The 72,089-nt window shown below is 39.2% G+C and overlaps 1 protein-coding gene across 1 annotated transcript; it reads right to left on the reverse strand.

Moving 5' to 3' along the window:
• Positions 1-6,111: 6,111 nt before the first annotated feature.
• LOC308242503 (putative selection and upkeep of intraepithelial T-cells protein 1 homolog) lies at positions 6,112-35,562 on the reverse strand (the record flags this gene model as incomplete). Its single annotated transcript, XM_080656964.1, has 7 exons — positions 6,112-6,942; positions 9,407-9,529; positions 15,023-15,127; positions 26,841-26,948; positions 30,384-30,665; positions 33,514-33,858; positions 35,490-35,562. 7 exons carry the CDS (start codon positions 35,560-35,562, stop codon positions 6,932-6,934), a joined length of 1,047 nt encoding a protein of 348 aa, XP_080513090.1. The 3' UTR covers positions 6,112-6,931.
• Between the last annotated feature and the right edge of the window lie 36,527 nt (positions 35,563-72,089).

Genomic DNA, 72,089 nt, shown 5'->3' on the forward strand with positions numbered 1-72,089 from the left:
TGGTCAGTGTGCTCTTGGAGACCGCAGCGGAGTGGCAGTGAGCCTACCTAGTGGTGGTGATGGTGGCAGGCGCAGCGGGGCAGGGGTGAGCAGGAGCAGCAGGCAGGAGCAGCAGGAGGCGTTGGACTGCCAGTTTCATCTAGATCCCCGCAGGCTATGCCGAGGGACCCTACTAGTGCACAAATTCATGCCCCAGGCCTCTAGTCATTAATAATACGGTAGGAAAAGATCAAAGGGAGGACAGACTTTTTAGGCATGTCATCTGGGCAGCGTCACCAGGAAGCTGTAATTTCACACTCCCAGGGTACCACCGGCCATTCCCCTGCAGGTCACTGATGGGAGGGGTCCAACAAAGGGGAGGTAGACACATGCACAGTGAAGTTGGTATTTTCTGTCAATCAAACCTGGGAACAAAGATCTTTGACCAGAGTGGGTGGAGCTAATGCAAGCCCATGAAAATTTGGGGATACATAATCTCCCAAATAAAAAAAAAAGCACTATTGGCTCTTGGATCTCTCTTGGCTTATGGGGCTCTTGGCTTTTGACTTGTGGGGCTCTCTTATTCCTATTTTGTTGCATTTGCCTCATAGCCATGTGGCCCTGTGGACCCCACATGCAGTGGACTGACTCATAGATTGCAACTGGAAACACAAACTAAGCTAGCTTGATGCTGGATTGGATTGCTCCAACATGGAACAGAAGCTCTGGACACTGGCTCTGATTTTAGACCTGCTAAAGACAAAATGGGACTTCTTCCTTGAGGGGCCTGAGGAAATGGGACCTTGGAAACTCAGGGGTTTGATTCCACAGCAGTAAAGCTTTCTGCAGTATCTCATCCTCCCACGCGAGTCTCAGGAAATTCGTTTTCTTGGGTACTGCAAGTAGCCCACTCCCATGAGCAACAGGTGAGAATGAGGAGGACCTCTCCCCACCAATAACAAAAACACTTATTTTTCAAGGTGGAAATAAAATTTAGTAAATAAGTAAATTTCCTTTGAATGCTATGAATATATATTAAGCAGATGCCATAGTCCAGTGGTCAGCAAACTCATTTGTCAACAGAGCCAAATATCAACAGTACAACGATTGAAATTTCTTTTGAGAGCCAAATTTTTTAACTTAAACTTCTTCTAACGCCACTTCTTCAAAATAGACTCACCCAGGCCGTGGTATTTTGTGGAAGAGCCACACTCAAGGGGCCAAAGAGCCGCATGTGGCTCATGAGCCGCAGTTTGCTGACCACGGCCATAGTCCAATCAGACTGCTCTAACAAAATGCTGTAGACTAGGTGGCTTATAAACAACAGAAATTCATTTCTCCCAGATTTGGAGGTTGGGAAGTTCAAGATCAAGGATCCAATAAATTGAATGTCTGCTGAGGGCCCACTTTCCAGTTTATGGACAGCTGTCTTTTTGCTGTGTCCTCACATGATGGAATGGCTGAGGGAGCTCTCTGGAGCTTCTTTTATAAGGGCATGATACTATTCATGAAGGTTTCACTGTCATGACCTATTCACACCCTAAAATCACACCTCCAAATACCATTACATTGGAATCTGGTTTCAACAGTTGAATTTGGGGGGAAGGAGGACACAAACATTCAGTTTGCAGCAAAAGATAATTTTAAAACATGAGTACATCTTAGAAAGAATAACTCAAGTTTAGTCATATAAATTTGAAGTAAAATAAAATAATGATATATGAAATACACTGAGTGGCCAGATTATTATGATCTCTGAACGCATAATAATCTGCCACTCAGTATACTTCTCTTGAGTACCTCATTTATTTGACATTAAAGATACTATAAATCATGCACCTGATCAGTTTTCCCCTTTGCACTGGCTGATAGAAAGCTCAGAGCAAATAGGTGGTTGATCTCCAGCAAAAGTTTAGAATACTTATGGTACCCATTTTAGATACAAATACACTTAGTGGCCAGATTATTATGTATTCAGAGATCATAATAATCTGGCCACTCAGTGTATATACTTATAAATACATGCACACACATAATATCTACAAAAACACAAACTGCACACCAAATTCCAGATAGTTGCGTCTGGTAAATAAATAAGAACAAATATTTATTGAATATTTGGCTGAATTGGCAAATAATTTAATACTTTAAACAAAGAGATATACAGCAAACTGTAACCTGTACATAATTTAGTTTATTGTTAGTTTTACATTACAAATTGAAGAGAATTTGTTCAAGAAAATTTACTGAATCTTATTAAATACTAGAGGCCCAGTGCACAAAATTTGTGCAGGGGGGGGGGCTGTCCCTCAGCCCAGCCTGTACCCTCTCCAATCTCGGACATCCCTCTCACAATCCAGGACTGCTGGCTCCCAACCACTTGCCTGCCTGCCTGCCTGATTGCTCCTAACCGCTTCTGCCTGCGAGCCTGATCATCCCCTAACCATCCCCCTGCCAGCCTGATCAACTCCTAACTTCTCCCCTGTCAGCCCGATTTCCCCTAACTGCCTTCCCCTACAGGCCTCGTCGCCCCCAACTGCCCTCCCCTGCTGGTCCAGTCACCCCTAACTGCCTTCCCCTGCCAGCCTGGTCATCCCTACTGCCCTCCCCTGCTGGCCTGGTCCCTCCAACTGCCCTCCCCTGCAGGCCTGGTTGACCCTACCTGCCCTCCCCTGCCAGCCCAGTCCCCCCAATTGCCCTCCCTTGCAGGCCTGGTTTCTCCCAACTGCCCTACCCTGCTGGCCTGATCGTCCACAACTGCCCTCCCCTCCTGGCCATCTTGTGGTGGCCATCTTGTGTCCACATGGGGGCAGCCATCTTGTGTGTTGGAGTGATGGTCCATTTGTATATTACCTCTTTATTATATAGGATAGTGGGAATCTGTGGCATTTTAGCCAAGGGATGCTCTCAGCTCCCATATTAAATTATCAGGGAGATAAGGCTTTCTGAAAAACTAGAAAACTTGAAGCAGAAATACTGGCTTACAAAAATTCAGGCACTGACTGTACTTTTCACATGAGGGTAAAGGTATAACCTTGTTTTTAATTTTATTCAAGAGCCAGGAGATCACGGTATTTGTAAATACCTTCTTAAATTAAAGTAAAATCTCTTCTCTCAGATTGTGATATAATTGTCTTTATTTAACCTACATTTTTAAGGCTATTGTCACCTAAACAAAATCCTAATTGGAACTTATTTCCTTTCAAAGTGTCAAATAGGTTATTTCATTGTTTCAGACCCTTTGTATTATATGTTGAAAAAATCAGTGATGTCTTATTATTGCTTCTGTGAAGACAATGTATCTTTATTAGATTGCTTTAAACATTTTTGCTTCAATTTGTTTTTCATAGTCTGTTTATGATGTGCTTGATATGGTTAAATTTATATTTACCCTGCTGGAGTTTCACATTCCTCATTTAATACATGAATTTAAAAATAAAATTCCAACCATTATTTCTTCAAATATTTCTTCTGCGTTATGGTCTTTTGATTTTGGGTGTCTAGTTATATGTATGTTAGATATTTTCATTGTTTCTCTTATCTCCCAATGCTTTTTTCTATATATTCTATTTTTTCTTCTTTTTGTTCTTCAGTTTGGATATATTCAACTATAGAGTCTCTCAGTTCACAAATCCCTGCCTACTATGCTGCTAAACTCTTCTGATGAGCTTTTTTTTTAAGTTCCGAATATAACGTTTTATTCTTCTAGAAATCCCAAGTATTTTTCTTAGATTCCACTTCTATGGTAATGTTATGTAACTCTTCCTCACATGCTAGAACAAAATCAATTATAGTTAGTTAAAACTTATCAGCTAATTTTACTATTTTAATTGACTATGTGACTGTTAAGTCTGTTTCTATTGTCTGTTTTTTCTCTTATTTTATGTTCAGATGATTTTGTCCTTACTCAGATATTAATTTTTTTTTTTTTTTTTTTTTTTTTTTTTACAGAGAGGAAGGGAGAGGGATAGAGAGTTAGAAACATCGATCAGCTGCCTCCCGCACACCCTGCACTGGGGATGTGCCCACAACCAAGGCACACACCCCCGACCGGAATCGAACCCGGGACCCTTCAGTCCACAGGCCGACGCTCTATCCACTGAGCCAAACCGGCTTCGGCCAGATATGAAAATTTTGGTTTAAGGACATTGCAATAGCTTTATAATGATTCAACTTGTCTAGGCTGAAATATACTTTCCAGAATTCTCTTTCTTTTATGTTTCCAGGTTAAGTGGGTTACAAGGGAAATGTGCAGTTAGAGCTGTAATTGCTCTACTTTCCCATGAATTCTCCCAAACCTCTGACTCCTATGCCAAATGTATGTGTTAACACTGTGATGAAGAGCCCTAGATTCTACAATATAGTCTCTTCAGCGAGGTCAGAAGCAATAATCCTGAAGTAGCCAGAAGCAATAAGAATAGATATTGGCTTCACTCCATCTTCGTGAGCATCTAGCTCATCCATGTGGGTTCCTCCCTGTATATATCTTTGCTAATGAGGTCCATTCTTCCAGTATGAGTAAGGGAATGCAGGCTGTTATTTGCAAGGTAATCACTGAGCTGAGATGCAGAATATAAAAGGGTAATTTAAAGTACTGCAAAGCTCACTGTTCTTATCTAAATTCAGATTTTTTTTCTGATTGTTTCTATGGTTATTGCAAGCTTTTGGTTAGTTTCCAGAGTTCTGATAAAAGTTGATTTATGACATATTTTTCCCAGTTTACTTCTTGTTTTATAGAGGAAATGCATCAGTCAGCTTGGGGTACCATAACAAAACACTATAGACTAGGTGACTTAAATAAGCAACATTTATTTCCTCAAAGTTCTGGAAGCCAAAAGTTCAAGATCAATTTGTAGTAAGGTACCTCTTCCTGGCTTGTAGGTAACCATAATCTCACTGTGTACTCTCATGACCTCTTCTTTGTGGAGGGAGGGGGAGAGAGAGGAGCAAGTTTCCTTGTCTCTTCTTATTTTAAGGTTAATCCTATCAAAATATACTGAACCAGCACCTCAAACTCCACAATTTATTTAACTCTGTCATTCAGTGAACTATCTATTAGGGTGTTCCTACTTCTGATCCAGCCATACAGATCTCACAGTGGACCTTTTCAAATTACCAAGAACTTAGGAGAGAAGCAAGACTGCTTAAAAACAAGCCAATCTTACAAAAACTCTATTTCTTACTTAGCTTCACTCAGTGTCCCCCTATTGTATTTTCTCTTCTTTTCTAAGCCCCAAAAGTTAACTATCTTAAATGGCCAATTTAAACTCCACATTCTCAAAAAATCTTTCTTTGAGGTGTTAGGTCCACATCAACCTTTTCCTTCTCTGATATTTTGTATTAAGGTACAACAGTTCACTCTCAAAGTCTTATGTAGACACTTACAATTGCTTTGAATTATTTTGCACTGAGATAGACAATTGCATCATGGTCAAATATATTGCTTTTCCCTACGCTTTATACTGGGTTATACTGTATATGTAGTCATCACAGAAATACAAATTAAGACTCCAATAAGATAGCACTACATGCCAACCAGAATGACTAAAATTTAAAACACTGACACCTATTATTATTATGTACCAGCAATTACATTTTCTGTATAATTACTAGTATTAATTTAGTTATATAGCTATTATGTTCTCGGTATTTATTTCTCCATCCTTTTACATTGAAACTGCTTTTACCATTAAGTTTTAAGCGTACATATTAATCAGAGTTCTCCAGAAAAATATACCTGATAGAAAATTTATTACAGAAATTGGTGCATGTGGTCTTGAAGAACAAGAAATCCCTTGATCTACCATTTTTATAGCTAGAAAACCAGGAAAGCTGGTGGTATAATTCAGCACAAGTCTGAAGGCCTGAGGACCAGGGGAGCCAGTGGTATAAGCCCCAGTTTAAGATTAATGGCCTGAGAACCAGGAGCTCTGATATCCAAGGGAAGGAGAATATGGACAACCCAACCCAAAAAGGAAAACAAATTTGCTCTTTCTCCACTTTTTTGTTCTATTTGGGCCCTCACTGGATTAGATGTTGCCTGCCCATATTGGTGAGAGCCATCTGTTTTACTCAGTCTACTGATTCAAATGCTAATCTCTTCCAATAACATGCTCATAGACACAAGTTGATGCATAAAATTTTGTTTATTTACAGTTCTTTTTAAAAAATTTAATGTATTGGAGTTATATTGGTTAATAAAATTATATAGATTTCAGGTGTACATTTCTATAATACATCATCTATATATTGTACTGTGTGTTCACCACCATAAGTCAAGTCTCCTTCCATGACCATTTACTCCCCCTATATCCTTTTCTTTCTTCCCCCACACCCCTTTTCCTCTGGTAATCACTGTATGAATTGGTTTCTTTTTATTGTTGTTTAATCCCTTCACCTTTTTCACTCAGCTCTACAATATCCCTCCCATTTGATAGCTGTCAATATGTTCTCTGTAAGTTAACACATAAAATTAACACATAACCATCACAGCCTATGTCATGAATCAAAAATATTTTATTTTGTAATTTTATCCAATTTTAGTCTCAGTTTAAAAATCAGAGATTTAGGTTTATTTATATAGCTTATTATGGTACATTGGAATTATTACAGGAAAATATTAGATCTTATGGTACCTTTATTTGTTTCTTGGCTTATCACTTTTCTACATATAGATATTCTGTTGCTTGAGATCTTAATTGTGGTGTGACCACATTTGATGTAGGTAATTTCTCATGTAAATTTGCAAAGAAAATACATATGTAATAAATATACTGAAAGACTACAAAATATCTATGAAATTTTTTATTTTGCTCTCACACATTGGTAATTATTTAGCTCTGTACAAAAGTATAGGTCCTTGGTCCAAAAAGCCATTTCCTCAAAGTTTTCATCACTGGTTCTATTGTCCTCACGTGTCCTGTGTTTCAGATGAGTAGTCAGATGTCCATTCTTATGAATTATCTATTAGGGAAGCAGTGACTGTTGTTATTGAAGGTACATGGATTCAAGTATAGTTAAACTTAAGATATGGGGAGGAGTGCACATCAGAGGCCATGATGGTACTCACTGACATTCACAGGATAATGAAAATCAAGATCAAAATCTACATTTTACAGACAGAATGAAATTGGAGAAAGAAAAGAATGTATTTGATTGTAATTCTTTGTAGGGTTAAATTCTATAGCAGAAACCGGTATCAACAATCATTTTAATGTGTCATTCAAGAACTTTGAGTGGATGAAGAGATACATACAGAGAAGCAAAAATATTGGCTTAAATATCACATAAGTTACAAAATTTGAGCACTGCCTACTACAAACCTGGAGTATATAATTTATATATAAGGAAGTGAAGTCTCTCCTAAGACAGATGTAGTTCAAATCCACATTGGGACAGTTAGAATATATTTGTTAAGGGAGTTAAATGATATGGTTTGGAAGTGAAATGTTAACTCAAATATCGCAGCTATGACTCATTCCTTTGGCAGTGCAATTCAAGAAAAGGAAGCCTGACACCTTTGCAATTGCTTGACTTAGAAACAAACCAGGACAAGACACATACTTTAGCCCCTTTCATAAAATAAACCCCCAAATTCAAGGGCCTAGAGCAGTAGCGGGTATTTGGACACCACCAAATTATGACCAATTGGAATTTATCTGATTCTTTCTCAGACAGAAGGGAAAGCCCTGAGCAGTGGAAAGAAGGAAATAAAATGAGCCTGGGTTAGGATGAGTACAGTCCTTCTCTGGCTTTTATGTTGTTACTTCTGCTCTTTTCTGTTGGCATGGGACTCTTACACAGAAATTGCTCATTGTCTGGATGGTATGCTACCTCCCCCTGTACTTGTGCCTTCATTATTATCTCTGGCAGGAAGCAGAGCCTAAATATAAACCTCTCTTGGGGCAAACACACATTTTTCTGACCTTTCATGCCCTTGTCCTAATTTCCTTTCTGATAGCTTGCCCTATTTGTATGAGCCGTCCTTCACAGTAGAGTGGTCAAGTCAAAGGGAAAGTCTTTGTTGAGCTTACAGATCTAAGTTATTTGGTGCCATTTTAGTTTGTGGTCTGAGGCTTACCTTAAATTTAAATAACAGTAGGGCCAATCTACAATTATTGAAGTTTAACTCTTTTTTAGAGAAAGTTTTTAATACTAAGGAGTGGCAATTTCCCCAGCCATGTCTATGTTTATCATTTCCCTTGGGATATTGTTGGTGTAATACACGGATAGTAAATAATAAGATGCAGGCATGCAGATTTTGTAACTTCCCAAATGTCTTCACCTTTTTCTATTTCCAATACTAGAATGGGGAGAAAGGCTTACAAAAAAGACTAAAATTTAGGGATCTAAGACCCACGTCGCAGAAAAAACCTCTAGAACTAAATACCAAACTTAAGCAAAATGAGAAAAGTTGCGGTCAGTGGGATTTTTCTCGAAGTTTTATTCACCAGCCTGGAAGGGCAGAGTATGCAGCTTACTAGTAGATATGGTCTCTATTCTTTCTCACTATATAACCCCCAGGTCTCTGAATGGACTACATTGATTTATTAGTCTGAGACAAGAAAAATGATTAAATAATTAATTGGGATTTGGAACCACAGCATTCAAAAAAGTATAAAATAGGTCTGCATCGCCAAAACCAGTTTGGCTCAGTGGATAGAGCGTCAGCCTGCGGACTGAAAGGTCCCGGGTTCGATTCCGGTCAAGGGCATGTAACTTGGTTGCGGGCACATCCCCAGTAGGAGGTGTGCAAGAGGCAGCTGATCGATGTTTCTCTCTCATCGATGTTTCTGACTATCTATCCTTCTTCCTTTCTCTCTGTAAAAAATCAATAAAATATATTTTTAAAAAAATAAGTCTGCATTGGTTGCTCTGGCTCTTAGCCTATTACATCTGCTCTTTCTGTTTGCTTTTATTGATTTTTACGTGGGAATCGCTTATGATATGGATGGTATGGCACCCCTCCCTATACATGTGCCTTCATTACCGTATCACAAGTTTTAGTTGAAGAAAGAATTCCATTGAAATGTCAAAGGGAACCTCCCTTGTGAATCTGCAGCAAATTTTCAACAATTAATTGGTCACCAGCTAGGCATGGTTGGGCTGAGGTCTTTCTCTGGTGCTGCCCAGTCTTTAATGTAAATGGTAAAGCCCCCATTCCCACACGTATGTGTTCTATCAGTGAAGGAGGATTTGGTAATGTAATGGGATGAGCATTTAGCAAGGCAGGAGGTTATTGCTAAAATGTCCCCATTCTGCTTGCTGATGGAGAAGAAAAATGTGGATATCCCAAGATGCCATTTTTTTCAGAGCTTATTTGACCCTATAACAGAAGTTTCAGAGTGCAGGTTAACCACACAAGAAATTCAGGTGGAGGTATAGGTGATAATATCATCAGAGCTCCCACCCTCGCCATCTCACTTACCTTTCAGGGTATAAAGGAGACCAAAAATGAGTAGGGCGAAAAATGTCATCAGTGTACCCAGGATCCAAGACATATCACACATCCAAGTATGATAAAATGGGGCTTGGCCAGCCAAAACAGAGGCTAGAAAAGAGAAAATTAAAAAAACAACAACAATATATATATATATATATTTTTTAAACAAAACCAAATAGAGACTGGAAAATATGCACAAATAAAGAAAACATATCCCATTTAACAAGGGAAGGAGGAGCACTGAAAAAGGAAAATCTGCCTTCTAACCCTCATTTACTTGTGTGTGTGTTTTCCTAGGCCTAATTTGGGATAGCAACTCCAGGCATTATGACAGGATAAGAGTTGGTAGTTTAATGATCCAGAGGGTGCATGGAATTTGGGCTGAGCCATGAGTGCACATCAGGAGGGGTCTACTTATCCACAGGTAACTGAGAACACACTCTCATTTGTTTTCATACACTTGGTTAGGATCTGCAGAGGCAAAATATTTTAGAAGCATCATAGAGATAATAAATTGAACCTCTGAGCATTTGGATAAAACAAAATTGTAATTGCAGCTCGGTGATGGAAAACTAAATGTGAATATGCAGTGTGTACTGGATATGACCATGATATTTGAAGAAGCTCAAATTCAATCCACTTAAGTAACAAATGGACAAACAAAAATAAAGGAGCCATGATACGAAATTCAAGACTGTAAAATGCTTTAATTGTGATGAGGACTAGCCAGAAGTTAGAGATGATAGTTTTCATTTCATTAATGTAAAATGTGGTCCCTAAAATGTAAGCTCTGGAAGGTCAAGGCCTTTTAGTTTTTTGTTCATTGTTGAATCCCCAGTATTTAGAAATGTGCCTGGCACATAGTAGGCCCTTATTAAATATCTGTTAAATGAATTAGAACTATAAAGACAACATTCATCAGAAATCAGAAACAAGTTTAGATATTTCAATTAAGAGATAAAATCTTATAAAATACCCATATATGTTTCAAAAATTGAAAGAGACAATCCAGAAAATATCTGCAGGCCAGAAAAAAAATATATTTTTTTAAGTAACATGAGAAATAGCACATCTGAAAAAGTCTGGCATGCAAGAAAGAATAAAAATAAAAAAAAAAGTAAATATATGGATAAATAAAAATAAACTAAAGGCCTGGTGCACAAATTTGTGCACAGGTGGGGTCCACCTGGACAGGCCTGCCCCAATGGGGGCTGATCAGGCGGGGGGGGGGGCACAGGTGGTTGGCCAGTGGGTCTCACCCCCAACCAGGGTGGGGGGCCAATCAGGGGCAGGGCCAGCTGAGAGGAGGGGCCATGGGCAGTTGGCCAGCCAGTCTTGCCCCCAATCAGGATGAAGGTGCTGATCAGTGCTGGGTCAGCTGGGGGGAGGGGCCGTGAGAGGTTGGGGGTGCCAATCAGGGCCCTGATCAGGCTGGTTGGCCACCGCAGTGCACATCATAGTGACCGGTTGTTTCGGTCATTCTGTTCGTTCTGTCATTCCGGTCACTTGGCTTTTATATATATAGATAATCCTATCTAATAAAAGAGTAATATGCAAATTGACTGTCACTCCAACACACAAAATGGCTGCCCCCATGTGGTCAAAGATGGCCACTTCCATGTGGACACAAGATGGCCACCACAAGATGGCCGGCAGGGGAGGGCAGTTGTGGGTGATCAGGCCAGCAGGGAAGGGCAGTTGGGAGGGACCAGGCCTGCAAGGGAAGGCAGTTGGGGGTGACCAGGCCTGCAGGGGAGGACTGTTGGGGGGAACCAGGCCTACAGGGGAGGGCAGTTGGGGGCAACCAGGCCTGCAGGGGAGGGAAGTTTAGAGGGACAAGGCCTGCAGGGGAGGGCAGTTGTGGGTGACCAGGTCAGCAGGGGAAGGCAGTTGTGGGTGACCAGGCCGGCAGAGGAGGGCAGTTGGGGGCAACCAGGCTGGCAGGGGAGCAGTTAGGCATCGATCAGGCTGGCAGGGGAGTGGTTAGGGGTGAACAGGCTTGCAGGCAGAAGTGGTTAGGGGCAATCAGGCAGTCAGGCAGGCGAGTAGTTAGGAGCCAGCAGTCCCAGATTGTGAGAGGGATTTCCAACTGCCGGTTGAGATCGGTCCTAAACGGGCAGTCGGACATCCCTTTAGGGGTCCCAGATTGGAGAGGGTGCAGGCTGGGCTGAGGGACACCCCCCCACCGTGCACAAATTTTGTGCACCGGGCCTCTAGTGCTATATAAAACAATAATTATAATAATCTTGTATGAGGCTTAAATAACATAGAATTAAAATCTCCAACAACCATAGTTTATAACTCCATAGAGCTAAACATTAATAAGGTGTTCCAGGTACTTTTTTTTTCTTACTCTAAATATTATTTATTGTGCATGTATCTTGTGAACTGATTTGAGTATTTCTGTTTCATAAAAATAAACTTTGCACATATACCAATGTAACAATCCCTGAATATTTTATATTCTAGAGATTAGCAATTACACAAAAGCAACTGTGAGAAGGTTATGATTTAGCTTGATTATATCATGATCTTAATATTTTACAAAGGTTTTTTTTTTTTTTTTTTTTTCACCAAGGAATAGAAATCCAGATTACAATGTTTGCTAACCAAACAGTTTTTGTTTGGCTATTTTTTTTTTAATCTCTTCACACCTTGCTGTATTATATCAACAGAGTGCTTTAAGATTTTGACCTTCATTTTGGTTATGCAACATTTTACCATCTCCCTTTGTTCTCTAAAAACAGTGTCATAAAATGCATTCCCTTGGAGGTGATACCTATATAGTATAAGATAACTTTTGCTCTTTTTATTGCTACTCTGAGGGAACAGGGAAGGAAATGTGTCATCACACATTTGTTACTTTCAATTGCAACTTCAAATGTGGTATTTTACAAGAATTATTTACCCTTTTCCCCATCAGTTTCAAATCTCCCTAGTAGTGAGCTTGAAATATACCTGAATCTCACTCCACTTTCCACTTCTCACTGTTACATAGGTAGCTGGGATATTCTAATAAAATCTCCCAACATCTATAGCATATCAAAGAATGATAAACTAACAAAATGTCATAATTACATCATTTGGGCGATAGTATATACGAAAGTTATTTTAAAATACACTATATCACACAAAATGGTTTGCTTGAAATATTTTCGATGAAATTGCTTATAATGCTAAAAATAAATAAGTTTTAATGTCAACACTTTATTTATAATTGACATTTACAATAATAAAATTTTATTTTATCAGTTTAATCATTACAATTAAAAAATCAAATGTTTTGGCCTGGCCAGCATGACTCAGTGGCTGAGCATCTACCTATGAACCAGGAGGTCACAGTTGGAATCCCAGTCAGGGCACACACCTGGACCATAGGCAGAGATCAATGATTCTCTCTCATCATTGATGTCTCCTCCTCTCTCTCCCTCTCCCTTCCTCCCCAAAATCAACAAAAATATATTTTTAAAAAAATCAAATGTTTTGAAAACAAATAAAAAATTGGAGAATTCTGTGTTTTGGGTAAAGCACAAGATGTAGTTTCTTCATCTGTAAAATGGGATTACTATGCACTTCACATTTTGTGAAGGCTAAATAGTCAGTGCATGTAAAGCACACAGCAGCTGTGCATATGCAGTCCTCTCTTCTCTTACTTGCTCAGCACACAAGGATTGTTTCATTTGGGAAGAAGTCATGAAGCTCTGTGACCTATGGAGTCATCAAATGCCCTTTTGGAGTTCATAATCTTTGGGAGAATAGACTTGTGGGATGACAAAACAATCCAACTTATATTATTTTAAAAAGTATGTTGAAATAAGTGGAAGCAGAATGTAGCTTCTCAGAAGAGATGGCATGAAATCTGTATCTTTAAAGATAGAGATTTTCAGGTTGAGAATATTATTTGTTAAGTATTCCAAATAGTATGTGTCACTTAAATGACTGAATGAAGATGTGGTACATATATGTGATGGAATACTACTCAGCCATAAGAAAAGATGAAATCCAAGGTACTTTTCTTTAACTTCCAAGAATATTTAAGGTATTAATTCACTTCAGACTTAGTAAATTATGTTTATGCTTTAATGTTCCCCTTTCAGAAAGCACATAATTGGATTTAAATTCTTTAATCTATCCTGTCTAAAAATTATTGTACTTAAATAGTTCATTATCCCTTTTGCTTATTAATATTTCAAATCTCTAACATTATTTTGTGCTTACTTGACCTTTCTATTCTATCTACACATTTCCACTCTTCTTTTGTTTTCTTATTGTGTATATTTAATAACTTCATTTTCCTTTTTATAATTTTAGTCATCCCATCTAACAATTCCATCTGTGTTCATTTTTGAGTTAATTCTGTTTATAAGCTACTCAATCTGTTATAGCACCCTACATGGATTAAAAAATCCCCTTTGCTGTATTCTTCCTTTGTCCTTCCCTGTGTTCAGGGCCAAGTGATGGGACAACATGAGGAGAAGAATATCTAATAGATTTACCTAGATGATTACCATTTTTCTTACTCTTCCTTAATTCCTAACATCCACATTTCCTTCTGGTATTATTTTCCTCTATATGAAGAATTTTCCTTAGCAATACTTCTAAATAGCTCAAAAGTAACTTGAAAATAATGGTTGGTAGATAAATATAGATTTTTAATAGATAGATGATAGATAGATAGATGATAGATAGATAGATAGATAGATAGATAGATAGATAGATAGATAGATGTTGCAGCACATATATTGTTATCAGAGAGTTGTTTAGGGTAGTCAGATTTCCCCATATTGTTGGAAAAAGAATGCCATCTTATACATTCTTACATATTACTACTTTATAGTTAACCCTGATTGGGTTGTCTTCTTGGTTCATTTGTTTGTTAAGATTTGAGGGTTGGGTTTATAACTGGAGGTGCAAATATATGTAATGGGCTTTGTTTGGGGCCAGTTCAGTAATAGATTTGAAAAAGCCCTCCAAAATAATGAAGTGATCCTTTTGTTTACCTTGCCATTGTCTTATGTAAATAATTCCCAGTAACTCCAAGTGAATGAAAGGTATTGCTAATTCTCAGGTACTATCATAATAAGGTACATGATATACTATAATTATAGTTCTAAATAGCATCTAAGTATATAGGCAAAACGATAGCTTTCAATAGTTTTGATACTGAATAGGAAATAAAACAAGTAAAATTATGATTTTATTTATTTTTCAAAGATTCATAACTCAAAAATGTTTTGAATCATGGGTTTAAAGCCAACCTATAAGTGACATCAGTAACTGTGTTTTGTAAATGAGTGTCTAGACTTCATAATTTTGAATGAAATGTCCATAAGATCTGAAGGAATGTATCTTTTCCCTTGGTGCACAAGCAGCTATCACCATGAATAGTGACAGACATACACCACCAATACAGCCTAAAACTCTGGGCCTCTAACAGTTCAGGGAACAGAATCTGAAGACTTAGATGTCACCTGAACTCTGACTCCTCTTCCTGTTACTTTAAAGGTCACTCAGCTTTATGAAAATACCTCCTAGTGAAGAGGGTACCAGCCAAAGAAGAGATGACCTAAAAAAAAATCTTACTTTTCTAGTTTCACTTACCTTTATCCCGCAGATACCAGTAGGCAGGAAAGATGCTAGCATGCATCAGGAATGGTAAACTCTCAAACACAATTTCCAAAAAAATTGGCCAATTGTTTTGTATAACTGAAAAAGAGTCAAAGATAAAGAGAATTAGGAAGGAGGAATTTAGGGATACAGTGGAATAACAACAATGTATCCCTGGATACAAGAAAATTTTTTAAAAATCTCATTGCTATGTATTCAACCTCTGTCAGAGCTCAGGCATGAAAGGCAGGAATGTGGGTAAAGATAAAGCCAGGAATCAGAGCTCACAGTCATTTAGGCTAGGGACAGAGCAGGGTTAGGAAGAATGACCTCTTCTTACTTCTCCCCATTTTGTGCAGCATGTAATCAGCCTGGAAATAAGATCTAGAAAGAGTAGGCCCCTGGTCACTATAATATGTAAATACTTAAAGGTCTAAAGTTTATGGGACCAACAAAATACTAGTGTTGGGAAACTCTGTGTTAGTTCAGACAACAAAAGTGCTCTGGAAGCCAAGAATTTTATAGATGTAAAGGCCTTAAGTTATAATGCAAGGCTCTTCTCCACAGCATCCCTGCTATTCAGACAATCTTTACTTGAATATTTATTTTCTAGGGAGCTTACTGAAGTGTGAAAAAGATCATTTTAAGGCTGGACAACACTTGTTATTAAACTACTAGAGGTCTGGTGCACAAATTCATGCACCAGTGGGGTCCCTCAGCCTGGCTTGCAGGATCAGGCCAAAACCAGTTATCTGACATACCCCGAGGGGTCCCAGATTGCGAGAGGGCACAGGCCAGGCTGAAGGACCATACCAGTGCACAATCGGTGCTGGGGAGGGATGTGGGAGGTTGGTCAGCCAGGAAGGGATGGCGGGAGGGCTCCAGGATGTGTCTGGCCCATCTTGCTCAGTCCTGATAGGCCCAGACCTCAGCAGCAAGCTAACCTACCAGTCAGAGCATCTGCCCCCATGGTGGTCAGTGCATGTCATAGCCTATATCAAGCTAGATTGAAGAAAAGATTCATTTACTGATTCATAACATTCCTAGAGGAAAATGACAAGATTGTTGGGTAATTTTGAGACATATATTGCAAAGAAAATAACTATAAATACTTGGCTTAGAGTAGAGAAAATCCAGAAAGGAATGTGGTTTTGTTTCTATTTTGCACAGAATCCCAAACAAGATGAACCTAAAGAGGCCCACACCAAGACACATTTCAATTAAAATGCAAAAGGTTAAAGACAAAGAATCTTAAAAGCAGCAAAAGAAAAGTAGTAACTTACCGACAAGGGAGCTTCCATAAGACGTTCAGCTGATTTCTCAAAAGAAACTTTGCAGGCCAGGAGGGATTGGCAAGAAATATTCAAAGCGAGACTTGAAAAAGATGGTGCTGGCAGGATGGAGGTGAGGGAGAGGAAGTGAGTGAGTGAGGGGATGAAAGGAGAGTGTGTGGATGTGTGTGGTTTGTGTGTGACTGAGTGAGGGACAGTTAAATCCAGCAGGAGCAGTAGGGGCTGGCAAACCAGGCTCTCTTGGACAGGGAGAGATTACCACCACTGCAGGCACTTTCCAGACTGTGGCACTTAGCCCACACCATCTTGAAGGGGAGACGGCCGCTTCTAGGAACTCATCAGCACCACCACCCAGACAGGCCTTGGACAATTCCCATGACTCAGCATCCACTCCAGCCAAAATCCTGCTGCCCCACCCACAGACCCGCGGACCCTGGGACCTCCACATCCAAGGGTTCATCACTCCCGCAGCAATAAGTGAAACTTGTCCCCTCCCCAGCTGCAGACCTCTGGACACCACAGATGCACATCTCCAGTGAGCAGGCATCCTGGGCACACCACTCCAAAGGCAGCTCTTGGGAGCCACTGTGAGTCCCCGCTGGGTGTGATTTTGTACAGATAAGGGTGCGCTGCCCCGCAGTAGAAATTCTGAATTCCATCTTCCTGAATAACTGCCCACAGACACCCCAGCTGTGCAACTTCAGCCCCAGGGCCCCTCAGAGTGTGTCAGAGCTCTGTGCTGGGAAACACACTGCCACAGTCATGCATTTCCAGTGAGCAGGCCTCCTGATCCTATCGATCCACAGGGCGCTCTTGGGAGCCACTGTGAGCCCCCTCTGGGTGTGATCTTGGATAAACAGGGACGCACTCCCCTGGAAGTAGAAATTCTGAATTCACTCATCCAGGATACCTGCCCACGGACACCTCAATTGCGTGGCTTCAGTGCCAGGGCCCTTCAGAGTGCTTCAGTGCACTGTGCTGGCAAATACACCATGGGTGCCCCTGTGAGCTGCCACCATAGGTGTAGCAGCAAAAACTGAGTCTTCCCACCCCACAGCTGCAGAACTCTGGACACCACAGTCACACGCTTTTCCAGCGCGCAGGCCTCCCAAGCCCACCACTGCATAGGCAGCCCTTGGGTGCCACTGTGAACCCCTGCTGGGAGCACACTTATACAAACAGGGATGCACTGCTGGGCTGTAGAAACTCTGAGTTCCCTCTTCTGGGATACCTGCCCACAGACACCGCAATCATGTGGCTTCAGCACCAGGCCCTTCAGAGTGCATCAGTACACCCTGCTGGCAAATGCACCACGGGTGCCCCTGTGAGACGTCACTGGGGGCATGTGTATCCAACCACGGAGACAGCAGCAAAAGCTGAGTCTGCCCACCCCACAACTACAGAATTCTGGACAGCACAGTCATGCCTTTCCAGAGCTCAGGCCTCCTAAGCCCCACCACCCCAAAAGAATGGCTCCTGGGTGCCACTGTGAGTTCCTGCTGGGCACGTGCAATTTCAACCAAGAGCACAAGGCAGCAAAAATTGGGACACCCCCCTCCATGGCTGCTGACTTCTAGACACCACAGTTGCACCTTTCCAGCCCACAGGCCTACATAAAGAGAATCCAAATAGCTCAAGTAGGGAGCTACACTAGATTACCAAGCCCAGGAGACCTCATAGATCACACCAGTAGCACCATCTTCAAAAGAACCTGGGTAGCAAAGCAATCAGATCTACAATTAAAATGTTACAGCAAAACATGGGAAGACTAAAAAGCAATCCCCAAAGGAAATAAAGAGAGGAATCACCCGAGAGGGAGTTAAATGAAATTGAGGCTGATAACATGTCAGAGAAAGAATTCAGAGTAATGGTTATAAGGATGCTAAAATGACTGGATGAAAAATACACACAACTCAATGATAAATACACACAACTCAATGAGAATTATAAGGAGCTGACTGAGAATGTCACCAACATGGAAAGGAACCAAGAGGAAATGAAGAATGACATAGCTGCAATAAAGAACACAATGGAAGGCTTAAACAGTAGACTAGAAGAGGCTGAAGACCGCATCAGTGAATTAGAAGACAAGGTAGGAAAAAACACACAAACACAGCAGCAACTGGAAAGAAAATTTAAAAAGCAAGAGGAAAGCCTAAGGGAGCTTTGGGACAACACAAAACGAAACAACATTCGCATAATAGGGGTACCAGAAGGAGAGGAAGAGAAGCAAGGAATAGAAAACCTGTTTGAATAAATAATGACAGAAAACTTCCCTGATATTGGCAAGAAAAAAATCTATGCAAGTCCAAGAAGCACATAGAGTCCCAAACAAGATGAACCCCAAAAAACCGATACCAAGACACATCATAATTAAACTGGCAAACACCAACAACAAAGTAAGAATCTTAAAGGCTACCAGAAAGAGACAGAAAGTTACCTACAAGGGATGTCCTATTGGAATATCAACTAATTTCTCAATAGAAACACACCAGGCCAGAAGAGAATGGAAGTAAATATACAAAGTGATGCAAAGCAAGGGATTGAATCCAAGAATACTATACCCAGCAAGGCTATCATTCAAAATTAAAGGTGGAATCAGGAGCTTCACAGACAAAAAAGGGCTAAAAGAGTTTATTACCACCAAGCCAGCAATGCAAAAAATGCTAAAAGGACTGCTGTAAAAAGAAGAAACAGAAAGGCAAGAAGAACACAAACATTAAAAATAAAAATGACGACAAACAAGTACTTATCAATAATAACAATAAACATAAGTGGACTAAATGCTCAAATTAAAAGACATAGGGAAGCTGAATGGATAAGAAAACATGACCCATATATTTGCTGTCTGCAAGAGACCCACCTCAGAACAAAGGATTCTAACAGAGTGAGAATGAAGGGATGGAAAAAAAATTTCAGGCAAATGAAAAGGAGAAAAAAGCTGGGGTTGCAATACGTATATCTGACAAAATAGACCTCAAAGTAAAGATCATACAAGAGATAAGGAAGGCCACTACATAATACTAAAGGGAGCAATTCAACAAGAAGATATAACTCTGGTAAACATATATGCACCCAATAGAGGAACACCCAAATACATAAAACAACTTCTGGAAGATATCAAGGGAGAGATCGATAGCAATACAGTCATAGTAGGGGACTTTAATACCCCCACTGACACCACTGGATAAATCCTCCAAACAAAAAATCAGCAAAGAAACAACAATCCTAAATGACTCACTAGATCAGATGGACTTAATTGACATCTTCAGAATATTTCACCCCAAAACTAAAGAATATACATTCTTATCCAGTGCACATGGGACATTTTCAAAGATAGACCACATATTAGGACACAGGCAAAGTCTCTTCAAATTCAAGAGGATAGAAATCATAACAAGCATCTTCTCAGATCACAATGATATAGAACTAGAAATCCTATATAATAAAGAGGGGATATGCTAACTGACCATCACTCCATCACAAAGATGGCTGCACCCACAGCTGAGGCCAAGTTCCCTTAAGGAGTCTTAATGAGCAATCAGCAGGGACCTGAGGCTACACCCTCTCCCTTGACAGGGGGCCTCAGGCCTCGCCCCCTGCCCCAGCGCCAGGCCAGGGGACCCAAGGCCATGCCCCCTACCTGGTGGAGCTTGATGGGGGACCTCAAGGTGCACTTCCTGTCCTGGTGCTGGGCTAGGGGACCTCAGGCTGATCCCCCCACCCCAGTGCCAGGCTGGGGGACCTCAGGCCGTGCCCCCCACCAGGTGGGGCTTGACAGAGGACTTCAGGCCACACACCCCCACCCTGGCACCATGCCGGGGGACCTGAGGTTGCGCCCCCCTGCCTGGTGGGGCTTGATAGGAGACCTCAGGCCGTGCTCCCCACCCTGCGGGGCTTGACGGGGGACCTCAAGGTGCACCCCCAGTGCTGGGTCAGGGGAACTCAGGCCATGCCCCCTGCCCAGCGGGGCTTGACGGGGGACCTGAGGCTGCGCCCCCCTGCCAATGGGGCTTGACAAGGGTGGGACTGGCCAGGTCTGGACCTAGCCCAATGGGGGGAGCAGCCGGGTCTGGGTCTCATGCGATTTTGAGGCACATGTGGGTGGGTGGGGACTTGACTCTGGGTCCCCCTTTTAATGTGCATGAATTTCGTGCACTGGGCCACTAGTCAACTACAATAAAAACAATGAAAAAAATATCAAACACTTGGAGGCTAAATAGCATGCTATTAAACACTGATTGGGTTACCAAAGAGATCAAAGAAGAAATAAAAAGCATCCTGGAAACAAATGACAATGAAAACACAATAATCCAAAATCTATGGGACACAATGAAAGCAGTCCTGAGAGGGAAGTTCATAGCTCTATAGGCCTACCTCAAAATAACAAGAAAACTGGTAATAAATTATCTAACCTTGCAACTTAAAGAACTAGAAAGAGAGCAACAAGAAAAGCCCACAGTATCCAGAAGGAAGGAAATAATAAAGATCAGAGCAGAAATAAACAACATAGAGACAAAAAAAAAATAATAATACAAAAGATCAATGAAACCAAGAGCTGGTTCTTTGAAAGGATAAACAAGATTGATGAACCTCTAGCCAGAAACACCAAGAAACAAAGAGAGAGGACCCAAATAAACAATGAAAAAGGTAAAGTAACAACTGACCCCACTGATATACAAAGAATTGTAAAAAAATAAAATACTATATACAACTCTATTCCAACAAACTGGACAACCTCAACAAAATGGACACATTCCTAGAAAAATACAAGCTTCCAAAACTCAATCACAAAGAATCAAAAAACCTGAATAAGCCAATAACTACTCATGAAGTTGAAAGAGTAATCAAAAAGCTTCCAGCAAACAAAAGCCCTGGACCAGATGGCTTCAAAGGGGAGTTTTACCGAACATTCAAAGAAGAACTAAAACCAATCCTTCTCAGACTCTTCCAAAAAATTCAAGAGGAAGGAACACTTCCAAACACTTCCTATGAAGCCAGCATTACCCTAATCCCAAAACCAGATAAAGACATCACAAAGAAAGAGAATTACAGGCCAATATCCCTGATGAACATAGATGCTAAATTCTCAACAAAATTCTAGCAAACTGGTTCCAGCATTACATTAGAAAGATCATGCATCATGACCAAGTGGGATTTATTCCAGGGATGCAAGGCTGGTACAATATCTGCAAATCAATGAACGTGATACATCACATAAACAAATTGAGAGACAAAAATCACATAATCATATCAATTGATGCAGAAAAGGCATTTGACAAAGTCCAACACCCTTTTCTGATAAAAAACACTCAGCAAAGTGGGAATAGAAGGATCACACCTCAACATAATCAAAGACTTATATGACAAATCTACAGCCAACATCATACTCAAAGGGCAAAAAGTAAAACCATTTCCCTTAAGAACAGGAACAAGACAGGGATGCCTGCTTTCACCACTCCTGTTCAACATAGTATTGGAAGTGCTAGTCAAAGTGATCAGACAAGAAGATGAAATTAAAAGCATCCAAACTGGAAAAGAAGAAGTAAAATTGTCATTATTCGCAAATGACATGATAGTGTACATGGAAAACCCTAAAGACTCCATCAAAAAATTATTAGACTTAATAAATGAATTTGGCAATGTAGCAGGATACAAAATTAACACCAAGAAATCTATGGCATTTTTATACACCAATAATGAACTTACAGAAAGAGAGATTTAAAAACAACCCCATTTACCATTACACACACAAAAAAATTAAGATACCTTGGAATAAACTTAACTAAGGAGGTAAAAGACCTCTACTCAGAAAAAAGAGATAGAGGAAGACATAAACTGATGGAAGAACACACCGTGTTCATGGATTGATAAAATAAACATCATTAAAATGTCCATACTACCCAAAGCAATCTATAGATTCAGTGTACTCCCCATTAAAATAGCAACAGCATATTTCACAAATCTAGAAAGAACTCTCCAAAAATTCATCTGGAATAGTAATTTAAAAAAATCCAAATAGCTGCAGTGATCCTGAGAAAGAAGAACAAAGTCGGTGGGATCTCAATACCAGATATCAAGATGTATGACAAAGCCACTGTTCTCAAAATTGCCTGGTACTGGCACAAGAACAGACATATAGACCAATGGAATAGAATAGAGAACCCAGAAATCGAGCCAAACCACTATGCTCAATTAATATTTGACAAAGGAGGCAAGAACATACAATGAAGTCAAGACAGTCTCTTCAATAAATGGTGCTGGGAAATTTGGTCAGACACATGCAAAAAAATGAAACTAGACCACCAACTTACACCATACACAAAAATAAACTCAAAATGGATAAAGGACTTAAATGTAAGATGGGAAACCATAAAATATTAGAGGAATCCACAGGCAGAAAAATCTCAGATATATGCCGAAGCAATATCTTCACTGACAGAGCTCCTAGGGCAATGGAAACTAAAGAGAAAATAAACAAATGGGACTACATCAAAATAAAAAGCTTCTGCACAGCAAAAGAAACCATCAACAAAACAACAAGAAAGCCCACTGCATGGGAGAACATATTTGCAAATGTTATCACTGATAAAGGTTTAATCTCCAACATTTACAGGGAACTCATACAACTTAACAAAAGGAAGATAAATGATCCAATAAAAAAAATGGGCAACAGACCTAAATAGATACTTTTCTAAAGAAGACATAAGGAAGGCCAAGAGACATATGAGAATATGCTCAAAATCACTAATCATCCGAGAGATGCAAATCAAAACAACAATGAAGTACCATCTCACACCTGTCAGAATGGCTATCATCAACAAATCAACAAATGACAAATGCTGGTGAGGATGCGGAGAAAAAGTAACCCTCATGCACTGCTGGTGGGAATGCAGACTGGTACAGCCACTGTGGAGAACAGTATGGAGTTTCCTCAAAAAAACTTAAAATGGAACTTCCATTTGACCCAGTGATCCCACTTCTAGGAATATATCCCAAGAAATTAGAAATACCAATCAGAAAGGATATATGCACCCCTATGTTCATAGCAGCACAACTTACAATAGCTAAGATGTGGAACCAGCCTAAGTGCCCATCAGCAGATGAGTGGATTAAAAAACTTTGGCACGTCTACAGAATGGAATACTATGCTGCCGTGAAAAGGAAGGAACTTCTACCATTTGCAACAGCATGGATACAGTTGGAGAGCATTATGCTAAGTGAAATTAGTCAGTTAGAGAAAGATAAATATCACACAATCTCACTCATTTGTGGATTATAATGAACAACATAAACTTATGAACAAAAACAGATCTAGAGACAGAGAAGCATTGATCAGATGCTCAAACCTCAGAGGGAAGGTAGGGGAGGGTAGGTGTATGGGTAAGAGATCAACCAAAGGACTTGTATGCATGCATATAAGCATAAGCGATGGACGCAGACAACCGGGGGTGAGGATGAGGGCAGGACTGGGGGGGGGATGGGGGCACAATGAGGGGATAAGGACACATTTGTAATACCTTAATCAATAAAGAAAAAAGAAAATATATATATTCAAAGTGATGAAAAGCAAGGTCCTACAACCAAGATTACTCTACTCAGAAAAACTATCATTAAGAATGGAAGGACAGATAAAGAGCTTCCCAGACAAGAAAAAGCTAAAGTAGTTCATCACTATCAAACCAGTATTACAAGAAACATTAAAGGGTCTTCTTTAAGAAGAAGAAAAAAATGTTTGTAAATATGAATAGCAAAGTGGCAATAAATACATATCTATCAATAGCTTTAAATGCAAATGGATTAAATACTCCAATCAAAAGACATATGGAGCCTGGTATGTATAACAAACAAGACCCTTTCATATGATGTCTACAAGAGACTCACTTCAGATCAAAAGACTCACACAGACTAAAAGTAACGGGATGGAAAAAGATATTTTATGAAAATGGAAACAAACAAACAAAAGCTGGGGTAGCAATTCTTACACTAAGCAAAATAGATCTAAAAAAAACCACAAACAAACAGCAAAACAAACTAAGCAAGCAGAACAGAAGTAAACTCATAGATACAGAGAAAATTTTGATGGCTGCCAAAAGAAAAGGGGGTTGGAGGATGGTGAAGAGGTTAAGAAATACAAACTGGTAGTTACAGAATAGTTATGGGGATATAAAGTACAGTATATGAAATATAGTCAATATTACTGTAGTAATTATGTTTGATGTCAGATGGGTACTAGATTTATCATGGTGATCACTTATTGGGTTATAAATGTCTAATCATTGGGTGAATATAATATTGCATGTCAACTGTAATTGAAAAATAAAAAAAATATTTAAAGCAAAAAATATACAAGTCAGGCAGAAAAATACTGTGTTTATTTGTTAAGTCAACAAATACTTGCAATTACCAACAAGAAAGTTCAAAAAGGACAAATTTTATCACATTACACTAGTAATTAGGTCTTTGAAGGCAAAGACTTTTGGCTCCCACCTCCTTACTGTATTGTCAATATCTAGAACAGTGGCTAGTATTTAGGAGGTGCTCAATATAAATTTGTTGAATAAACAAATAAATAAGTCAAACTGTCTAATGAGTTAGTGACCTCCCCATCACTGCAAGAATGCAAGGATGTCTTGATACCCATATACATGAAGAAGAGCATAATGGTTGGAGCAAATTGTTTGGCATTTAAAATATCTAGGTTCCAATCCTGACTATATTTATAGGTTGTTTCAGCTTGAACAATTCACCTAAAAATTCTGATCCTTAATTTCTTCATCTAAAAGTGTTAAAAATAAATAGAACCTACCACATAGGATTGTTTGGAGAAATTAATAAGATATTTACTACAAAGTATTTATCACATCTGCTAGCACATGATAACTACTAATTCAAAGTTATTCAGGTCTTTATAAATTGGGTAGAGGGCTGAGCAAGTCAAATTGTCTGTTCTTTTTTAGCCTTATGTTTCCTGAATCATAGATAAATCTAATTTTTATGAGAGCTCTCAAAAAGCACTTTGTCTTGTGAATTGTATGTCATTATAGATTAAATAATCTCCCCAAATCTCCCAGTCCCTCTCTTCCTCCTTCCAAAAGAGCCTAGAAATATGACAACTCTTTTCTTTTAGGAAATGTTTTGTATGTCAAGTATTGGATGTCATAACTTATCACTTCCGTTATTCACCTTGTATGGTGTGAAGTTCCTAAGGTCAAGTACTTAAGAGATTATTCTCAAATATACCTGACTAGAGGCCCAGTGCACAAAATTCGTGCACTGGGGGGGGGGTGTCCCTCAGCCCAGCCTGCACCCTCTCCAATCTGGGACCCCTCAGGGGATGTCCAATTGCCAGTTTAGGTTGGACATCTCACAATCCAGGACTGCTGGCTCCCAACCACTCGCCTGCCTGCCTGCCTGATTGCCCCTAACCACTTCTGCCTGCAAGCCTGATCACCCCCTAACCACTCCCCTGCCAGCCTGATCAACACCTAACTGCTCCCCTGCCAGCCTGATTGCCCCCAACTGCCCTCCCCTACAGGCCTGGTTGCCCCCAACTGCCCTCCCCTGCTGGCCTGGTCACCCCTAATTGCCCTCCCCTGCCGGCCTGGTCCCCCACAACTGCCCTCCCTCCCCTGCAGGCCTGGTTGCCCCCAACTGTCCTCCCCTGCCAGCCCAGTCACCCCCAACTGCCTTCCCCTGCCGGTCTGGTCACCCCTAACTGCCCTCCCCTGCAGGCCTGGTTCCCCCCAACTGCCCTCCCTCCCCTGCAGGCCCAGTTGCCCCCAACTGCCCTCCCCTGCCAGCCCAGTCACCCCCAACTGCCCTCCCCTACTGGCCTAATCACTCACAACTGCCCTCCCCTGCCAGCCATCTTGTTACCACATGGGGGTGGCCATCTTGTGACCACATGGGGGGAGCCATCTTGTGCCCACATGGGGGTAGCCATATTGTGTGAGGGTGTGATGGTCAATTTGCATATTACCTCTTTATTATATAGGATACCTACTCTACCCTTTGCCCTCAGTTCCCTGAAATTAAGATTCTATTTCCTACCTCTAATGAGGAAGAAAGAGAATATATTTAAGTTAGTTTCATAGGAAGCGCAAAAGAAGAAGTAAGAGGAGATTAAGGAGGAACAAATAATCTGGATATTGGTTCATCTCTTTTTCTTCCTCTTGTTATCAAAGTAAAATATTCTGAACACTTTGAGTGGTAAGTCTAACTATCCATGGTTGCCTATCGAAGAGAACAGAATTACTATTGTTGAAATTCCAAGCACTGGGAAATAAGCAATGATGGCTATGAAGGAATCAGGACCAACTACTATTTGGTGGTAACAGGCACTATAGCAGCACCCCTGAGAGCCACATAAGGAGGGAGAATTGCAGCTTGACCTGAAGCATAATTAAAGACATTGAGACCTTCTTCGGCAAATATAGCAGTGGGATATATTCAGATATGCAAGTTTACACATTTTTTGTATGAACCTTCTCAAAGCATTTAATATCTTAATGAAATACCTTTTCTTCTCAAACACAGAAGAAAATGCAGAATGAGTGCTAAATATATCAGGAGCCAGGACTTTATAGGTAACATTGTCGACATATACTCCGATGTTAACAGTATATCTGAGAGAGAGAGCAAAATGAAAGTTTTGGTAAGTAGAGCAGCAGGTTCACAAGACTCCAAGGGGCATGGAATATTGCTCTAAGGAAGCAAGATACCCACTTATGGCCCCTATTACACTCTGTACTATGTATGCACTCTGGGCTCAGACGAGGGCTACTGGTCAGCGTAGCTGGACTAGGGGAAAGACCAGCATTTGGGAGGTATTGGGCAAGGATGGAACAGGACTGAATGGAGAAATAACTTACTATTTCTTTTCTTATATTCCAGGGGACAAATCTATGAGACTAGGGAAATTACAGGACAGGGTCCTGGGCACCACAATATATGGGGGGTTTGGGGAAGCCAATGGCTGTGGAACTGGATCAGAAGTGCCCCTGGTAAAATTCTAGGAAGTTTAAAATTGTTATATACATATAAGAGTTCTGAAACTTCAGAAATAAAACTGCAAAAGTCTTCTGATATTCAGTGTTTAAATTTCCTGCAAGCTAGGACCAATGTGACAGAAAAATTTTCCCAGGAGTAAACATTCAATATCCTGATAAAAAATATATATATTTTTTAAAGTTAAAAATTTTTGAGTGGTGATAGAGCATGGAAGTCCTCGAAGTGCAGAAAATAGGGCAAGTGCAATATCTGTATTTGCTCTGTTTGATGGTGACAGGCACCATAGCAGCAGTTAGTACCATTAACTACCAATCTCTGGTGACCTGGGTTCAAAAAGCCTTGTATATGAGATATTGTGAAAAGAGACAAGCATTGTTTCCCAGAGAATGAAGAAGGTGAACTTGGAAACAGACAAACTATAGAAGCATACAATCAATACCTCCATAAAATGTAATTTTCAGATGCAGAACACAAAATAAGTATCTTAATGTAGTAAATTAAAAACCGGTTTGAAGTAAAAGCATGGTTGGCACCAAACTATTGGAATTTGAATTTTAGCAACAACAAATACATAACATATAAAAATAACAGCTCCATTGTTGAGGTATATTATTCACCCCTTACTTGGCTATCACTGGGACCAAATTTGCTCTTTCATTTTATGAAAGGTTTTCATTCAAATGAAAAAAAAATCCACAAGGAAAGGACATGGGGTCCAAGGTTCTAAATTTATACTTCAGCTTCAACAACACTGAATAGGTCGGCTAGTCCAAGATTCCTGAATGACTCAGAATATAAATGTAGGATTGAAAGGGAAACCAAAAGTAAGTCTCCCATGAAGTGAAACAGAAAATTGATACTGTGAGTTAACTAAGGGAGTTAATTTTGGGTTACAAAGAGATGTAAGCACATAAAGTGAGATTTTGATGAATAGGAGAAAAGGGCTCCCAAAATTTATTTATCAACTTCCTAGTTATACTTCCATGACTATGAAGAAAAAGAACATTTTGTAATTCCCTAATACTAAGCCTTTGTGAACTGGACCTAGTTAAACAGTTACCTACTCTTCAGGAGTACTCTAACAATAGGCTAAAATTGACATGAGATCACATCCAAAGTCCCTCTGGTAGACACTGATGATGTCCCTCAAGGAATGCCCTCTCTTTCTCCTTTTCAGCCATAGTCCCCCTTGAGAAATGAAACCAAAATAATTCCCTGTCCCTATGTTAAGCAATACCAGAACAAATCAATTTCCTGTTCTTGTGGTAAGCTATTTTGGTGCTAGGCATCTTTCCTGTCCCTATACTATGCAACTGAAAGCAAACAACAATAAGTTGGCTACTGCCTCCAGGAAATACATGCTCCTGGGAGATAATAACTAAAATAGCTTATTTAACAAAACGAATGATGAGCTCAAGACTCACTTCAAGACTTTCATATTGCTATGCTCACTAATTCAAAGTATATATATATAATGCCTAAGCGACCATGACAACTGAATGACCAGACAACCGGCCAGTAGCTATAATACGCACTGACCACCAGGGGGCAGACGCTCAACACAGGAGCTGCCCCCTGGTGGTCAGTGTGCTCCCACAGCCAACCTCCCGTGGCTGGCCAACCACCTGCAGTCCTCTCCCCCACCAGCCCTGATTGGCTCCCATCTCTGGCCAGGCCAAGGAATCCTACCCATGCACTAATTCGTGCACCAGGCCTCTAGTTATATTATAAACTGCAAATTCTAACTAGTTTTCTCAGCTTGCAAGACTTACTTTAAAATCACCCAGTATGCTAGGCCAGCATAGCTCAGTGGTTGAATATCAACCTATGAACCAGGAGGTCATGGTTCAGTTCCCGGTCAGGGCATTTGCCCAGGTTTTGGGCTCAATCCCTAGTAGGGGGCATGCAGGAGGCAGTTGATCAATGATTCTCTCTCATCATTGATGTTTCCATCTCTCTCTCCTTCTCCCTTCCTATCTGAAATCAATAAAAATATATTTAAAAAAATTTTAGAGGCTCTAAAACTATAAATATCCTCCCCTAATTACCCATTCTAGAATGCTATTAATACTCTGTAAAGATGATGTTCTCTCTTATGGGCTTAGGTCTAATAAACTTAGTTTTGCTTGATCAACAGGTTTTCAAAAGATCTTTAAGGAGATTGATGGTCAACAATCCACATGAACCTGAGTGTTTGAATTACTTGAAGGAGTACAGCCACATGAACTATCTGATGATTTCCATTGTGTTTGAACTGCTGATAGGGGCAGGGTTTCTGTGTAACAGTTAAGCTGTTTTCCTACTTAAAATTAATCCTTTCACTCTGCCTACCTCTTTTTCTTTCTATTCATCTTAATTTGTCTGGGGACTAGACCTAGTCACAGGCTGAAGCACAAAGAACACAGTTTTACAGTTTATAGCTAACTTCTCTGATCATAACCACCTTGTACCAGAGAAAAATAGCCCTGGATAATGGGTGAGGAGTTGGGATCTAATCCTGGATATATCACTTACCAGTTGCTGAATCTTTAGTAATGGACTTTTCTACATGTCTATTTCTTCACAAGGTAGTAATACAGTCCACTTATGACATCAATAATTTTTAAATCAATCTTAATTCTACATATTGCTTTATGTCTTATAAATCCTATTTGTGATATTTTATTTCAAATTCAAAAAATATATGTTACCATCTCTAAATGAGAAAAATCAATGGTCTTGAAGGTTACATGACATCCAAGTTCATAAAGCTAGAAATAGTGAATCTAGCAGTCAAATGACATATAACTTTTGAAGCCTTGAGATGCTAAACAGAATAAGCTTTTTTTCTCTAATTATTACAGTTCCTTCAATTTTTAAGAACAGTCTCCCTGAGCATCTGGTATTTTCCTTGTGTCTAGATACTTAATAAGGTTTAAATGTTGCATGTCTATAGCAGTTCACTATTTATAAAGCAATTTCTCATTTATTATGTCACCTAATTTTATCTTTATTTTGTCACACTGATGAAAACCATTCTTCCTTGGTAGAACCAAGCCACAGGTACTCACCTGGTAGGACAATACTTGCCCTTTTCTCTTGACCAGTAACTGGGTTATGAAAGCAGCAAGTGATAGGACCATGGGTACTGTTTTTTAGCAGAACACTTGTCTTTATGTGCAATAATCCAGCTCCATCCTCAGAGAAGATTTTTGATGAGGCTAGAACTTCATTCCCTCTGCTATCTCTCCACTTCATCTGGGGTTGTGGGTACCACCCTCCTGAGTTACACTCCACCATGAGCCCTTTTGTGTCAGGAACCTGAACATTAATCTGTATATCCAAGCCTAGAGCTGGAGGAAGAGAGAGAATTGACATTAATTATTGGTGTGGATTCAAGAATAAAGAAGTAAATGTTCCTTTTCATTCTCTATGGCCGGTAGAGTGTGCCATAACTTTAATGGTGATGACCACAAATAGGGCAGGGATGACCACCCGAGCTAGCAGGGCATCAAAGGTATTAACCATGGAAGAGATGATTTACTTTATGAAAGTTAATTTTTGTTCAACAAAAGACAACATGTAGAAAGTAAAAAATTGAAGCTACAGACTAGACAACATTTATAATATATCTGAGAAAGGAGTGAGTCCAGAATATTTTAAAAATATTATAAATTAATTAAGACAGACAAATGTGGCTTTCAAAATGGGAAAAAGATTTGAAGAGGTGTGACATTACATATGTAGTAATTTACTTAAATTATTAGAGCATTTCTTGCACACCAAAAGCTTGAAAGCAACTTGAATATTCTTTAGTAAGGTATAGGTAAAATAATTTCTAAAGCATTCGCACAATGGAAAACATTGCAACCACAGAACAAATAGAAAACAATCACATAATAATATAAATCTTTTCCAGTTCATTTTATTAAGAAAAAAAAGCAAGTTTAAAACAATGTATGTGGTATATTAGCATTTATTTAAAAAGAAGTTGTGGATATATAAAAATTATATACAGATATATACGTATATGTCTGTATGTTTGTATATGCATGGACGTATGTATGCTTATGCATATTATGCATATATATGTAAAATATCTCAAGAGGTAGTATGTAAGAAGTTAATCACGTTAGTTTCCTGTGAGAGGTGAAATTCATAGCTATAAGATTGGAGTATATGGGAGACTTTACTATGCATTCTTTAAATGATTAAATTTTGAATCTTGATGTTTTTATTTAAAAGTAAATAACATTAAAAGAAAAGAAAATAAATCAGCAACATTTCTACATCACAACCATAATCATTAATTTTTGTAACAATACCATCTCATTCATAATCCAAAAAAATTAACTAATGAATTTTGACAAAAGTTATACAAGATCTTTATAGATAAACATATCAAATTTAACTGAAATATAAATTGAACTAAAATAAAAAAGTCTGAGTAAATGTTCACTGATGTAATAAAGAAACATGACAAATCTCTCAAAAGTAGTCTATCTGTTCAATTCAATTTTAATCATAATTCCTAAGAGGATTTAACTTTGTAATTGCAATTCAGACTACATGGGGCTAAAACAATTTTGGAGAAAGGTAGCAAGATTAGATAGATATACCCTATCACAAACCAAGACACATCGCTGTAGTAATTTAAGAAAAGCAGTATTGTGTTAGGTATAGATAATTAGATAATGATGACCTAAAAAGTAATCATAATAAAAACTCATAAAAAGACCCATGCGGAGGTATGGACTTGGTAGATGACAGAATTACCTTATAATTTTTGGGAATAGTCAATAAATATATATTTTATTAGCTCATTAAAAGACTCAAAGGTAAAATCCATATAGATTAAGAATTAAATGTGAAAAGATAGCTTCAAAAATTTAAAGCATATATCTTCAAAACTGAGGATAAGAAGGAATTTCTCACATGTGACACAAATTATAATTTGGTAGACTATAAATTTGATAATATCAAAATTAAATCTACATAAAATAAGTTAACATACATTTTTTAAAAGGCAGTAGACTAAAAAAAATTGCAACATAAATAAAAACTAAATTGTAATATCCAGAATAAAGAACAATTCCCACAAATTAAAAAAAAAATCAAAGAACTCAATAGTAAAATGGGCAAAAATAATAAACAGGCAAGAATCAGAAAAAAAGGTCTCTATTACATAACAAATAAAACTTTATTATTATTAAGGATAAGCTAAACTAAAATCAAAGTTTGCCCTGCCAGGTGTGGCTCAGTAGATGAGCGTCGACCTAGGAACCAGGAGGTCACAGTTTGATTCCCAGTCAGGGCACATGCCCAGGTTTCAGGCTCAATCCCCAGTAGGGGGTGTGCAAGAAGCAGCTGATTAATGATTATCTCTCATCATTGATGTTTCTATCTCTCTCTCCCTCTCCCTTCCTCTCTGAAATCAATAAAAATATTTTTTAAACTTGCCAACATTTAAAAACATAGTAATTTCAAGTATTGGTGTGGATGTAGCTTTTACATGACTTGAGTCAAATATAAATTGATCCAATCATGTTGGTGGGTAACTGCTAATAATTTGAAGATATTTGTACACAATGGCCTAGTAACTTAATTGCAAGCTGTGTATCCTAAAAGAACTCTTGGACACAAATACTACAGTCTAACATAAGAACAGAAATTTGTCTCCTACCTTAATGTCCATTGATATGGGAATACATAAATCAATAGTCATATATTTATGGAGTGGAATACTATACCGCAGTTAAAGAATGAACTATGCCCACTTGAATAAACACGGATTGATATAAAAATAAAAAACTAAGAGTGTAATCAGGTCAATAGAATATGCATAATGATACTGTTGTGCAAATTTAAAACACACAAAATAATAATATTTTTATGAATGCCTTTGTGTTAAACAAAAGAGACAATGAGTTTAATGGTTATTTCTTGGAAAGGGAAAAAGTGAATGGCATCATTGATGAGTACAAAGGTGACGTTAACTTGATCTGAAGTAAATATAATAAATTGTTAACCAAGTATCTAGTTTATTACATTATTCTATATATTTTTCTGTACATTATAAAAGTTACAGATTTTTTAAATACCCTGAGACCTTTTCCTCATGGCCTAGCATTCATGAATTTTGGATCGTGGGTCCAGAGCGGCACTACATAGGAAACCCAGAGATGACTTCTCTGCCCTTACCTGCTACCTTCAGATCCATGACGGCCTCTTCAGAGATGTCACCATCTTTAAAGAAACAGTGGTACTTCCCCTCATCAATAACACTGGCATTATGGATCCTGAGGGTCATTTTGCCCTCTCCCAGGGCATCCTCCAGGAGCACTGCATGATTTGTATAGTTCTGAGTGCTTTTTCCAGAGTGCTTTTTCTCCTTCTTGTAAATGGAAATCGGCTGGTAGTGATCCCGATACCAGCCCACCTGCATGTGTTCCGCACTCTGTGGTGGGGAGAGCTGGCAGCTGAGCTCAGTGTGCTTGCCTACCAGGGCCACCTGGCGGCTCCGGGAGCTATGCACAGTGAACTGCTCTGTGAAGGAAGTGGGAGACCGAGGTGTTAGTGTGAAAGCCACAGAAAAATGCTTCACCGAGACCCCTCTGCTCCAGACACATTGGCCTCTTTCTGGTTCTTGATGCCAAGTTCTTTCTGACTCAGAATTTGACTCTCAGGAGTATCTTCACTCTGACATCCATACTCTGCCTCATATCTCTCAGGTCCCAGCTTAAATGGCAACTCCTTAGGAAATTTTGTATGAGTACCCATTTATCATCTCCTCTAATCATACCTACACATGTCTTCATAGCACATACAACTACCTGATATTGTTAATTTCTGTCTTTATTTTCTCTCATGGCCCACTAATATGTAAGTCATGCAACAGCAGAGTTTTGTCTTATTCCTTTTTACATTCTCTTTATATCCTCAGTGCATAAAACACTGCCTACTAGGCACTCTGTAAATACTTAACAAAGGAATGGAAGATTCTCCCATTGTCTAGAGGTAGGATGTGAACCACTATTGCCCAACAACATCCTTTACTTAGCAAACACACAGCTGCTTTTTTCAGTATCCTTTTTGGTGGATTAAGATGGCCACAAAATTTTTGATGCACCTTCCATGAAGATAAAGGGTCTATGTCCCCTCCTCTTGAAACTGTATGTTCTGTTATTGCTTTGCTCAGTAGAATATGGCAGGAGATGACCTGCAATGATTTCTGAGCCTGTCTTAAGAAATTAGCAGCTCTCATTCATTTAATTTATTTCCTTTATTATATTTGAACACTCTTTCTGGAAGCCATGAGCTGCCAAAATGAAGTCTGACTCCCATGGCAGAAAGGCCATGTGTTGACATGCCATCTGATAATCCCAGCCTTCCAGCCTACTCCACCAAAGTTCCAGACATGAATGAAACCACTTTGGGTTCTTCAGACCATCCTGCCCACCAGCTGAATACACCAAGTGACCTCAGTCTGTGTCACGTGGAACAGAAGAATGCGCTAGCCAGAATTCTTGACCCACCAACTTTGAAATGTAATAAAATGTTGGTTGTTTTAAAACATTCATTTGGGGGGTAACCTGTTATAAACCTATAGGTGACTATCACACAGCTCATCCCATACTCTGAGGTTTTGCTTCTTTCAACTATGCCAAATTCATTCCTGTCTCTGCTGACAACATTTTTCCTTCTCACCATAAGGAATCTGAATGATGAGACTTAAGGTCTACTGCAATAAGAAAAATTTGTGGACAGATCCAGTGCTTTACCTGAGGTTCTACTAAACTTATAATTCTAAACTAAACTGGTAGTCACATAAATGACCGTGTTTTTTTCTTAAACATAAGGGGTATATTCATTATGATTTGCCAGTGAGAATTCGAGCCTCCCCGGGGGAGATGGTAGACATTTATCTGTCTCATGTCCTAGGCACATCATTACAGCACTGTGGATGGAGTCAGGGCTGAGAAAGATTCAGTCACTGAAATAACATTTCTTAATCACAAGTTGTTTACAGCCTCCTTTCTATCCTCAATACTACAACAGAAAGGGTGGAACCCGAAAAACATCAGTGAGAAAACGTCCTCATTTCCTTCAGTGTCATTTACCTCCATGATCTTTCTTTATCACTGTGACACACCATGATAAAGAATAGATGTCCTTACCCGAGGTGAGCACCATCTGTAAGAGGAGAAAGGTCACAAAGTATCCAGATACACAGGAAAGTGAAGGCTCCATCACACCTGGAAAATGAAATAGCAATTGTGGGATCAGGCAGCAAGAATCATGGTAATACACACACACACACACACACACACACAGAGAGAGAGAGAGAGAGAGAGAGAGAGAGAGAGAGAGAGAGAGAATTCTGAAATCCTGTCTTTCTAGAGAATTCCCTTTGATGTGCAACCTAATGACTTAGCCAAACCACAAATATCAGACCCATTGAGATGCTTTCTTTTTCTCCTTCTTTCCTGTGCTCTACTGTGACTCATTGCTTTCCTTAGATTACTATTCTGAAGGGCAGCTGTGGTAGATGAGAACATAAAGGTATACAGAACCCAGCTATGTACATCTCCACTCGGCTTCATCTGCCCCTTGGCCTGAGCCACTTGGTCAATGGAGAGCCCTGGCTGCTGCTTCTGATGTGGCCTCATTTCCTAAAGGGGGCACTGTGTGCCTTCTGCTGTGGGGGATAGGTCACCTTTAGAAAAACATTGGTAAGATCACTGTTATAAGCAGTGTCTGACAAACCTGAATCTATGGGATTTCTGGCCTCACCCACTACTTCCACATTCAGAGGAAATGCCACATCAGGGAGGTAGGATCTAGAGTCCTCAGTAGCTGCCCAGAAGGGCTAAGTCAAAACACTCAGATGTAAGGGGATATTAACAGGTGATAGGAATAAGCAAGCAGATAAATGCTACTCCTTTCTTGCTTTATTTCCTAATTTTCACCCTCACTTTTTTAAAAATATGTTTTTGTTGATGTCAGAGAGAGGAAGGAAGAGGGAGAGAGAGAGAAAAAAACATCAATGATGAGAGAGAATCAATGATCTGCCGCCTCCTGCATGCCCCCTATTGGGGATTGAGCCCACAACTCAGGCATGTGCCCTGACCATGACCTTCTGGTTCATGGGTGAACACTCAACCACTGAGTCACACTAGCCAGGCTCCCCCATCCCTTTACTGCCTAAACTGCAACCCCCTTCTAATAAACTCTTAGTAATAAGTTTGGGCTCTTTTTCTAAGAACCCTAGATAGAAAAAAGGAGACACTGTTATGATATGGAGATAGGCATTAGCATGCTGGATTGAGAGGGACATATCTGTTCATATATTCAACAGTTAAGCGAAGTCGGATTGAAGAAGGATCTCAAATATGTTAATAAATAAAATATTAGATTTGACCTGCTAGAATATGGAGTACTTATATGCAAATATAAATGATGTGATTCCATTTTGAGATTTGTGTTTTGTAGTACAAGAATATAAAATGATGTATTAAAGGAGAGAAAAGTTACAGGTTAGATGTCTCTTACAATGGTTTAATCTATCCATTAAAAAGAAAATGAGATTGGAAAGAATAATTAGCTGAAAGCAATGACACAGATTGGGAGTAAATATTTGCAAAACTTCAAATGATAAAAGAGCTCGTATCCTGGATATATATTTTTAAAATTTGAATGACACAAATGATTTTTAGAACAGATAGGCCAAAAGAAAAATAGGCAAGGGGCCTGAACAGTCTCAACATAGAAAATACCCCAATAGCAGTAAAGATAAGAAAAGATGTAGAACCTCATTAAGAATCAAGAAAATACATATTAAAACCACAATGTAATTGTCACACCCACCAGCATGGCTACAGTGGAAAAGGCTGACAATGCCAAGTTTTTATGAGGATGTGGTATAATGTGTCCTGGGCATTCCTCATGTTCATGTCCGGTTTGAATGCATTGGTACAATGATATGGCAGTACACCCTTATTTGTAGGGGATACATTCTAAGACCCCCAGTTAATGCCTGAAACTGTAGATAGTATTGACCCCTATATATACTATGTTTTTTCCTATACATGCATACACTTACAGCTTCTCTTTGACATATACGTATGTATTGCCAACATTACTACTCTTACACTTTGGAGTTGTTATAAGGTAAAGTAAGAGCTACTTGAACCAAGTACTGTGTTACCACAATAGTTGATCTGATAACCAAGAGAGCTGCTAAATGACTAATGTGTGGGTAGCATAAGCAGTGTGGTTCCATTGGACAAAGGGATGATTCATGTCCTAGGTGGGATGGAGCAAGTCAGTGCGAGAATTCATCATGTTACTCAGAATGGCATGCAATTAAAAACTTATGAGTTGTTTATTTCTGAAATTTCCCATTGAATATTTTTGAGCCTTGTTTGACCATGGGTAACTGAAACTTCCTAAAGTGAAACCACAGATAAGAAGGACGACTGTATTTGAAAGCACTTTAGCATCTTCCACTGAAGTTGAAAATAAACAGCCTGTGATCCAGCAATTCTACATCTGGATGTATGATCAGATAAATACATGCGTATATGACCAAGAGACATGTACAATCCTATCTAAAAAAAAAGAAAAAGAAAAAGAGTAATATGCAAATTGGCCGTCTCTCCAAGACACAAGATGGCTGCCTCCATGTGGACACAAGATGGCTGCCACAAGATGGCTGGCAGGGGAGGGCAGTTGTGGGCAGTTGGGGGTGACCAGGCTGGCAGAGGAGGGCAGTTGGGGGAGACCAGACCAGCAAGGGAGGGCAGTTGGAGGGATCCAGGCCTGCAGGGGAGGGCAGTTGTGGGGGACCAGGCCTGCAGGGGAGGGCAGTTGAGGGGAACCAGGACAGCAGGGGAGGGCAGTTGGGGGTGATCAGGCCAGCAGGGAGGGCAGTTTGGGGTGACCGGGCTGGCAGAGGAGGGCAGTTGGGGGTGACCAGGTCTGCAGGTGAGGGCAGTAGTGGGCAATCAGGCCAGCAAAGGAGGGCAGTTGGGGGAGACCAGGCCTGCAGGGGAGGGCAGTTAGGGGGGACTATGCCTGCAAGGGAGGGCAATTGGGGGGACCCAGGCCAGCAGGGGAGGGCAGTTGAGGGGACCATGTCAGCAGGGGAGGGAAGTTAGGGGTGACCAGGCCAGCAGGGGAGGGCAGTTAGGGGTGACCAGGCCAGCAGGGGAGGTCAGTTTGGGGGGACCAGGCCTGCAGGGGAGGACAGTTGGGGGGGGGGACCCAGGCATGCAGGAGAGAGCAGTTTTGGGGGACCAGGCCAGCAGGGGAGGGCAGTTGGGGGGGAACAGGACTGCGGGGGAGGGCAGTTGAGGGGGACCAGTCCTGCAGGGGAGGGCAGTTGTGGGCGATCAGGCCAGCCGGGAAGGCAGTTAGGGGTGACCAGGCCAGCAGAGGAGGGCAGTTGGGGGAGACCAGATCTGCAGAGGAGGGCAGTTGTGGTGATCAGGCCAGCAGGGAGGGCAGCTAGGGGTGACCTGGCCAGTAGAGAAGGGCAGTTGGGGGAGACCAGGTCTGCAGAGGAGGGCAGTTGTGGGGGTCCCAGGCTTGCAGGGGAGGACAGTTGTGGGGGGACCCAGACCTGCAGGGGAGGGCAGTTGGGGGAACCAGGCCTGCACAGGAGGGCAGTTGCGGGGGGCAGGAGGTGTGGCCTGCAGGGGAGGACAGTTAAGGGCGACCAGACTGGCAGGGGAGGGCAGTTGGAGGTGACCTGGCCTGCAGGGGAGGACAGTTAGGGGCGACCAGACTGGCAGGAGAGGGCAGTTAGGGGTGACCAGGCCAGCGGGGGAGGGCAGTTAGGGGCAATTGGGCTGGCTGGGGAGCAGTTAAGCGTCAATCAGGCTGGCAGTGGAGTGGTTAGGGGGTGATCAGGCTGGCAGGCAGAAGCTGTTAGGGGCAATCAGGTAGAGACAGGCAAGCGGTTGGGAGCCAGCAATCCTGGATTGTGAGAGCGATGTCTGACTGCCTGTTTAGTTGGACAGTTGGACATCCCTCAAGGGGTCCCAGATTGGAGAGGGTGCAGGCTGGGCTGAGGGACACCCCCCCCGCCATGCACGAATTTCATGCACCAGGCCTCTAGTAAACTTCATGATGACATTATTGGTAATAACTAAATTAGGAATATAAATATCTTAATAGTAAGCCTACATATATAACCCAAAATAATATCAACATCCAACAAACAATCATATAAACAAAATGTTAATAACTGATTGTTAAACAATTTGTGATTTTACATAGAAAATAATATTTTTCTAAATACTTACTTTATTTCTTTATTATAAAATTACTTGCATTTCTGCCAACAACAGAGTTAACATATATAGCTTTTTGCAATTATCAATTGTTAAAAACAGCAACAAAAATATAAAGTCCTCAGGAATAAATGTACCAAAAATGCAAAATTTTTATTAGTGAAATTATGACATTCTATTATAATACTATCTATTGAAAGATACTACATCAGTATTCTAAAATCCCAGAGACACGACATGGTGTTTATGGATTAGAAAATTCAATATCATAGACTTCTACATAACATATTCTATAGATTCAATGTACTCTCAGTCAAAATTTTGAATTTTTTGGTTGTTGTTTTGTATTATAAATCTTAAAATTATGACTCCAAAACATAGATAGAACAGTGTTGGGTCAAAAAAGAGCCAAGATATGGAATCTAATGAACAAAATAAACTGACAAACAAAATAGAACCAGAGGTATGGATACATAGTACAGACTGACAATGTCAGAGGAAAGGGGGGAGTAAAGGACTGAATGAGAAAATGTAAAAGGATTTGCCAAAGAACATACTGTATATGCATAACCCATAGACACAGACAACAGTGTGGTGATGGCCAGATGGAAGGGTGGCAGGGGCCAGATGAAGGTGAGCAAAGGAAGGAAAAATGGAGACATCTGTAATAGTGTCATAATGAAAATAGTTTAAAATAAAGAAAACTAATGTAATAAAATCTGAGTTAAATGATATCATGACTTATTATAAAATTATTGTAATAAGAAAGAGTTGTGATATTAATGTAGAAATTTATGAATAGATAAATCAACAAAATAGACCCAAACACACATGGAAACCTGATCCATGATAGAAGTAGCATTGCAAATCAATTAAGAAAATAATTACTTTCTATGAATGGTGCTGAGATAGCTGCATAGAGGAAGTGGAGATTCTAAATCTATAAGCTATAAATAAGCTAAGTCAAAGCTATAAAATGTTGAATAATTTTATAGTAATATACTTTTTTCTTTTTATTGTTGATTCTATTACAGATGTCCCTCATTCCCCTCTGGGAATGTTCACCTGCATCCAGCCCCCACCTCAACCTCCCCTGGATCTTCACCACATTGTTGCATATACAGTATGTTCTTTGGCTAATCTCTGCCTTTTATCCAGTCCTCCCCACCTCCCTACCCTCTGACATTGTCCATCTGTTCCATGTATCCATGCCTCTCGTTCTATTTTGTTCATCAGATTATTTTGTTCATTAGATTCCATGTATTAGTGAGATCATATGGTATTTGTCTTTCTCTGGCTTATTTTGCTTAGAAGGAACTCTTACCATTTGGAACAGCATGAATGGATCTGGAGATAATAGTAATATATTTTTTATGAAATTGGAATATGGACAAATTTCTCAAACTATAAATAAAATGGCAATGGGAAACTCAACTCCATTAAATTTAACAGTGTGTTTATCTAAAGATATTATAAAGAAAGTAAAATGGCAAGTTCTGATATAGAAGAAGACATTTGAAACACCTACTACTAACATAGGATCAGTATCTAAAATATACTAATTAATCCTTATTATACAAATTACTAGTTGTCTCTTAAACAGAATCATTTTCTCTTCCTTCCTTAGTAAAGAACATCCAGTGTATATGAAGGAATTTGAACAACTCAAACAAAGCTACACTTCAGATTCCTTGCAGCAAGGTGAAGCTGTATAACTGATTTCTGGCCAAAGCAATGCAAACAGAACTGTAAACAACATTCTTTAATCCCTAAAGGAAGGAGGCACACCTTCTTCTCTTCCTCCTTGGAGTCAGACTGAATGTCATCCTGACAGCTATACTTCATATATACCTTGAATCTTGAAGTGGAAGCCATAGGCTGAAGATGATGGAGCACCAAGTAAAACAGAAGGAGCCTGGGTCCTTAGTTTTACAAAGCTGCCCCACCTTTGTAAACCTTGGAAATCCACCTTTGGTCTTCTTTCATCTTGTTTAATGATGAAATTGTTATTTCTTTTTTTTTTTTCTTAAATGGGTTTGGGTTGCAGTTAGATGGTTATTCAGTTTATTGTTATTCTTTAATGCAAATATATTATAAATACTATTTATACCTATTCAATATTTATCTTTAAGATTTTCTTAAACATGATCAAAGAAAGCCAAAGGCACACATTTCAAGATTGGTAGGTCAGCTTCTCGAGATTGTTAAAGACCTAGATTCCTTCCAGATATTTTGGATAGCCTCCTCACACCCTTAAACACATATGCAACATACACCCCAATGAATTCCTGTGTACAACAGCTTATTTTTCTAGTCTAAGATGTATGCACATCCCCTCGCAAGAAAAATCTGAAGGTGGCAACCCCACCCAGTGTGTAGGACTTTGTTCAAACTCATTTTTGCCATCAGGATTCAATAACAATTCTCAAGCACAAGTTTTAACTTGACTTGCCTCTCCTTGAAAATAGAGCATAAAACAATGTTTTTATTATGTATTATAAGACTGAATCATTTAAATTTTCTATGATGAAAAACTCACAATAAAGTTTCTTAGGAATCTTGTATCTGGGAAGATTATACATCATGGGTATAGTCTTTGAAAATGAAAATAGGAAGGATCATCTTTATGTTGATAAAGGCTACCTATAGACATCTCCATAAAAAGTATATTTAATGAGGAAAATTATTTTGAATTTTTCTCTTTAAGTAAAGTTTTTATCTAACAAAATTAGAAAGTAAAGATGTCAGTGTAGCAGTATTAGAAATGAAGAAGAAAAATTAATAAATGTGGATGATATAATTTACATAGAAAGTGATAAGATGATGGACAAATACAAATACATTTTTTAAAAATAGTACTCCTTTCCTCCAGCTTAATTAAATTAATTTAAATAATGTGTGAGCTCTCTTTGGAGTTTTAAAAATGTTTTATATACCTAAATAATTGGATAATTACATAATATTCAGGGAGAAAAAAATATTAACATTTTAAATTATCTCATTAATATATAGATTCACTATAGTTCTAATACAGTGCTAGCAGAATATTAGAAATAATAAAATAGTTTAATCTCAAAATTATGGGAAAGAATTAATGTTTACTAGTAGCTAAGATAATTATAGAACAAAGTTTTTTAATTCATTCTACTAGATATTAATTAACTATAGTAGAAGAAAATACACACACACACACACACACACACACACACACACACACACACACACAAGTAGTCCTGGTATTAGAAAACTCAAATCCAAATGAAACAGAATAGAGAGTCAAAAACACTACCTGCAGCATTTGATATATGTGGTATAAGCTGGTCTTTCTCCATTTGTCCCTTCAGATCCATTCTTACCCTTATTTTCCTTCCTCTGTAGCTTGCATAGCTGACCTCTACCAACTCAATAATTTGGGGTCCTTTCTTTTATTGCCTATGGGGGCCATAGAAAGAGGACTAAAGATTGGGAAAAGGCCCAGCTGGGTGTAGCTTGACGGTTGAGTGTTGACCCTGGAACCAAGAGATCACTGGTTTGATTCATGATCAGAGCACATGCCCAGGTTGTGGGCTTGATCCCCAGTAGGGGACATACAGGAGACAGCTGATCAATGATGTTACTCTCTCATGACAATGTTCTTCTCTCATCTATGTTTTATCTCGCTATTCCTCTCTTTTTTCCTCTCTCTCAAAATCAATTTAAAAAGATATATTTTTTAAAAAAAAGATTGGGAAGAGGCCAGGCTATCTCTTTCCTGCTCCCTTTCGTTTTGGCCCACACTTCAGCCAATGGGCTCATTCTCTACAACTACAGAGCCAGCTCGTGGCCCATCACCCAAGGTTCTGAATCTCTTAGGCTTTGGCAACACTATTTTGTCCTTTGTTGTTCATGATGAGGGGAGATAATTCATCATTAGCCAGATCTTGAGGATCTTGTTAGCTCACTTAATTCCAGTTACTCTTGAATAAACATTTTCATCATTTGATTATCTTCAGAATTTAATCTGAATCTGCCTTTTGTTCTCTGCCACAACCCTGACTAAAACAGGTAGAACTACATATCAGTTGAACAAGGATGGGTTCCTGAAGAAAATAGCTCACTCTATGAAAAAAAAAAGGTAAATAAAAATTCAGGATAATGTGTCTTGTGACATTGGAGTGAAAAGGATTTCTTAATAAGTCCACAAAGTACAAAATATATAGGAAAATTAATTTTACAACTTTAAATTAAATATCTATACTAATAACGAATAATTTGTTAAATTGTATGAATAAAAAATCCATCAAAGAGTAGAACTGAACAGATAAATCTGTATAAAGAAATTCATAATCTCACTAATAATCAGGTGAATGCAATTTTTCACCCATCAAATGAGCAAAATAAAGAAGTTGAATAATACTGAGTATTGATGAAGATTGGGACAATAGGAGCAATCATTTACAATAGGTAGGAGTGAACATAAACTCATCTGTTTTGGAATGCAATCTCTTAATTTAGCATTATCTTAAGGATTCATGTATCTGTGATATACTAAGGAGATATTTGGGTATATACCTGAAGAAACTCTTTCATAGATGCCCATGTAGACATGTAAGAGAATGTTTCTCACAGTTCATTTCATCAATGGATAAAAATGGAACACATTAAATATAAAGACACAAAGATTAAAAGTAAAATCTCAAAAATGACATACCATCTTAACAGCAAACATATTACTATCTTACTATATAACTGTCAAACAACAGACTTCAGGACAAAGTATTGGCAGACATAAAGAGGAACATTTCATAATGATGAAAATATAACCCATCAAGAAAACATAGCAACCATAATAGTGTATTCTCCTAATTAGATTCAAAAGACATGAAGAGAGAGGGAATAATGGCGGCGGAATAGACAGACGTGTTCCGAGCCTTGTCCCGGAGCAGAAAGAAAGAACAGCTGAGGGTCGCGCAAGGAGTGTTTGTTGGCTGGTTGGGAGACAGCTGAATTCCAGAAGGAGGTGGGGGACTGCTGAACGGGGTTCCCCTGACCTGGCAGCACGAACTGCGGCTGGGTCCCCTCCCTGAGCTGCAGGCTTGGACGCGGAGTCTGCGCCATCTTGATCCGGAAAGTGGAGCTTATCTGAAGCCTGAGAATCCACAACGGCGGCACCCCAGGAACAGCTGCGAGCCCCAGAACAACGCTCCCCAACTGGCGCAAGCACACGGGTTCAGAGAAGCTCTACACTCCACCACGGAAAGGTCAGATTTCGCCTGGGATAAGGTGAGGTCTCTGGTCCCGGCGGGAGAGAGGAACGCGCGTTTTGCGGGAGCTGGAGGACCAGGGAAGTCTGTGCCTAGAAAAATCCGTGGCTGTAGGAGCTGGCGTGATCTGTGACTGTGGAAAGGGGTCCTCAGAGCTGCTAAGAGAAGGGCACTCTAAAAAGCAACCCATTTTGATCTGAAGTGCAGGGACACCCTAAGAATTTCAGGCAGTCCAGACTTACGCGCAGCCCGTGCGCTCCCTGGGTGCCTGGGCTTACTCGCAGTCCCGGAATTCGCACACTTGGGCTTTTTCCTCTTCAAATCCTTGCATCTGATTACTAAGCCCAATACATAGGATCACCCAGTTGGGGACACCCTGGGAGACTGCAGGGGAAGGTTGTTTTTCTGGAACCTGGGGATCGGAGCGGGGAGTGACCATCAGAGAGCCAGCTCTGAGGCAGCCCACTCCCACAGGCCCGTGGCGAGTGCCACAGGGAAAGAAGGCTCTAACACTGCCTAGAGAGGCCATAGATAGACCCGGAAGTCAATCCAGAAACACTGCCACCCAGGGGCTGAATCACAAATTGACTCTTGTGTAATCAAAAATAAAGGAATACGAGAAATTAAGACACACCGCCTGCTTAAAATCAGGACTGGCTTACAACACCGAAGAGCAGTGGATCGCAGGGAACTGCAATACTGTCTGGACTGAGAAACAGGCGTGCCAAACAGAAAAACAGAGGAAGTAAATGACCTTCACTACTCCACATTTTATTTTTACCTTTTATTTATTTATTTTTTTTTTTTTAATTTTCATTTTTTGCATCTTTTAATCAAGAAACTTTTTTTTCTTTTTTCATCACTTGATTTTACCTTTTTAATGATTACATTTTTATTTTCAATCCGTATTACTACTACTGCTATTTTATCTTTTTTTTTTTTTTTTTAAAGTGTCATTTTATTTTCTCTTCATTTTATTTTGGGATTAGGGTTCTACATTCTATTTTTTATCTCTCCTTTAGCATCGTTTTACTCTATCTCAACTCTACCTTTAGGCCATCACTCTCTTCCTAACCTCCCCCTTTTCAGTGTCCTGTTTGTCTTACCCTTTTACTGCTTTAGATTTTCCCTATTCTTTCTGTTTACCCCTTGTTAAAATTTCACCCTACTTACATATCTAATCTCCAATCCCCCGCTCCAAGTCCACATACACCTTTCCCTTCACTGTCTGAGTTATCCATAAACTTGTCCTTATCTCTGTCCTTTTGTTGTTGTTTGCTTGAATGTAGATTATATCCAATTTTTATGCTTTTTTTGTGAGATTGTTTTGCTTATTCTTCTTTTATTTATTTTTTTGTTTGTTTTGTGCTTCAGCTTTCCCTTGCCTCACTCCATATTAGTTGGTGTTGTAGTTTTTCCTAATCCCCAGGCACTTGTTGCTGGCATTTGCTGGGATTAGTGATTGTTCTATTGGAGTTTTATCCCCAATATATATAGTCTGTTCCCCTTTCTCTCTTAGTCAATTTCTTGTCTCTCTTACTTTTTTTTTTTTTTAATCTCTTTACTTTCCCTTTTCCCAATTTCATTTTCACACTCCTTTTTTCTTTTTTTTTTTTCTTTCTTTCTTTTTTCCTCTTCTTCTTTCTCTTCTATCACCTAATTTGCCTTTCTCTGGTGGTCACCTTTATTGGAGGTTATTAATATCGTGAATACATTCCTGTTCAGTGCCTTGTGAGTTGTACCTGGTAGTGCTGTATTTTGTGCCTTTAAATCAACCCAGGAGAGAGAGAACTACATAACCAGACACCCAGAGAAGAGAGACCATGGGGAGACAAAGAAGCAGCCCGCATATGAAAGAAAAGCAGGCATCACCAGAAAAGGAAGTAAACGAAATGGAGGCAAGCAACCTTCCAGAAAAAGAATTCAGAGAAATGGTCATAAGGTGGCTGAAAAGAATGGAAGACAAATTCGACAATATGAGCAAGAACCAAGAGGAAATGAAGAAGAACCAAGAAGAAATGAAAAATGACATCGCTGCTGTAAAGAACTCAATAGAAAGCATCAAGAGTAGACTAGAAGAAGCAGAGGACCGCATCAGTGAGCTAGAAGACAAGATGGAAAAAAATACCCAAGAAAAGCAACTTCTAGAAAAAAAAATTAAAAGGCAGGAGGAGAGTCTAAGGGAACTTTGGGACAACACGAAACAAAACAACATCCGCATAATAGGGGTTCCAGAAGGAAAGGAAGCTGAGCAAGGAATAGAAAACCTCTTTGAAGAAATAATGACAGAAAATTTCCCAGCTATAGGGAAGAAAAAACCCACACAAATCCAAGAAGCTCACAGAGTCCCAAGCAAAATGAACCCCAAAAGACCGACGCCAAGGCACATTATAATTAAATTGGCAAACACCAACGACAAAGTAAGAATCTTAAAAGCAGCAAGAGAGAGACAGAAAGTTACATACAAAGGAACCCCCATCAGACTAGCAACTGATTTCTCAACAGAAACTCATCAGGCCAGAAGGGAATGGAATGAAATATACAAAGTCATGCAAAGGAAGGGGCTGAATCCAAGAATACTGTACCCAGCAAGGCTATCAATCAAAATTGAAGGTGAAATCAGGAGCTTCACAGACAAAAAAGGACTAAGGGAATTTATTACCACCAAACCAGCAATGCAAGAAATGCTAAAGGGTCTACTGTAAAAAAAAAAAAAAAAGAAAGAAACAGGAAGCGAAGAAGTAACACAGGGGTAAAGAATAGGAATGGCGACAAATAAGTACCTATCAATAATAACTTTAAATGTAAATGGATTAAATGCCCCAATCAAAAGACATAGGGTAACGGATTGGATAAGAAAACACGACCCATATATCTGCTGTCTACAAGAAACCCACCTCAGAAAAAAAGACGCACACAGACTGAGGGTGAAGGGATGGAAAAAGGTTTTCCAGGCAAATGGAACTGAAAAAAAAGCTGGGGTAGCAATACTTATTTCTGACAAATTAGATCTCAAACTGAAGGACATAACAAGAGATAAGGAAGGCCATTTCATAATACTAAAGGGAGCAATCCAACAAGAAGAAATAACTCTGGTAAACATATATGCACCCAATACAGGAGCACCCAAATACATAAAAAAACTCCTGGAAGATATCAAGGGAGACATTGACAGCAATACAATCATAGTAGGAGACTTTAATACCCCACTATCACCATTGGACAAATCCTCTAAACAAAACATCAGCAAAGAAACATCAATCCTAAATGACTCACTAGACCAGATGGAATTAATTGACATCTTCAGAACATTTCACCCCAAAGCCACAGAATATACATTCTTCTCAAGCGCACATGGGTCATTTTCAAAGATAGACCATATGTTGGGACATAGGCAAAGTCTCTTCAAATTCAAGAAGATAGAAATCATATCAAGCATCTTCTCAGACCACAGTGGCATAAAACTGGAAATCAACTACAATAAAAACAACCCAAAGAAATCAAACACATGGAGACTAAACAGCATGCTATTAAACCATGACTGGGTTACCAGAGAGATCAAAGAAGAAATAAAAAACATCATGACAACAAATGACAATGAAAACACTACAATCCAAAATCTATGGGACACAGCGAAAGCAGTCTTGAGAGGGAAGTTCATAGCTCTACAAGCCTACTGCAAAAAACAAGAAACAGGGGTAATAAATTACCTAACCCAACAACTCAAAGAGTTAGAAAAAGAGCAACAAGAAAAGCCCAGTGTAAGCAGAAGGAAGGAAATAATAAAGATCAGAGCACAGATAAACGACATAGAGACCAAAGAAACAATACAAAAGATCAACAAAACCAAGAGCTGGTTCTTTGAAAGGATAAACAAGATTGATGAACCTCTAGCCAGGCTCACCAAGAAGCAAAGGGAGAGGACCCAAATAAACAAGATCAGAAATGAAAGAGGTGAAATAACAACAGATCCCGCCGAAATACAAAGGATCGTTAAAAAATACTACGAACAACTCTATTCCAACAAACTGGACAACCTGGAGGAAATGGACATATTCCTAGAAAAATATAACCTTCCAAAACTCAATCAGGAAGAATCTAAACAGCTCAACATGCCAGTAACTATGGAAGAAATTGAAGCAGTCATCAAAGAGCTTCCGGCAAACAAAAGCCCGGGGCCAGACGGCTTCACAGGAGAGTTCTACCAAACATTCAAGGAAGAACTAAAACCTATCCTCCTCAGACTATTCCAAAAAATTCAAGAGGAAGGAACACTTCCAAGCTCCTTCTATGAAGCCAGCATCACCCTCATACCAAAACCAGATAAAGACAACACAATGAAGGAGAATTACAGGCCAATATCCCTCATGAATGTAGATGCCAAAATCCTCAACAAAATTCTAGCAAATAGGATCCAGCAGTACATCAGAAAGATCATACACCATGACCAAGTAGGGTTTATCCCAGGAATGCAAGGATGGTTCAATATCCGCAAATCAATAAATGTGATACATCACATAAACAAATTGAGAGATAAAAATCACATAGTCATATCAATTGATGCAGAAAAAGCATTTGACAAAATCCAACACCCTTTCTTGATAAAAACTCTCAACAAGGTGGGAATAGAAGGATCATACCGCAACATCATAAAAGCTATATATGATAAACCCACAGCTAACATCATACTCAATGGGCAAAAACTAAAACCATTTCCCCTAAGAACAGGAACAAGACAGGGATGCCCACTCTCACCACTCCTGTTTGACATAGTACTGGAAGTATTAGCCACTGCAATTAGACAAGAAGAAGAAATAAAAGGCATCCAAATTGGAAAAGAAGAAGTAAAGCTGTCCTTATTTGCAGATGACATGATATTGTACATAAAAAACCCGAAAGACTCCATCAAAAAACTAACAGACTTAATAAATGAATTCGGCAATGTAGCAGGATACAAAATTAACACCAAGAAATCTATGGCATTTCTATACACCAACAATGAACTTACAGAAAGAGAGACTAAAAAAGCAATCCCATTTTCCATCGCACCAAAAAAATTAAGATACTTAGGAATAAACCTAACCAAGGAGGTAAAAGACCTATATGCGGAAAACTACAGGACACTGAAAAAAGAGATAGAGGAAGATGTAAACAGATGGAAGAACATACCATGTTCATGGATTGGTAGAATCAACATCATTAAAATGTCCATACTACCCAAAGCAATCTATAGATTCAATGCACTCCCCATTAAAATACCAACGGCGTATTTCACAGACCTAGAAAGAACTCTCCAAAAATTCATCTGGAATAAAAAAAGACCCCGAATAGCCACAGCAATCCTGAGAAAGAAGAATAAAGTAGGAGGGATCTCAATACCAGATTTCAAGCTGTATTACAAAGCCACTGTCATCAAAACAGCCTGGTACTGGCACAAGAACAGACATATAGATCAATGGAACAGAATAGAGAATCCAGATATCGACCCAAACCAATATGCGCATTTAATATTTGACAAAGGAGGCATGAGCATACAATGGAGTCAAGACAGTCTCTTTAATAAATGGTGTTGGGAAAATTGGACAGATACATGCAAAAAAATGAAACTAGATCACCAACTTACACCATACACAAAAATAAACTCAAAATGGGTACAGGACTTAAATATAAGACGGGAAACCATAAAAATACTAGAGGAATCCACAGGCAGCAAAATCTCAGACATATGCCAAAAGAACTTTTTCAGTGATACTGCCCCTAGGGCAATGGAAGCCAAACAGAAAATAAACAAATGGGACTACATCAAAATAAAAAGCTTTTGCACAGCAAAAGAAACCATCAACAAAACAACAAGAAACCCCACTGTATGGGAGAACATATTTGCAAATGGTATCACTGATAAAGGTTTAATTTCCAACATCTACAGGCAGCTTATACAACTTAATAAAAGGAAGATAAATGATCCAATAAAAAAATGGGCAACAGACCTAAATAGAAGCTTTTCGAAAGAAGACAGAAGGAAGGCCAAGAGACACATGAAAACATGCTCAAAGTCACTAATTATCCGAGAGATGCAAATCAAAACAACAATGCGATACCATCTCACACCTGTCAGAATGGCTATCATCAACAAATCAACAAACGACAAGTGTTGGCGAGGATGCGGAGAAAAAGGAACCCTCGTGCACTGCTGGTGGGAATGCAGACTGGTGCAGCCACTGTGGAGAACAGTATGGAGTTTCCTCAAAAAACTGAAAATGGAACTCCCATTTGACCCAGTAATCCCACTCCTAGGAATATATCCTAAGAAACCAGAAACACCAATCAGAAAGGATATATGCACCCCTATGTTCATAGCAGCACAATTTACAATAGCTAAGATTTGGAAACAGCCTAAATGCCCATCAGCAGATGACTGGATCAGAAAACTATGGTACATCTACACAATGGAATACTATGCTGCCGTAAAAAAGAAGGAATTACTACCATTTGTAGGCACTTGGATGGAATTAGAGAACATTATGCTAAGTGAAATAAGCCAGTCAATGAAAGAAAAATACCACATGATCCCACTCATTTGGGGATAATGAAAAACATTATAAACTGATGAACAAAAAGATAGTTACAGAGGCAGTAAAACATCAAACAGACTGTCAAATTACAGTGGTAAGGTTAGGGAGAGGTGGGGGAAATAAGAGATCAACTGAAGGACTTATATGCATGTATATAAGAGTAACCAACGGATGCAAAACATTGGGGGGTGAGGGCATGTATGGGAGTGGGGTGGGGGTGGGGGGCAATGGTAAGATATGTACACATATAATACCTTAATAAAAATTTGAAAAAAAAAAAAAAAAAAAAAAGACATGAAGAAAAACTGACCGAACTAAAAAGAGAAATAGACAAATCCTCAACTATAGTTGCAGATTTTAATGCTCCTCTTTCAGTAATTGACAGGAAAAGTAAAATGAAATCAATAAGGATAAGAAGACTTTTTAAAGTCTATTAAAAATTAACATTATATTTATAGAAGATTATACCCAGAAACTGAACATACACTAAGACAGATCAAATACATAAAACAAGTCACAATTAATTCCAAGCAATTAAAATCCTAAAGAATAAGTCCTCTTATTTTAAGAAAGTAAAATAGAAACCATTGTTTTAATCTAGAAAATAGTCAAATAATTGAAATTTAAACAATGCATTACCAAATAGCCCATGTGTCAAAAAGAATTCAGAAGAGAAATTAGAAAATATTATGAGCTAAATGAGAATTAAAACACAGCACTTCAACATATGTAGGGTGCAGTTAAAGCAGAGTTTAGATAGAGAATTGTAGTTTTAAATGCCTTTGTGAAAAAAATTAGAGGATTAATTCATGTCTAAGCTTCTACCTTAAGGAGCTGGAAAACAGAAGCAAAACAAACTTTTAGAAGGTAGAAGAAGTAAAATAAAAACAAGAATAGAAATCAATGAAATAGAAAATTAACATGGAGAAAAATCAATTAAATACAAAGATGGTTTTTTTGAAAAGATTAACAAAATTGATATATCTTTGGTAAAACAGCAAAAAAGAATATGGGAAAGCAAATTGCCAATATCGTTTGTGTAAAGGAGTTATTCTGGTAGAAATTAAATAAATATTTTGAACATTTTATGACAATAAATGCACAATGTACATTAAGTGGGAAACTATTTAGAAATAAAACTGACACAAGAAATAAGAAATATAAATAGTGGATATTTATTAAAGAAATTACATTTATAATTAAAATCTTTTTATACAGAAAACTAAGAGCCCACAAAACTTTACTAGTGAATTTAATCAAATCAAACATTTAAGGAACAAACTAATACTAAGAAAAAAATATAACCTTCCAGAACAACTTGCTTATCATTACCCCATAGTAAAATCAGTCAGGAACTTTAAAAAAACAACAAATAATGAAATAATAGGAGCCAGGCTTTTTACAGTATAAGAAAGGAGCTACAAATATTGAAAGAAAGCTAGAATAGATTCTGTGACTTTGTGTTAGAGTTAGAATAATTGGTTTAAAGGCATGGGTTTTAATATATATAGGTAGGTAGAGAATAAATGTATAAATATATTGTGTATGTTTGTCTATCTATATATAAGGAAGCATTTATTCAAGGTTTAACATGAAATCACACAAATAAAATTTATAGAAACACAAATCCACATTGAGTCATAACACAGCAAAGGACAAGGTAAAAACAAAGAAAACTATGGTGCCTATATACAATTGAACACAGTTGTGTCTTGTACACTAGAAAGTCTTTACCAAATAATCATCTTAGATCAACAGAAGATCAATCTTCAGTGTCTTTCTACAAGATGGGTGACTTTAGCAGCTCCTCCCGTTTTCTCCAATATTCTCCATTGTATGGCTGGCATGTAATAGTATGGCAGATATATATATTCTTAGTTATGTAGATACTAGAGGCCCGATGCACGAAGATTCATGCAAGAATGGGCCTTCCTTCCCCTGGCTGCTAGCACCACCTTCGCTCCGGCCCAAAGTCACCTTTCTGCCTTCCCACACTGCACAGAGGCCCAGAGCAGCTGGAGTGGTGTGTAACGCCCCTAGTCGCTCGGCACCTGTGTATGCAAATTAACCCGCCATCTTTGTTGGGTTGATTTTCATACTCACTCCTGATTGGCTGGTGGGTGTCACGAAGGTACAGTCAATTTGCATCTTTCTCTTTTATTAATGTAGATAGACACACATATATACACATATTCATACATATATAGAGAGCGATAAAATTATATACATATATAATTCCTTCCTCCCTTCCTTCCTTCCTTCCTTCCTTCCTTCTTTCCTTCCTTCCTTTTTTTCCTTTCTTTCTTTCTGATCTCTGTCCACTGGTAGGGCCTAGGAGTACTAACACTTCAGTAGCATTGAGTATATATAACACCCAGTTCTTGGTCTCTAAATACCACTCCATTCTCAATGGAATCACAGTTCTTTAGACAAATAACTAATTCCAGAGTCATAGTGTGAAAACAAACACACAAACAAGATGAGCCTTAAATTAATATATGATGGACACAGAATTCAGGACTACCACTGGCTAACTTGGGCAATTTGAGCTTCAAAGTAAGTAATATAGTTATGGATTATATCTGTTGAATAAAATAGAAACCCATGAGTTCAAACTGATGTAAACATATAAATATATAAATAAATAATATTTTTCTTATAGTCGAATACCAACTAATAAGTAAGTAGGAATGAGGAAATTAGAAGATCACCCATTTCAACCATCATCATAATAATTAATTTGATAAGTCACATTAATGAATACTAAAATGTAATAGGTAAAAGTAAAAAGAGAAATGAGATTTTACATAATTTCAAATAATCTCCCCCACAAAATAGTTATCAATAAAAATTAGGGAAATATGTAAAATTTATTTTTGTAATGGAAAAATATGGAAGACAACATTTTAATCAAGTGATCAAAGTTCCTACCAGAAATAGAATAAATCAACATCATATTCCACCAGTCATAATGCAATGAGAATAACATAGGATTAATTATGTTGTATTTCAGCCTAAAATTATTAACTTGAGTCTAATCAAGGAGAAACATCACACCAATTTAAATTGAAATGTTCTACAAAATGAATGTTCTATAACTATAAAATATGCCCAGGTCACTAAAGTGAAAGAAAATTTGAAGAAATTTTCCAGACTTAAGACTAAAGAGACCTGAAGAGTAGACACTATGTATAATCTTGGATTGGAATCTTCTGCTAAAAAGAACTTTATTGGGACAACTAATAATACTTTTATGGAGTCTCTGGGCATATTTGTTCTTTATACTATTCTTGAGATATTGATAAAAATTGAAAATTGTTTCATTTTTTAGGTAATAAGAGACTGTTACTCCCACCCTAAAAATGAGAATGTTGATAAGCTATTCTATCTAATAAAAGAGCAATATGCAAATTAACCATCACTCCGCTACACCCACCAGCCATGCCCACCAGCCACGCCCACCAGCCACGCCCACCAGCCAATCAGGAGCGAATATGCAAATAAACCCAACCAAGATGGCTACGGCCACAGAGAGCAGGAGGGAGGCTTGGGTTTCTCCAGCAATGGAGGAAGCCAGGCTTTCCACCTGCCCTTGCCGGCCTAGGCCTCCACTCAAGGCTACAAAGTTTCAATGATAGAAGATACATAAATCCAAACAGAAATGGTGGCAGCCACGAAGCTGGAAAGAGCAGGAGGCTAGGGTTGCCCCTGGTGATGGAGGAAGCCAAGTTTTCCACACACCCTGGCTGGCCCAGGCCTCGCTTAAGGCTACAAAGTTTCAATTATAGAAGATACATAAATTCCAACAGAAATGGCTGCCCCCACAGAGCAAGCAGAAGGCTTGGCTCTGCTCCAGGCTACAAAGTTTCAATTATAGAAGATAAATAAACCCCAGATCCCAGGGCCTCTGCTTGGGTTGCCAGGGGGCGTGGCCAGCCTGCAAACCACCACAAGCCCCTCGCCCAGGCCGCCCCATGCCCCAAGGGAACCCCCACCCTGATCCAGGACACCCTTCAGGGCAAACCAGCTGGCCCCCACCTGTGCACCAGGCCTCTATCCTATCTAATAAAAGAGTAATATGCATATTGACCATCACTCTAACACACAAGATGGCTGCCCCCATGTGGTCAAAGATCCTGCCCCCATGTGGACACAAGATGGCCAGCAGGGGAGGGCAGTTGGGAGGGACAAGGTCTGCAAGGGAGGGCAGTTGTGAGCAATCAGGCCAGCAGGTGAGGGCAGTTGGAAGGGACCAGGCCTGCAAGGGAGGGCAGTTGTGGACAATCAAGCCTGCAGGGGAGGGCAGTTAGTGGTGACCAAGCCAGCAGAAGAGGGAAGTTGGGGGCAAGCAGGCCTGCAGGGAAAGGCAGTTGGGAGGGACCCAGGCCTGCAGGGGAGAGCAGTTGGGGGGGACCAGGCCTGCAGGGGAGGGCAGTTAGGGGTGACCAGGCCTGCAGGGGAGAGCAGTTGGGGGGGACCCAGGCCTGCAGGGGAGAGCAGTTGGGAGGGACAAGGCCTGCAGGAGAGGGCAGTAAGGGGTGACCAGGCCTGCAGGGGAGGGCAGTGGTGGCTGAAGATTGAGGAAAAGTAGAAAATATGAGAGAAATTCTTCCTAGAGACTCATTCATCAGTAGCATTGCATTGGCCTTCTAACAGCTTGGGGCAGAGAAAGAGGGCAGTGAAAGATCTTCTAAGAAATGAAACAGCTAAATTATGACAAGAGAGCAAAAAGAATTCCTCAGTGAACCAAAAAGCCGGCAGTTTGAATATAAATCAGAGAAAGATGTCTCAGAGATCAGGAAGATGACAACTGGGTTGTAGAGCATAAAGATATCTCATCCTAGATTCCTTTTAAAGGAAATTCTGATCCCATGCCCACAGCACTTCAAGTAAGTAGTGAAACTAAATGAAACAAAAGCTGAAATTGCCATGATGCAGGTCAACTACAAATTAGATTAATTTAGTCCCCCATATTAAAAGCCTGACAAAAGAAGAAACATATCTTTTTATGATTAGAGTTAGCATTCAGTACTTAGAATTAGCACATCATTGTCTGATATGCAATAAAAGTTTACCAGATATGAATAAGCAATAAAATGTGACTCATCAAGAGAGGAAAGAGTCAGTAGAAGCAGACCTAGAGATGGCTTAGATATTTGATTTACAATTCAAGAACTTTAAGACAATTATGATAAGTATAATAAAATATCTAGTTAGAAAAGTGACAATATGAGTGAACAGATGGAAAATTTCTCCAGAAATATGGACACTGTTTAAAAATGTTAAATATAAATACATGATATTATATAGAAAGAGTTCATTTAGAAGGGAAAGGGAGACATATGTAATACTTTCAATAATAAAGATTTTTTTTTAAAAAAAGAGTTAATTTAAATGGGTCTACCACAGACAGGATACCACCAAAAAAAAGGGGCAGTTAACCTGAAGAGTGAAAACTAGAATCCAAACTGAACTTAAAAGAGAAGAAAAGGTGAAAAAAAATAAGTGGAACAGGATATTTACATCATTAACAAAATAGAGGACAAAAATTATATGATCATCTCAACAGATGCAGAAAAAAATATTACACAAAACTCAACACATAACAAATTTTTTCAAAATATAAATAGAATAAAACTCTCTTAGTCTAATAAAAGGTATCTATAGAAAACCTACAGCTAATGTCATAGTTAATGATGGAATGTTAAACACTTTCTGTTAAGCTAGAGCCTAAAGCAAGTATGTCTGTTCTTATTACTTCTATTTAACATTGTACTTATCCAATCCAGTGTAAGAAGACAAGAGTAAAGGCATAAAGATCAGAAAGAAAAATGTAACACTTATTCTATTAACTGGTGACATGAATATATGTATAGAAAAACCCATGGAATCTACATAAAAACAAAACCCTAAAGCTAACAAATAAATATAATAAGACTACAGGAAATAATACCAATAAATAAAATAAATTTTATTTCAGATACTACAAATTATAATTAGAAAATTAAATTTAAAAAATACAGTTTACAATAACATAAAAATTAAACATCTCAAAATAAATTTAATAAAATAAGTATAGAATTTTTACAATGAAAATTCCAAGACATCTTAGAAATTAAAGAAGACCCACCTGAGTAGAGAGATATATTAAGATTCAGTATTGTTTATAAGTCCATACTTTGAAATTTATTTATAAACTAAACTTAACCCCAAAATCCATGCATGTTGTTTTGAGGAAATTATATAATACATCAAAATTATATGGGAAAAGTCCAATAATTTTTTTAAATTAACAAAGTTAAAGACCCAACCTTATTTAATCTCAAGATGTATTAGAAAGCTATACTAATCAAAACAGTGTTGTATCAACAGGGGGATAGGTGTATATATTGATAACTCATTTTTGATAAAGGTTCAAAGTGCAGAAAATTTGGGTCTATGTATTGACTCTGTTATCTTTTATTAATCTATTTGTGTATCTTTACAGCAATAGCCATATTGTCTTGATTAGTGTATATTGAGCTTTGAAATCAGATTGTCTGAGTCTCTCATTTTCAAGAATAACCATGTAAATTTCTACAGATTTGGGGAAAAAAGGCAGACCATCTTCAGCAATTAACTTTTCTCCTTGAGAGAATCAGCTTCTGGCTTATCCCTGCACTCTGGTTGAGACTAGATGCCTCATAATGAGACACTAGGTGACCATAAAGATCTATACTGGCTCATAACACCAACTGATAGACTGGCCAACTGGTCAGAATCTTGAAATAGATGAAGTAAGAAGATTAATGACAGGCAGTCTAGTAAAGTTTTTGTGTGAATGTATCACTCACAATGAGCACGAAGTATGGAAATATTCATAAATTCTTTGCATGGTTATTCAAGGTTGCTTATTGCAAAGAAAGCTCTCAATAATCAAGTGGACAAGGTGCCCCATTCTGTGGATGTAAATCAACTTTTTCTTGTGAAAACCCCAGTGTTTGTTTAATGGGCTTATATTCAAAGCAGCTGTGGTTGTGCGATGAGGTCTATACATGAGCTCAACACGATGGATTTTCCCTCTCCAGTTTCTGCCTACTGACATCACTGGTTGCCCAATTACCAATGGCAGGGATTAAACACTAAGCCCCATGATTTCAAGTATTCCTCTGGATGAGAAACCATTCTCCACTAATTGATTATATTGGACCTCTGCCACCATAGTGAAAGGGACAATTTGTCCTTCATGAATTGGATAATTATCCCGTATATGCATTTGCCTTCCTTGGCTGCAGTGCTTCTGCCAGATTCACCAAGAACAAATTTATAACAATGCTTTATTGTTGTCATGGTGTTCCACACAAAATGGTTTCTGGTTCAGGAACTAATTTTACCATAAAAAGTACAGTAATGAGCTCCTACTTATGAAATTGATGAATCATCCTATCTAATAAAAGAGTAATATGCAAATTAACCATCACTCTGCTACACCCACAAGCCATGCCCACAAGCCAATCAGGAGCGAATATGCAAATAAGCCCAACCAAGATGGCTACGGCCACAGAGAGCAGGAGGGAGGCTTGGGTTTCCCCGGCAATGGAGGAAGCCAAGCTTTCCACCTGCCCTTGCTGGCCTAGGCCTCCACTCAAGGCTACAAAGTTTCAATGATAGAAGATACATAAATCCAAACAGAAATGGTGGCAGCCACAGAGCTGGAAAGAGCAGGAGGCTAGGGTTGCCCCTGGTGATGGAGGAAGCCAAGCTTTCCACACACCCTGGCTGGACCAGGCCTCGCTTAAGGCTACAAAGTTTCAATTATAGAAGATACATAAACCCCCCAAAAAATGGCTGCCCCCACAGAGCAAGCAGAAGGCTTGGCTCTGCTCAAGGCTACAAAGTTTCAATTGTAGAAGATAAATAAACCCCAGATACCAAGGCCTCTCCTTGGGTTGCCAGGGGGCGTGGCTGGCCTGCAAACCACCACAGGCCCCTCGCCCAGGCCACCCCACGCCCCAAGGGAACCCCCACCCTGATCCGGGACACCCTCCAGGGCAAACCAGCTGGCCTTATAGGTTATTGCCATGTCCTATTGAAGACTCAGGCATGGTGCTTGCTGGAAAGGCTGTACCACGACCCCATAAGAATCAGTCTATCTTTGAATCAATGATTTATACGTGATGCTGTTTATTTCAATTGCCAGAACACATAGGTTCAAGACTAGAGAGACAAAAGTGGGAGAGGTTCGCTTACTATCATACCCAATAACCCATTCACTGAACCCTTGCTTCCCATTCCAATAATTTTGAGCTCTGTCAGTTTAAAGGTCTTCTCAAGGGAGGAATAATTTCACAAATGTAAGCAATATTTCCCTGGTAACATGGAAGTTGAGACTGCCACTTGGCAAATTTGGGCTCCTTGTACTACTGAATCAATAGGCAAAAATGTATTGAAATCCAGTTATTAAAGGATAATAGATACTCTCAAGGCAAAGAAGACTATGCCTGGAATCCAGGGGATTCTCTTGAACATCCAATTACTTCAAGTTCAATAGTAGATGTTAATTAAAGACCACAGTATTGAATAAAGGCAAGACCACTAAAGACTCAAATGTTTTAGAAATGAAGATTAGAGTCTCCTAACAGGTAAAGAACTCTGATTCTCTAGTGAGGAAAAGGGGAATCTGGATTATGTGATGAAAAAAGTTATAAATACTATTTATAGCTTTATAACTAGTTACTGACATGAAGACTATAATAGTTATACCCAATTTTTCCCTTGCTGGGGAAATGTTCAAGCAAACTCCACATAATTTTGATGGTGGGGATGGAGTGGAGACTAGGTAATAATATAGTTGAAATATTGAAAGTCAAACACAATCAGAAGATTTGCTATTCTAAAAAACATGCCCTTACAGAAAACCTGAATAAACACTTCCCCTGAATAGACACATGTCCAGATGGCCAATAGACACATGAAAAGATGTTCAATGCCACTAACTGTCAGAGAATGCAAATTAAAACCATAATGAGATATCACCTCACACCTGTCAGAATGGCCATCATCAATAAATCCACAAACAACAAGTGTTGACGAGAATGTAAAGAAAAGGGAACCCTCATGCTCTAGTGGTGGGAATGCAGATTGGTGCAATCACTATAGAAAACAGTATGGAGGGTCCTCAAAAAATTAAGAGTGGAACTGCCTTATGAACCAGTTATTCCACTTGTGGGTATATATCTAAAGAACCCAAAACACTAATTTGAAGGAATACATGCACCCCTATGTTCAGTGCAGCATTATTTACAATAGTCAAAATATGGAAGCAGCCCAAGTGCCCATCAATAGACAAGTTATAAAAAACAACAACTGTGGTACATATATGTAATGAAATATTACTCGACCATAAAAAAATGAAATCTTACCATTTGCATGGATGGACCTACAGGGTATTATGCTAAATGAAATAAGTCAGTCAGAGAAAGACAAACACCATATGATTTCACTTATATGTGAAATCTAAGAAACAAAATAAATAAACAAAATTGGAACAGACTCATAGACTCAGAGAAGAGGCTGATGGCTGCCAGAGGGGAGGGGGGTTGCAGGACGAGTGAAAAACATGAAAGGTTTAAGAAGTACAGACTGGTAGTCACAACACAGTCATGGGGATGTAAAATACAGCATAGAGAATACAGTCAATAACATTGTAATAATATGTATGGTGCTAGATGGGTACTGGAAATATCAAGGGAATCACTATAAAGTATATGATTATCTCTCCACTATGCTGTACACTTGAAACTAATACAAAATAATATTGAATGTAAATGAAATTGAAAAATACACTTTAAAAAGAAGCTAAATAAATAAATAAATAAATAAATAAATAAATAAATAAATAACAGACCCCTATTTTATATATTTCTTACATATATAGGACATATTTTATATATTACATATTTCTTTATTATCCATTCATACATCTCCACGAGGAGAGCATGAATGTGTCCTGTCTATAATGGCCTGCCTCTAAATCATCACACTGTGGCATCCTGACACCTGGCCTTTAAGTTTCTGAATATGGCAGCGCCCTAAATCTGAGGGAGACCCTTTTAAATGATGACCTTAAGGAAATATCAGAATGAATCATTGTCTCGAAAAGGAGTATCCCTTGCTCTTATTCTGAACCTGGATACATTTCCTTGCATGTCCTATTTGTATTAGTGTCTGTAACCTATCTGACAAAAGAGAAGGCAAACTTATTTTCTGCATCTGCTTTTCCCAGAAACTAGGTGCCTCTGAACTCATCATGGAATCAAATAGTTTACCCCTGTGAGCTTTCCCTAAATGGGCCCGTAACAAATTTCCCTTTTTAGAGCAGAGCAGGAGCCAGCATAGTAAGAAAAACTAGATTTTTAAAAAAAAAAAAAAAAAAAAACAAATTACAGAATGGAACCTGAGAATGGCCACTGCTAGATTGGAAGAGGATTAGACTACTCACATGTATATGCTTAATCCATTCAAAATTTGAACAAGTCCTTGCTCCCTGAATGTTCCCAAAAGCACCACCTTGATAACGTTGCTGCTATATAAAGAGAACGAAGCAAGGCAGAGCTGCACTGGCAACCAGCTCACTCACAGTGGTGATTCAAATGAGCAGGCTCAAGTCAAGCCAAGGCAAGTCACCACCAGGAACAGAAACAGCAGCATAAGTAGCAGCCAAACTCCTAAATGAAGAAAATCCCCTGTCAAATATCACCTTACAAAATTCAATTTTGTATTTTACTTTTTTGTCTGTGATAATTATCTTACTTCTGTCATTGGAAGTATCATCAATTGTCATTGTTTTCTGAAATCCTTAGGAAATTAAAATAAATTCTCACATTTGGGGTAAAAAGAAGGAGTTACCCAAGGAAGAGACTTGAATCTGACCCCTTGGTAATTATGGTCAAGAGGTTAGCAGAGATGAGGTATTTTGTTAAGTTAGAGTCCAGAGTGAGGATGTGACTTCTCATCAGCCACTGAGGTGGGCACTGTGCTTGCCCAGCAGGGACTCCCATGGTTCTCACTGTAGGGCATCTCAGTGTATAACATGGTCACACTCAAACACACATTCTCCCCTTTTGAAGTTTGAACCAGTATCTTGCTTGTGTCCTTCCGGGACCTCCCAGTCTCTCAACAGTGACTTAATAGAGATTTCTACTGCATAAAGTTCATTAGACTCCAGACAACAACCAACAATAGTCCCTGTTCCACATATCTAGAGCCCTGTTGGGAATGAGATCAATTCAGCATTGGTTGTTGTCATGACAAAGTATAGAGGGAGTTTAGGGTTATGTCTTCATGTAACAAAAGACTAGTTACAGTAGGAAAATGTGTGAGAAATCCTGATGGTCTAAAGATATGGTCATAAATCAATATTTTGTCCTTTAAGATTTTAGACAGGTAAAGCAGTTTTTGGTGATGACAAGTGAGGTCTAAGAAGGCTACTAAATGACAACGCTTTATCACCAGTAAAATTGCTGGCTTAGTTTAAAAACCAAATGGACTCCCTGCTTACCCATCCTCACCACTCCTATCCTCCTGGGACCACGTGAAAAGAAATAGGTGTTTGGACAATAAAATACTGTCTATGATTTTACACTGGTCTGAGTTAGAAAATAAACTGAATCCCTGTGGTCACTGACTTTTGACAAATTATCTCCAAGCAAATTGAGAAAAAATTTGGTTAATGCTGTCACCAACCAACCATAACACCTTCTCTTCTTTTGATGGGAGGAATACAGTGGTGGAGCAAGAGACCAGTAGTGTTTGGGGAAATTTTCTTTTCATGGAAATCACAGAAATGGTTTTCTTAAGTAAGTCTTTCTTCTGGCTGAAATATGTAAAACTAGTTTGTGGTAAGTGGCTGGGGAGTTTTAAGGAACATGCTTCCCTCTTAAACTAACAAGATACAGTACTTTGCTGTGATATGAGTAGCCAAAGAGCAGTTTGGGTGGAAGTTTTTGGAATGAAGGTCAAAGAACTTTGAAACGAGGGCTGTTGGATGGCTTGTCCTTATGGTCATTGGAGTCTCATCTGGTTATACAAGGACCTGTATAGAAACATAATAAATGCTAATAACTCCTATGTGGTCAAACAGAGTTAGGTATTTTATACATATTGGCTCTAGTTCTGACAACTATCCTTCAAGATAGATATCACTGTCCCAAATGCATAGGCTAGAGCCAGACATTGTTATCTTGAGTGAATGAGTGGAAGTGATGTGGAGGTTGGTAGATGACAAAAGTAAGAAACATAAAAGCAGTACTCTCTTGGTTGGATAGCATCAATAACAAAGAAAGATGGGTTTTTACCTGATCAGAAAAGAATATGACTTCTGAGGTAGTAAATGGGAGGCTTATAAAATGCTGACTCTGCTTCCTGGCTCTGTGGTCTATTGTGGGAGAGAAAAAGCAGTTAGTGACACCCACTTGGTGGGAGGTGGTTTCCATGAGGCTGAGTCAAGTTTTCCTTAAGGAAGTGTATTAGTTAAGATTCTCATGAGAAACAAAACCAATAGGATGTATATATTCACAAAGAGATTTATTTTACCTCATGCAATTGTGGGGGTTGTCAAGTCTGAGTTGTGTAGATCTGGCCAAGAGTATGGAAACCCAGGGAAATCTTAATGTTGCTGTCTCGGGTCCAAAGGTAGAATCCTCTCTTCTTCAGGGGACCTCAATCTTTTCTCTTAATACTTTTAACTGATTGCATGAGATCTATCCACAAGCCTACTGATTTAAAGATTAATAAAATCTTAAAAATACCTGTAGAGCAACATCTAGACTGATGTTTGACCAAAAACTGGGAACCATGAAGTACCCAAGTTGACACATAAAATTAACCAAGAGAGGGAGGAAGAAAGAATTATAAAAATAAGGTGAATATATGGATAGAGTGAATTTACATAGAATGAGTATCCTGGGCCAATAGAATGGGTAGAAAAAAAAACTGAAAGAGTAAAGGTATAAAAGAATCCAAAAGAAGAAGAGATTGCAGGAATTTGAATTTTGAAATAAAATAAAAGCATGGTGGGATTGATAGTTTTCAAAAGGAAGACCAGAACAGGGAGGTGTCAGTACTATTGGAGGCCTGAGCAGGTTAGTAGACTGAGTCTTTATCACTGTTGAAATGGAGTGTTGCTGGGGCACCATTCTGATTTCTTGGTGAAGATCTTCTCTTACTCAGGAGCAGAAAGGGATGAATCACCTAAGTTGGAACTCAATGTCAGTACCCCCTATGGTCAGGAAACCCTATGCTCTGTAAATGGACCTGAGAAAGATACAAGTCTTTGCATGCTACTTGAGTTGAAATACTAGCTACCCCAGCCTTTTCTCTGGGGTAGCTAGCCCACACTTTTAATATTTGTATTGTCAGATTTGAGAAGCCTTTGAGATCTGAGTGGGCATGTCAAACATAGCAGACATTCTTTACTTCCCTACTTTATGTGTCTGAGGCTCATCCAGTCCACTTTTCCCAGGTCAGAATTCAAGTGGCTTCACAAGCCTTGTCCGGATCTGGCTTACCGGAGCTGTCCATCACTGGGATTTGGTATGCCTTTGTCTGTGTCCCTGCCTGGTATCCCACGTGTGCCATTGCTTTTGCCATGATCCCTTCTAAATTCTTGAGAATGACTCTCCAGCACTGCCCCTTGCCTTGACCCAACCCAACTTTGTTGCAGAGGGCACCGTCATGCAGCATTAAAATGAAGCATATTCTAAGCCCTTTCTCAGAGTATTGCTAACAATAGTATTAGCTGTGGAGGCGCATACACAGCAAAACAAAATAAAACAAAACCCAGCAATAAGAAAACCTCCCTACCCAATCTGCTCTTGGGGGCTATTTTAGCTGATCCCCTGAGTTCCTGGAGCCTGAACCCTGCCAGTCTGCTGAATAACTGCTTGCTCAACCTGCCTCATCTGAAGTAGGTCCTAGACTCTTCTTTTATTGACTTCCTGCATCCCCTGTTAAGGGGAACTCCTAACTCTGGTGCCCCAGAGTCTGTGGGCTAACCCCACATACACACCTTATAAAGTAATGTGGAGTAACAGACAGTCACACTGGCCTGTGTTATATTCCTGCCTGCTTTTGCTGTATGCTGCATGATCTGGGACAAAGCTTCATAAAAGCAAAATATTAATTCTGTTCTTAAAGTATTACTGTATGTGTTAAATGGAGCTAAGTCTCATGTTTGTGAAATCAAACTACCACACCACCAAACAAAAGTCAGTGCTGAGTCAATTAAATATGAATAAGATGAATATGAACATGACTTTCACATCCCACTTGCATTTACCTGGGACAGGAGGAACTTAAGGACCATTGTCCTGCTCACCAATCATCCGAGAAAATTGATCATAGCTTGATAGCAAACATGGTAATTCTGCAAAACATGGAGACATAGACCATTCACTAGGCAAAATATTTCTGAAAATGGCAAGTTCTTCCTCTTGCAATTATATCTTATAAGATACTAAATATCTGTCAAAACAGTTGAATCTGGGGCATGTTAAAGAAATAGACTTTTTACTCCTTTACCCACTCCATTATCCCAGCTGATTCTTGTTTCTGAATATTGGAGGAGAAAAAGAGAGAGAAGAGTGAGAAACATCATTCTCTCCCTTTGCCCCCAACACATTTCCTTCCTTAGTAGATTCCATCGACATGGCGGAAAATTTACAAACTGGAAGAGCAGGAGTTATAGTTTCCACAGGCTCTCTGCAGACACAGAATGTGTAGAATTATGTGTGTTACCGGAAGTAAGGCTTTTTTTATCTGAAATATTGTAGAAGATGGGATTGTAGATGCAGAGTTTTAAGAATCATGGTAAATACCCACTACCTGAAATATCAGGGGGAACACTTTGTAAAGTAAGTGACTGTCTAACAGCCATGCTGTACACCTGAGACGAATACAAAATAATGTTGAATGCAAACTGTAATTTAAAAAAAGAATTAAAAGGGTAATAATAGATGGAATGGACTCACACACACAAAGAAGCATGGCAGAAACTTTTTTTGCTGGATAGAAGCTTGGACTGAAAGAAGGTAAACAGAGAGCCTAGGAGAGAATCCAGGTTATTCCTGGATTATACTCTACTGACCATAGCATCTACCTTTCCTTACTCTGCCATTCCATTTTTAGATGTGCTGTTTGATTGCTTCAGTTCAGATCTCTGTCCTGGCCCTGCCTGGAATCCTATCTTCTCTGATCTGAGCTACCGCCTGGTTTCCATAGATCCTGATAGGAAATGGGGGGCAGGAAGGGGAGGGGAGTGGCCAGAATGAAAAGAAGCCTGTGTCTTCATAGGGCTTTTCATTAAAATTAAACAACTCTGTTTTTCTCAAGCATATGTAGTTTTGTGTTATTTTAAGCAAGTGTCTTACACCTTTAAAATCCTCATTTTTATTGCTAATATGGTAAAATATAAAATAGCTCCCAACCTAGCTTACAATGGTGGTGGTCTATGTGAGAGAGAGTTTTGAAAAGAACACAGTAATGGACACAGTTCCTAAACAGATGACAGTATTTCTGCCTTTATACAGCACAATATTCCAGAGAGCCTCTATCCAAGAGATGCGTCTTTCCTTCCCAGATTCAATCGAATGTCCAGGGTCTAATCAGCAGCAGCCAATCAGATTGTCACCATTTTTATAAAGTGAAGGGCATCTGTGAAGCCTGAATTCATCAGAAAAGAAAGGAGGAATCCCAATGGAAGCAGAAGAAGCTGTCATTTGATATAAAGTTGCATTCCCTGAATACAGCAGGCACAGAACAAAGGAAGGACATTTAGAAAGAGAGTTCAAACAGGCCACTTGGATCTAATTGGTCCCCAGAAGACATGGTAACAGATCATGGTCACTATTGTTGGTGGCAAGAGGGCAGAATCCAGAAGCAATTCTCTTAAAGGCTTCCAGGTCCCAGATTACAAGGCTGAAAGTCTGGTAGCTAATGATACGCAGCATAACTTCTAGGAGAACTGACAGAGGCAATAGTTTAAGATCAGAAGTACTGTCTCTATCAGGTCAAATTAGAACCAGGCGGAGACCCTATTCCAAAGAAAATAGGGTCCCAGGCAGAGCCAGGATAAAAATTAGGACTAAAGAAATCAAGCAGGGAATTTAAAAAATAGAATGGAGGTACAAAAAGAAGTAGATGGCATTGTTAATCTTTCCTTCTAATGACCTGATCATATTCCTAGCATCACAGAACCAGTAAAAAAAAAAAATCTCTTGGTTCATCTTAAGTTTAGGGAAACTAATGTCCATAGAGGAACAATGATATGTGAGGAGACACAGTAAGGATTCACAAGTTACATATGAATATTGTGGAACTTGAAAGATTGTATGTCACACCAGGTCTAAGCAGTAGGATGAACGGCCTGCTAACTCCATAAAGTATTAGTAAGTCTCTACCATTCACCCTCTCAGTTCCTGATCCATTTCCCACAGCAACCAGGCCCTTGACAGAAGCACTGTCTCAAGAAACAGCAGACATGGAGAAAGAGGTTGGCTTTTAAAAGTAAAATCCCAACTATGAACCAGAGGTTGAGGGGCAGTAGTCACAGGGGCTTTGGTTAATTGGTGAGAATAAAAGGAGGCTATAAGTGGGAGTCTCCCGCTTTAACCCCAAATTGGAGACTTCTATCAGTCTGGGGACTCCTGAGAAGTCACAGGCCAGTATCTGGGAGCATAAAGCAGATATAAAACTCTTCTGGCAGCTTCAGAAAGAGGAACTGGATATGACAGAGTGGGACATATAATTTACTGAATGTACCTGTGATCCAGATCTTATTTGGGTATCTCCTCTTGCCCAGTGTCCTAGATGAAGTGTCCTTGAACCCTAACTAGTTCCATATTTGGGGGAAGTCCAGAAATCTCTGAAACTTCTATAGAATCAAAATATGCATGTCACCTATATCTCTAGCCACTAAAATTAAGCATTCTGTCCCTGTTTAGCTTCCACATAATCCCAAAAGCAGACCTCAATGACTTTAATAATGTCCACAAGGAATCGAATATCCCAAGCATTTGTAATGTCCATTGCTTTACCAATGACTTGAGGGTCATAGAAGTGTTACACGGCTTACGACACATATGATACTATTATAATGATTTCTTTCTATTTTCCCGTTTTCCTTTTTGACTCTATGTCCCACACAGAGAAAATAATACATAATTCCTCAGAAGCTTTGGCACTAGCTGAAGCCTAGGCTTGTCTGTATTTGCCTACCTCAAGATGATTTAACAAGCCACAGTTTCCAATAAAAGCAGTTTGCGCTCTGAGATAAGGTGATAAAATATCTCACCATCAGCAAAAGAGAAACATATTTTCTACTTAATTTTTTTTCTGAAAATGATATTTATAACTTAAATTTTTTTTTTATCTGAGTTTGGCTAGTTCACATGCAAGAAAACGAGAAATGGATAAGAAAGACCAATCCCCTGGGTGAGGCAGCAATTTTGGCACAGATAAGGTGATTCATGCAAGCTCAGCTAGGCAGATCTTAATCTCCAAAATATAATGATGTGGGATATTAGTTCTAGTAGGAGAGGAGTGTATACCAGACCACTATTCTGTTCAAAAAGTCTATGAGGTATGTGTGCATGCCATTTCTTAGGTGATAGTGTCAGATAAGGCTAAATGCCTGGTTAAAGCAGAGATAGAAGCAGAAAGCAAGGCAGACCCCAGAGGGCTAGAAACCAGGATAGGAATGCAGACACTAAACCATGGACCCCAAGAGAGCTTGTGAAAGCTTGACAAGAGCCTAGTGCAAGAAGAACAAGGGTAATAGAGAGAAGAAAGGTAAGCATTCTCTTAGTCAATTCAGACTGCTATAACAAAGTACTGTGGACAAGGTGGCTTATAAACACCAGAAATTTATTTCTCACAGCTCTAGAGACTGAAGGTCTGAGATCAGGTGCCAGTATGGTCAGGTTCTGGTGAGGGTTCTCTTCCAGGTTGCAAACTGCCATCTTCTCATTGCATCCTCACATGGTGGAAGGAAGGTGAGTGAGCTCTCTGGTGTCTCTTTCATAACGGCATTTAATCCCATTTGTGAGGACTCCACCCTCATGACCTAATTACCTCCAAAAGGCCCTGCCGGCTAATACCATCACATTGAGAGGTTGGATTTCAACATACAAATTTAGGACACAAAAATTTAATCCATTGCAGGCACTCAGATAGAAAACATATAATTGGACTTTGTTATACATCCTTGATACACAGAAGGATAGTGACATGGGAGTGGTGGGTACAAGATTAGTGTGTATACCTACATGTGTTATAAATTTGATATCTTTGTGCTAAACACATTTATCATTATGTATCATTATTAAATCATTATCTTTATCTCTACTAATGCTTTTTATCTTATGATCTATTTTGTCTGATATTAGAATAGCTATATTACCTTATCTTTGGTTACTTTTGGCACAGGCTGTCCTTATCCATTATTTTACTTTTAACCCATTTTATATTCTTACTAGAGGCCCAGTGCATGAATTCATGCATGGGTGGGGTCCCTCAGCCTGGCCGGCGATCAGGGCCAATCGGGGCCCTGGGAGGTTGGCCAGTGGCCCCAATCAGGGTCATCGGAGCCGGCCAGCCAGGGACTGCGGGAGGTTGGCCGGTCGCAGGAGGTTGGCTGTGGGAGTGCACTGACCACCAGGGAGCAGCTCCTGCATTGAGCGTCTGCCCCCTGGTGGTCAGTGCATGTCATAGCAACTGCTCGTTCAGTCACCTAGGCTTTTATATGTATAGATAATGAAAGTGTGTCTTGCTCCAACAACCACATCAAAATTACAATAATCTACAGAAAAACCATCATTCTGAGCTGTCTGAAATATAGCTGAATGAAAGTCCTAAAACTAGGGAATTAAAAAAGCTACCTTGAGACTGGTAGGAGGGGTAGAGATGCTGAACAGGCTGGTCCCACAGCCCACATGGGGAGTACACCTCGAATGCCCAGTTTGTGTGATCAGGGAGGCTGTGCCACTGGACCAGGGGTGGGCAAACTTTTTGACTCGAGGGCCACAATGGGTTCTTAAACTGGACTGGAAGGCCGGAACAAAAGCATGGATGGAGTGTTTGTGTGAACTAATATAAATTCAAAGTAAAGGAGTGGAGGGGAGACCAAGAGAACCGGATAGAACAGCCGGATTCAGCCCATGGGCCGTAGTTTGCCCACAGCTGCACTGGACCCTATAGAACACCTACTACATTAGACCACTCTACGAAGCCTGGGAGATGTAGCAGTTCTAACTAATACATAGAAACAAAAACAGGTATGCTGCCAAAATGATAATATAAAGAAATATGTCCCAAATGAAGGAGCAGACAAAACATCAGAAAAAGAACTAAAAAAAAAAAAAAAAAAAAAAATGGAAATAAGCAATCTACTAGATGCAGAGTTCAAAACACTGATTATAACGATTCTCAATGAACTTAGTGATAACCTCAATAGCATAAAAGAGGACACATCAGAAATGAAGGATACACTAACTGGAATGAAGAATAATTTACAGAGAATCAGCAGTAGCTTAGATGAAGCTGAGAATCAAATCAGTGATTTGGAATATATGGAAGAAAAAAAAAAAGAAAAACCCTAATCACAACAGCAAAAAGAAAAAAAGAATTTAAAAAATGAGTATAGTGTAAGGAGCTTTTGGGATAACTTCAAGCATACCATATTTGCATCATCAGTTGTGGGAAGGAGAAGAGAAAGAGCAAACAATTGAAAAACCTATTTGAAAAAGTAATGACAGAAAAATTCCTAACCTGGTGAAAGAAATAGACATACAAGTCCAGGAAGCACAGAGAGTCCCAAACAAGATGAACCCAAAGAGGCCCACACAAAGATATGTAATAATTAAAATGCAAAAGTTTAAAGACAAAGAGAGAATTTTAAAAGTAGCAAAATAAAAGCAGTTAGATACCTTCAAGAGAGCTCCCATAAGATTGTCAGCTGATTTCTCAACAGAAACTTTGCAGGCCAGAAAGGATTAGCAAGAAATATTCAAAGTGATGAAAAGCAAGGACCTACAATCAATATTACCCAGCAAAGACATCATTTAAAATCAAAGGACAGATAAAGAGCTTTCCAGATGAGAAAAAGCTAAAGGAGTTCATGACCACCAAACCAGTGTTATAAGAAATGTTAAAGGGCCCTGGCCCAGTAGTTCAGCTGGTTGGAGCATCATCCTGTATACCAAGAAGGCTACAGGTTCCTTCCCTGGTCATGGCACATACCTGGGTTGTGGTTTCTATTCCTGGTTGGAGCACAGGTGGGAGGCAACTAATCAATGTTTCTTGCTTAAAGTTGTACCAGTTAATAATGCAGATTTTTTTCAATAGATGGAGTTACACATACATATATATGTGATTTGATATATATGCTATTTTGTTGTATTGACAACAAGCTTCAAAACTTCATATGTCAAATTTGCTGAAGGTGTTAACATCATAGATATTTTTACACTTAAATATGTCGAATTTTGTGCAAAAAAAAGAGCATTTGCAGGAAGCTTTAATTCATTACTTTATTTTGAAGAAAAGTGCTGCTGAATACTTCGGGAAGCTTATAGTGAACATGCTCCATCTTAAGATACTTGTGAACGCTGGTTTAAACACTTTAAAAGACA

The sequence above is a fragment of the Plecotus auritus genome (assembly GCF_963455305.1).
Source record: "Plecotus auritus genome assembly, chromosome: 2".
Lineage (NCBI taxonomy): Eukaryota > Metazoa > Chordata > Mammalia > Chiroptera > Vespertilionidae > Plecotus > Plecotus auritus.